This window comes from Chionomys nivalis, chromosome 2 (genome assembly GCF_950005125.1).
Source record: "Chionomys nivalis chromosome 2, mChiNiv1.1, whole genome shotgun sequence".
Classification (NCBI taxonomy): Eukaryota; Metazoa; Chordata; class Mammalia; order Rodentia; family Cricetidae; genus Chionomys; species Chionomys nivalis.
The window spans coordinates 79,233,983-79,306,071 of NC_080087.1; the positions used below are offsets into that span (position 1 = coordinate 79,233,983).

General features: G+C 43.9%; 2 protein-coding genes across 2 annotated transcripts; one reads left to right on the top strand and one right to left on the bottom strand.

The window, feature by feature from the left end:
* The first annotated feature begins 25,526 nt into the window (after nt 1-25,526).
* LOC130868920 (carcinoembryonic antigen-related cell adhesion molecule 1-like) lies at nt 25,527-33,621 on the top strand. The gene is made up of 7 exons (XM_057760950.1): nt 25,527-25,590; nt 26,397-26,756; nt 27,788-28,063; nt 28,536-28,787; nt 30,283-30,558; nt 32,257-32,532; nt 33,275-33,621. The coding sequence occupies exons 1-7, from the start codon at nt 25,527-25,529 to the stop codon at nt 33,619-33,621; spliced, it is 1,851 nt and encodes a 616-aa protein (XP_057616933.1).
* A 34,514-nt stretch (nt 33,622-68,135) lies between these two features.
* Nucleotides 68,136-70,240, bottom strand: Lypd4 (LY6/PLAUR domain containing 4). The gene is made up of 4 exons (XM_057763306.1): nt 70,165-70,240; nt 69,639-69,773; nt 68,726-69,052; nt 68,136-68,338 (listed from the first exon to the last, which is right to left on the bottom strand). The coding sequence occupies exons 1-4, from the start codon at nt 70,238-70,240 to the stop codon at nt 68,136-68,138; spliced, it is 741 nt and encodes a 246-aa protein (XP_057619289.1).
* Nucleotides 70,241-72,089: the final 1,849 nt, after the last annotated feature.

A 72,089-nucleotide genomic window follows, 5' to 3' on the forward strand; every position in this document is an offset into this window, starting at 1 on the left:
CCAATCTCAAGCTTTGTTTTACTTGAAATAGGGTTCCATTTCCTAGGAATTGAACATCTGCATCACAAAGAAGCTAATTTGAATGTCAAGATTCTGGAGTAATAATAGTTACATCTGTACCCATGTCCAGTAATCCTTCATTTATAATATTATTTATTCATACTCTCAGCTTTGTTCTTTGCTCTATTATAAAAGCTTACCAAAATATGTTTCCTGTTTTCTACTGGAATTTTTAATTCATCCTCCATGATTATTCTATCATCCAGAGCAGTATGGCTTTTTATAACAGGTACTGGACTTTTTTAATTTTCATGGGAGGCGTGTCCTCTACAGTGACTGGGAGTGACTGGACCACATTTGACCTAGAGGCCTGCGAAAGGCCCCGCAAGGAGTTTCCTGATCATAACAGGTTGCCTTATTTGTCTTTTGTTGATCTACACAAATTGGTCCATTGTTGGCCTTTGCTTCATCTTCTACATAATCCAGAAAATTGAGACCTTTTATTTTTGTCATTCCCGGAGGAAACATCTTTTCTAGGAATACCTTATCTACAATCCCTTCTCAGATGTCCTATTCTACCACAATTAAAACATTTGGTATTTTGATGTCTCTTCATACCTTTGTGAAACATAATTAATAAAAGCACAATTAATAAAAACTCAGTCAGAAATTGTGGTTCAACATGGAGATATGAAAAGCAAAACAGCCAGCCACTGGCTCTTACTCAGTCTGAAATTGTAATCCTGTTTCCTGGAATCTCAGAAGGAGGCTGCATCTGAGAACTGTCTCGCCCTGTCCTATATTACTCTCTAGGGCTGGGATCAAAGGTATGAACTACTGGGATTAAAGGCATGCACCACCCAATTTCTATGTCTACTAGGGTGGTTACTTGGATTAAAGGTGCATATAATTGTGGCTACTGTGATTAAAGATGTATGTCATTGTGGCTACTGGGATTAAACATGTATGTCATTGTGGCTACTGGGATAAAAGGTGTACGTTACCATAATCTGATCTGTAAGGCTGACCAGTGGGACTGTTTTACCCTCAGATCTTCAAGTAGTCTTTAGTGATTAAAATACATTTAAATGCCGCTACACTTCTGGAAATTGCTTTTCCTACCCATACCTCAGTATTATATTCAAATGACTCAACACTGACTGTGTACAGGATCAAATTATCCATTGGTGCTGATCTGACCTTTAAAGCCCCAAGTATCTTTTTGTATTCTAAATTGGCATTTTCAAAAGCCAGAGATTCAATAAGTACTTGTCTAACTTCTGGATCTGTAATCCCTATTTTACAGCTTTAGTTAATCTTAAGTCTAAAGGGTTCTCTTGGACCTTGTATGATCTCAGCAAAGGATTCAAATCTTCTGCGTGGTTCTTGACTCCTGTCTCAGGCATTCAAGGATGCTGTATGGCATCAGGACAAGATGTGTTCATTGTAAATAGCTGGACTCTGTGGATCAGCATAATGGCCCTTGCCAAGAATTTGATCTCGGGTAGCCTCAGATTCTTTGACTCTACCTTGCTGTTCTACGGCTTTAGCCTCCTCTTTCCAATAGCACTTCTGCTGTAAATGCAGCCCATCTTCTAGCACCACTAAGACTAATTGAAGCCAATTATGTTGAGTAGCACTATTGCTTGAAGCCATGTCTTTACCATCTCCATAACAAATGGTAAATGCATGCCACAAGATACTACTGATTGCTTAATTTAATTTAAATATTTCATACCTATAGCTTTCCATCTACATTCTTTATTTCCATTTGGGTATTAAGTATTTGCTGGCTTTTCAGAGGTAATAACAGGATAAGTATCTAAAACTTTTGGTAAGTCATCTCTGATACTGAGAGGTACTGGCAATACTAAATTCTTTCTTTGCCTATACCTCCTCTCCTTGCTTATCAGTTCTGACAAGTTCCTCAATTGATTCAAATCTTTTTATTACTATCTTTTGTAAAGCCTGAATCTTTGACCTGTGAATATTTCTAATGATTTCATCAAATCAATTAATTTCTGGTTCTCATTCTGCACATGTGATTCCAAGGTTTTAAATTTTTCCATTAATGGTATCTTCTCATCCTTAGATAATTTTTAGATGGCATGTATATTGTCTTCCTGGAGGGATGGTCTATCCGCTAGCTTATTGTAACTTTTTAACAGATTTTGATTGCCAGTTTCAACAGTATGAATCCTTTCATATAATCTCTCAGTACCATTTTGTAAGGTTTCATAACCCATTGACGTGGATTGAATTTCGCCTGTCAAATTAAGGTTATCATTTTCAATAGCATGAATCCTTTCAGCTAAAGACTGTATCCTTTCTAAAAGTTTATCATTCTTGACTCTGTTATCAAACCATTTCTTTAAGAATATAATATGAAGAACAAAGCTAATAACCCCCATGATCACAAAAATATATGTAGAAGGTAGTTCATATAAATTTTGCAGAATTCCATTCATAGTAGAAACAAAAAGGCTGTTAAATTCCTGGATGGTGATATTGTCTGCATATACTGTGGTTGGTTTATAATTTTCAATTTTATTTATTTATTAATCACATTAACTTGCCTTCATTATAATTTTCAGAAAACTGTTGAGGTATAATAATCTTGATTGCCCAGCAGGTGTCACGGTTTTAACAGTAAAGTAGATCCTGGATCAGTACCTGAATCACCTGAGACTTAGAATTACTAACAAATTTTATTACCTAAGAGCATCATATCTGCATACAGAGGTTTGAATCGGCAAAATATCAAGGAACCCCAGAGCTTGCAGGCAGTCATGAGCTGTGAGGTTACTGACTAAAGTTCAGACCAGGCATTCACAGATCCGAACTGGGACCACAAGTCTGTGCTTCACATGCAGGATTAGAGCCCTTGCCTGCTCCCAGAGTCAGAGCTCAGCCTGGCAGAAGCCAGAGAAGCCACAGAGGAGTTGCAGCAAAAAGCAGTGGGGCAGCAGGCCAGATCAAATCACACAGTCGGGGGCCATGGGCAAGTGTAGGCAGGGCTGAACAATGTGGGCATGGGCCAGCGGGAAACTGCCAAATCGCCAGAACTTGCACAGCTGCCCAAAGGGGTAGTTTGACTGCAGAGGGAAAGTTCAGCTGCATGGGGTGGGAGAAGGACTTGGAGCCCTAGGCAGGGCCTGGCAATGGCATGGATTCAGACCATATTGGCGCCAATTTGTTGCTGTACAAAGGAGTTTGACAATAGCCTGGAATGGAGTATAGCAAAGGTTTATTTATCTGGGGATAAACTCACAGAAAGAATAGTGATCTGCAGTCCTCTGCATGCCCTGGGAACTGGAACCAAATCCAGAAGCCAACAGGCCCATGCACACTTTTTATCTGCTTTTATAGCACATGAGACAATACCTAAAGTGGACTGGTATCTTAAATACTATAGGCTAAAGGAGTTCCCACAGCACCTAAGTATAACTCCAATAGCACAGACACTGAGAGCAACAATTAAAATATCTTAAATGCCATATTGTATATATCTCTAGAGTGTTTGCAGATGACATGTCTATCTAAACTATATCTCTTTTGACCTCAAAAACATACCTAATAAGACTATAAGTCTAATTGAAATAGTTGACTAATTACTAACCTGCATTTCCTTATTATCCTAAACTGTTGGCAATAAGAACTTTCAAGAACTAGAAATTTGCATAACATTATTAAATGAACTGATAGGTAAACTATATGGAACAAGAGTAGAAATACATGTATAGTATGTTTTAAGAAAATTAATCTAAAACTTGCGTCAATATACAAAATTTGTATGCAATATACAAAAGTTCAATTTAATGGAAAATATATAAAACTAGTGGTTGTTTATGAAAAGTAAATTCAGTGATCCACCTTTTATCATTTCTATATCGTCCTTTGTTTCTGTTCAGAGTAGATTCAATAATTTGCCCTTTTTCCTTATCATATCTGTAGGGTAAAAGTGTCACTCAAGGAAAACCAACCAATCCCTGAGCATCCTGACTCTGAACCCAGAGCCAATGAGAGAAACAACTTATCCCTGAATCCAGAACCAAAGAAACATACCCTGACTCTGAAACAAGAGCCAAAGAAAAACACTTTGTCCCTAGAAACAGAGCCAATGAAAAACTACATTCTGATCTGAAAATTAGAGCCAACAAGGCTAAAATGGACCAGTGAAAGAAGACAGGCCCTGAAATGAGAGTCATCTTTCTCTGACCAAATGAAACAAGAAACCAATTATTCCTTGAGCAAGAAAACTGAGCAAACCATGAGCAGGAAGCCAAACAAATCCTGAGTACCCTGACTCTGAACTCAGAGTCAGTGAAAGAAACACACCCAGTTTCTGAAACCTGAACCAGTGAAACTCTTTATCCCTGAACCATGATCCAAGAAACACATCCTGACTCTGAAAACAGTACCAAAGCAATACACTTTGTCCCCAGAGTCTAAACTAGCAAAAGAAATGAGCCCTGGCCCTAAAATAGAGGTAAAAGGCTAGAAAGGGCCAGTGAAAGAAACATAGTTTGGCCCTGAAATCAGAGCCATCTCTGCCCCTGACCAACTATACTAGCCAATCCCTGATCAGGAAAACTAACCAATGCCTGAGCAGGAAAACTTCTCCCTGGGAAAACTCTGCCCCTAAGAACCCTAATATAAACCTCTCTGCTTGTTCAGTTGCTGGCTGTTCTTTCCTACCCTGGCAGAGACAGCCACTCTCCTGATCTCCTCCTTCCCAAATAAATCTCTTTCTCAAAAGAAACTCTGGTGAAGGTCTTTACTTGCCAGGGCAGAATAAGAGAACCTTGCTGGGATGTCCTGAGGGAACCTGAAGGCATAAGTCACAAAACAATCCCACACTAGTTCTGAATTATGAATAATAAAAGGGTTATTTATTTAAGGGGAAAACTTAGAGATCACTGTCCTAAACAACAGTCCTCTGCGTGACCAGAAACAGAGTCTAGCAAGCTGGAAGCATGAGCTGGAAGCAAGAGAGCGAGTGTACAGCTACCGCTGCTTTTGAAAGCAAAAGAGACCATGCCCAAGTGGGCTGGTACTTTAAAGGCTATTGGCTGAAGGAGCAGAAGGAGCTCCCACAGCAGGAACTGAGCTGAAAAACCATGCTGAGACATTCCCTTAGGGGAACTGAGCAAAGCTAAACAACAGAAGAACAGAAGAACCTTGCTGGGACCTTCCCTTAGAGGGGATGGCATGGCTGAGCAGAAAAAGGAACAACTTTTCTTCATAACCAGAGAAGATTGCAAAGTTTCTGCAGGAGTTTCCCCTTTAGCAGTGTGTAACAGAAGAAGTAACATCTTGGGCCAAAGAAGTGGATAGCTCTGCTAGGACACTCCCTTAGGGAACAGAACAGAGCTCAACTGTAATGTCCCTCTGTAGGAGAGAAGCAGGATTACTGTACCCTGGAGGGAGACCAACTCCCACTGCAGCCCAACTTCAGGTAGCCTGGCTGCTTGAAAAATCAGGACATCTTTCCCTCCAGGGCTGAGATATCCATATGGGTTTCAGAGCTGTCCTATTGCAGCTCTATGCAGAACCTTGCTTCCCGGTAAGTCAGGGTATCTCTGCATCTCCAGAGCTCTAGCACTCATACTCCCTTATAACATCTGTATCCCCTTTTTGCTTTTCAAAACAAGAATCCCGAATCTAAGCTCCTTTGTTTAGCTTTTTTCCTGAACATTACCGATAACAACTTGTAACCAGTCCCCCTAAAGAATGACAAATATCCATAACCCATTAAATGACAAATAACCACACCCCACCTCTTAGTAATGTGGGCATTGTGCACTTTACTTAAATTTTCTGATTTCTAACCTGCCTTTCCCGATTTATTTACATCAGTATAGAATGTAGGGGCCCCAGATATTGGGGTTTCCCATACCATGTGAGGAAGGATCCAGCTAATTTTCTTTATATGTTGAATTTTCTTGCCTTTGAGATGTTTGTATTAATATCTTCCAAAAATTACTGTAAGCTCTTTGCCAGGATTCACCTTTTCCCCACGATTTGTCAATTTCATCATTATTAAAAGGCACTATAATTTCTGTTGGGTCTATTCCAGCTAATTGATGGTGTCTCAGTTTTCCTTTTAGAAATAACTCCGAGACCTTTTCCACATACGTTTTTAATTTTTTACTCAGTTTCTGTGGTAAAAAAGATCCATTCTAAGATAATATTCCCTCTGCATTACAATTCCTGTATGTGAACTCTTAGATGACTGTGACAAGACTGCAGTTAAGCCCTGAATCCACATGATCCACGTGTGCCTTCCACAATTTCTTTCTCCAAAGCCAATTCTCTCTCAGCTTCAGCTGATAATTTCCTGGGAATATTTAAATCCTTGTCACCCTCTAAGGTTTTGAACTCATTGCAAAATTCATCAGGACTTATTGCAATAATTGGAAGTAGTTAGGAAATGCTCCTAGCAATCTCTGAAAGTCAGTAAGAGTCTGAAATTGATCTCTCCTAATTTGCACCTTTCTGGGTCTAATTTTTGTCAACTAATTTTATAGCCTAAATAACTGTATTTTCCCCCAGAGCAATTTGTAATCACTGACAAGGTGAAATTTTCTTTATTTCTTCAAACATTCTTTCTAAAGCATCTACATTTGAATCAGCTAATAAGATTTCATTCATGATCCCCTGAAACCTTAGCAAAATTCTGAAACACAGTCTTCCACTACAGAGATAGGACTAAGAGAAAGGACCAAGAGGCTACAAGTACACAGAGAGGATCAAGAGAGAGGACCAAGAAAGAAACTCTGAAGCACAAACTGTGACTACACAGAATGGACCAAGAAAGTGAAGCAAGAGAGCAGGCCATGAAAGTGGGCCAAAAGAGAACTCAGTGGCTCCCTGAGACACAGACAGTAACAGTACAGAGCAGACTAAGAACAGTTACCAAAGACACAGACAGCCAACTGCAAGAACTGGACCAAGAGGCAAAGACACTGCCCACACCAATTGGAGGACGAGATGGTAGGCGCCAATGCAAGACTTCATTCAACAACCTAAAAAGCAGCATGGTAACACAAGAACCCAGTGTTCATACAACAGGAAGACTTGAACCCAGAAGAAGCAGAAGAAAATGATTTTAAATGTAATTTTATGAAGATGATGGAGGCCTTTAAAGAGGAAATGAAAAATTACCTTAAAGAAATGGAGGAAAATACAAACAAAAATTAAAAGAAATCAATAAATCTCTCAAAAAAAAACAAGAAAACCAAGAAAAAAATGAAACAGGTAAAACAAATAGTTCAATCAGTTCAAAACTTGAAGACTGAAATAGAGGCAACAAAGAAAACACAAACTGAGGGAAATCTGGATATGGAAAATCTGGGTAAATGAACAGGAACTACAAAAGCAAGCATAACCAACAGAATACAAGAATGGAAGAGGGGGGGCTGGAGAGATGGCTCAGTGGTTAAGAGCACTGCTTGCTCTTCCAAAGGTCCTGAGTTCAATTCCCAGCAACCACATGGTGGCTCACAACCATCTGTAATAAGATCTGGTGCCCTCTTCTGGCTTGCAGGCATACATGCAGACAGAATACTGAGAATACTGTATACATAATTAATAAATAAATCTTTTTAAAAAAAGAAAAAAGAATGGAAGAGAGAATCTCGGGTGATGAAAATACTATAGAGGAAATAGATTCTTTAGTCAAAGATAACATTAAATCCAACAAATTCTTAACACAAAAATTTAGGAAATCTGTGACACCATGAAAAGACCAAACCTAAGAATAATAGGGAAAGAATGAGAAGACATCCAGCTCAAAGGCACATAAAATATATTCAAGAAAATCATAGAAGAAAACTTTCCAAAACTAAAGAAGAATATCCCTATGAAGGCACAAGAAGCTTACAGAATACCAAATAGACTAGACCAAAAAACATTCCCTTGCCATGTAATAATTATATCGCAAAACATAAAGAATAAAGAAAGAATATTAAGAGCTGCAAAGGAAAAAGTTCACATAACATATAAAGGCAGACCTATCAGAATTACACCTGACTTCTCAGTGAAAATCATGAAAGCCCGAAGGTCCTTGACAGATGTGCTGCAGACACTGAAAGGCCATGGATCCAAGCCTAGAATACCACGCCCAGAAAAGCTTTCACCATCGATGGAGAAAACAAGATATTCCATGACAAAACCAGATTTAAACAATACCTATCCACAAATCCAGTACTATAGAAAGTAATAGAAGGAAAAATCCATCTGAAGGAAGCTAATTGTACCCACAAAAACACAGGCAACACATAACCTCACACCAGAAAACCCCAAAGAAGCAAAACACAAACACTACCACTGAAAAATAATAGGAATTAAGAATCACTGGTAATTAATATCTCTTAATATCAGTGGACTCATTTCACCTATAAAAGGACACAGGCTAAGAAAATGAATATGAGAGCAGGATCCATCCTTCTACTGTATATAAGAAAAACACCTTGGGGGAGTGGGAGGGAAATGGGAGGAGAGGAGGAAGTGGAAAATTTTAATAAAAATAAAAAGAAAGAAAGAAAGAGAGAGAGAGAGAGAGAGAGAGAGAGAGAAAGAAAAGGAAAAAGAAAAGAAAAGAAAAACACCTCAACCTCAAAGACAGACATTACCTCAGAGTAAAGGGTTGAAGAAAGATTTTCCAATCAAATGGACCTAAGAAACAAGCAGGTATAGCTATCCTAAAATCTAACAATATAGCCTTCAATTAAAATCAATCAGAAGAGATAGAGAAGGACACTTTATACTCATAACAGGAACAATTCATCAAGATGAAGTCTCAATCCTGAAAATCTATGTCCCAAATACAAGAGCACCCACATATGTAAAAGAAGCATTACTGAAGCTTAAATCACACATCAAACCCCACACACTAATAGTAGGAGACTTCAACATCCCACTCTCCACAATGGACAGATCAACCAGAGAGAAACTTAACAGAGAAATAAGAGAACTAACAGATGTTATGACTCAAATGGACTTAACAGACATCTACAGAACATTCCACCCAAACACAAAAGAATAAACCTCCTTCTCAGCACCTCATGGAACCTTCTCTAAAACTGACCACATACTCAGTAACAAAGCAAATCTCAAAAGATACAAAAAATTGGACCAGCGCCCTGTATCTTATCGTATCACCATGGTTTAAAGTTAGAATTTAACAGCAACACTAATTGCAGAAAGCCTACAAACTCATGGAAATTGAACAGTGATCAATTGAACCACCCCTGGGTCGTGGAAGAAATAAAAAAAAATTAAAGATGTCCTAGAATTCAACAAAAATGAAGGCCCAGTGTACCCAAACCTATGGACACTATGAAAGCACTGCTAAGAGGAAAGTTCATAGCACTAAGTGCCTACATAAAGAAAGTTGAGAAATCTCACATAGTGACTTAACAGCACACCTGAAAGCTCTAGAAGAAAAAGAAGCAGACTCACCCAGGAGAAATGGATGACAGGAAATAATCAAATTGAGGGGTAAAATCAAGAAAATAGAAACAAATAAAAATAATACAAAGAATCAATGAGAAATTGAGTTGGTTCTTCCAGAAAAATCAACAAAGCAGACAAACCTTTATCAAAAATAACCAAAAGGCAGAGAGAGAATATCCAAATTAACAAAATCAGAAATGAAAGGGGGGGCATAATGCCATAGACACAGAAGAAAACCAGAGACTCATCAGGTCATACTTCCAAACACCTGTACTCCACAAAATTGGAAAACTTAAAGAAAATGGACAATTTTCTGAATGATAAATATCACTTACCAAAATTAAATGGAGACCAGATAAGCAAATTAAGTAGACCTAAAATCACTAAGGAAATAGAAACAGTCATCAAAAGTCTTCCAACCAAAAAAAGCCCAGGACCAGATGGTTTCAGTGAAGAATTCTACAAGATTTTCAAAGAACTAATACCAATACTCTTCAAATTGTTCCACACAAAAGAAACAGGAGGAACATTGCCAAACTCTTTTTATGAGGCTACAGTTACTCTGATACCCAAACCACACAAAGACACTGCTAAGAAAGAGGATTACAGACCAATCTCACTCATGAACACTGATGCAAAAATACTCAAAATACTGACAAATCGAATCCAAGAACACATCAGAACCATCATCTACCATGATCAAGTCAGCTTCATCCCAGAAATGCAGGGATTGTTCAACATAAGGAAATCTGTCAATGTCATCCGCCATATAAACAAACTGAAAGAAAAAAAACACATAATCATCTCATTCGATACTGAAAAAGTCTTTGACAAAATTCAACACCCCTTCATGATAAAGATTTTGGAGAGATCAGGAATACAAGGAACATATCTAAATATAATAAAAGCAATATACAACAAGCCTACAGCCAACATCAAATTAAATGGAGAGAAACTCAAAGCAATTCCACCAAAATCAGAAATAAGACAAGGCTGTCCACTCTCTCCGTAACTATTCAAAATTGTTCTTGAAGTTCAGGCTAGAACAATAAGACAACAAAAGGAGATCAAGGGGATTCAAATTGAAAAGGAAGAACTCAAACTTTCACTATTTGTAGATGATATGATAGTATCTATAAGTGACCCCAAAAACTCTTCCAGGGAACTCTTATAGCTGATAAATACCTTCAGTAATGTGGAAGGATACACAATCAACTAAAAAAAATCAGTATCCCTTCTATACACAAATGATAAAGAAGCTAAGGAAGAAATCAGAGAAACATCACCCTTCACAATACCCACAAATAACATAAAGTATCTTGGGGTAACATTAACCAAAGAAGTGAAAGCACTGTTTGACAAGAACTTTAAGTATTTGAAGAAAGAAATTAAAGAAGATACTAGAAAAATGGAAAGATCTCCCATGCTCTTGGATAGGTAGGATCAACATAATAAAAATGGCAATCCTACTTAAAGCAATCTATAGATTCAAAGCAATCCCGATCAAAATCCCAACACAATTCCTCACAGACCTTGAAAGAATAATAATCAACTTCATATGGAAAAAACAAAAAACCCATGATAGCCAAAACAATCCTGTACAATAAAGGAACTTCTGGAGGCATCACCATCCCTGACATCAAGCTCTCTTATAGAGCTACAGTAATGAAAACAGCTTGGTATTGGCATAAAAACAGACAGGTTGACCAATGGAATTGAATCAAAGACTTGGATATTAATCCACACACCTAGAAACACCTGATTTTGACAAAGAAGCTAAAATTATACAATACAAAAAAAGAAAATATTATACAAAAAAGAAAGCATCTTCAACAAATTGTCCTGGCGTAACTGGATGTTAACATGTAGAAGAATGCAAATAGATCTATAGCTATTCCAATGCAGAAAACTCAAGTCCAAATGGATTAAAGGACTTAATATAAATCCAACCACGCTGAACCTGATAGGAGAGAAAGTGGGAAGTAGCCCTCAATGCATGGGCACAGGATACCATTTCCTAAACATAACATCAGTAGCACAGGAACTGAGAGAAACAATAAATAAATGGGACATCCTGAGTCTGAGAAGCTTCTGTAAAGCAAAGGACACAGTCAATAAGACAAAAGGGCAGCCTATTGAATGGGAAAAGATCTTCACCAACCCCACATCAGACAGAGGACTGATCTCCAAAATATATAAAGAACTCAAGAAACTATACATCAAAATTCCAAATAATCCAATTTTAAAATGGGGTACAGAACTAAACAGAGAATTATCAACAGAAGAATTTCAAATGGCCAAAAGACACTTAATGAAATGTTCAATATTCTTAGCCATCAGTGAAATGCAAATTCAAACAACTCTGAGATGCTATCTTACACTAGTCAGAATGGCTAAATTCAAAAGCACCAATGATAGCTTGTGCTGGGGAGGATGTGGATTAAGGCAAACACTCCTCCATTGCTGGTGGAAATGCAAACTTGTACAACCACTCTTGAAATCAATATGGCAGTTTCTCAGAAAATTGGGAACCAACCTACCTCAGGACCTAGCAATACCACTCTTGAACATATACCCAAAGGATACTCAATCATATTACAAGGACATTTTCTCAGATATGTTCGTATCAGCATTATTTGTAGTAGCCAGAACCTAGAAACAACCTAGATACCCGTTAACTAAAGAATGGGTAAAGAAAATGTGGTACATTTACACAATGGAGTATTACTCAGTGGTAAAAACAATGACATCTTGAAATGTGCATGCAAATGGATGGAACCTGAAGAAAAAAACATCCTGAGTGAGGTAACCCAGAACCAGAAAGATGAACATGGTATGTACTCACTCGTAAGTGGATACTAGCTGTAAAGCATAGAAAAACAAGCCTATATATGATCCTAGAGAAGCTAAGTAACAAGGAGAACCCTAAGAAAAACATACATAGATCTACCTGGAGAGGGTAAATAGGCAATATCTCCTGATAAAATTGGGAGCATGGGGGTGAGGAGAAGGGAGGGCAGAAGGGGAGTAAAGGAGATAAGGGTAAGGGGAGGAGAATTTGAGGGAATAGGATAGTCGAGATAGTAGAAGGACAGAGACAGAGAGCAAGGAAAGATAATTTGATTGAGGGAGCCATTGTGGGGCTAACAAGAAACCTGGCACTAGAGAAACCCCCAGGAATCCACAAGGATGACCCCAGCTAAGACCCTAAGCAATAGAGGAGAGGGTACCTGAACTGGCCTAGCACTTTAGTCAGATTGATGACTATCTTAAATGTCACCATAGAAACTTCATCTACCAACTGATGAAAACTGAAGCAGAGACCTGCAGCAGAGCACTGGGCTGAGCTTCCAAAGTCCAGTCGAAGAGTGGGAGGAGTGAGAATCTGAGCAAATAGGTCAAGACTATGATGGGGACACCCACTGAAGCAGTCTACCTGAGCTCACCAACTCCAGCCAGACAGGGAAGGAACCAGCATAGGACCAAACTAGACCCTCTGAATGTGGGTGACAGTTGTATGGCTGGAGCAGACTGTGGGGCCACTGGCACCAGGATTTATCCCTACTGCTTGTACTGACTTTTTGGAACCCATTCTCTTTAGATGAATACCTTGCTCAGCCTAGATATAGTAGGGAGGCCTTGGACCTTCCCCAAAGCAATGTGCCTTACCTTCTTTGAGGAATAGATGGGGATGGGGTAGGGAACGGTGGAGGGGATGGGAGAAGGAGAGGGAGTGGGAACTAGGATTAGTATATAAAATGAAAATAAATATTTTTAAAAAATTAAATTAAATTAAAAAATATGTCATTCATGTAATGGCAAAGAATGAGGAAATTTCTTACATATTATTTTCAACATCTGGCATACAGATTTTGAATAGCATGGGGCTATGTAACATTTCCTGTGAGAGAACCTTTTAATGATATCTCCTAGCAGGTTTATAATTATTATAAGTAGGCACAGTGAAGGCAAATTTTTCTCTCACTTTTTCTTGCAACAATATAGTGAAGAAACAATCTTATAAATCAATAATTATAAGAGGCCATACTTTAGGCAAAGTAATTCCAGATGATAGAGATCCCATTGGCTCAATTACCTTATTCACAGCTATTATATCTGCTATCTGTCTTCTTCATTTTCCAGATTTCTTTTTTTTCTTTTTCTTTTTTTCTTTTTGTTTTGTTTTGTTTTTGCTTTGTTTTGTTTTTTCAAGACAGAGTTTCTCTGTGCATAGCTTTGGTTCCTGTCCTGGAACTAGCTCTTAAAGACCAGGCTGGCCTCAAACTCACAGAGATCCACCTGCCTCTGCCTCCCACGTGCTGGGATTAAAGGCATGCACCACCATCGCCAAGCCCCAGATTTCTTTTTAATAACAAATACAGGAGAACTCCAAGGACTGGTTGATTCCTCAATATGCTAAACATCTAGTTGTTCTTGCACCAGTTGTTCCAAAGCCTGAAGTTTCTCTGATGTTAAAGACCATTATGCAACCTTTAAAGGTTTGCCAGTAAACCTTTTTAACCATTTAAAAGTAGAGCTGGCCAGGCAGTGGTGGCGCACGCCTTGACCCATCTCATGCTCTGTTTTACCTGAGATAAAATTCTGGTCCCTAAACCTGAACATGTACCTCCTGAAGAGGCCAAGATTCTGGTGCAATTATTCCTACATCTGTGTTTGTGTCTACCAGACCTTTAATGATAACATCATTTATTCATATTTTAAATTTTGTCTTTGTTCATTTATAGAAGTTTGCCAAAAACCTCGCTTTATAGTTTTTCCTGAATTTTTTATTCTCTCTTCTACAGCTGTTCTATCTTCCAGAGCAGTATGGTTTCTTACAATAGGCATTGATATTTAATATCTCTGGGAAGTAATTTCCTTCATGATAACAGGAAACAATTGAACCAAATTTGGCTTAGCTCAAGGAGTTTCCTGATTGCAAAGGTTTACCTTGAATGTCCTTTGTTTGATCTATGTTTACTAGTCCAATGCCTGCCTTTGCCACACCTCCTGCATTAGAAAAAGCATTGTTTCTCAGAATGTCCTGCTTATAACCCTTTTAAGGTGACCTTGTTTGCCACAACTAAAACACATGACATTATGATTTTTTTTTTCTCGAACCTTTGGAAATTCCCTCTCTTATCAAAGCATCATCGTGGTCACGAGACTCAATATCAATTGTATCTCAGATCCACTCCTCCAAAGGTGCTGATCTGGTCTTTAAAGGTCTCATTATTCTTATGAACTGATAATTACCATTTTCAAAAGCCAGAGATTCAATTATTATTTACCTGGATAATGAACTTATTATTATTCTATTTACTGCTAATGTCAATCTTTGTAAGAAACCAGTGAAGGTTTCTTTGGGGCCCTATATAACTTTATTAAATGATTCAATTTTCTTTCCAATGATGTAGGTGGGTCTTCTATCTATCTGTTGATTTCATTGGTTAATTAATAAAGAAAGCTTGGTCTGATAGGTCAGAACATAGGTGGGTGGGGAAGACAGAACAGAATGCTGGGAGGAAGAAGGAAGTGAGGTCAGACGCGATGGAGCTAGCCACCAGGTCAGACATGCTGAATCTTTCCCAGTAAGCCACCACCTTGTGGTGCTACACAGATTATTAGAAATGGGTTAGTCAAGATGTGAGAATTAGCCAAGAAGAGACTGAAACTAATGGGCCAGGCAGTGTTTAAAAGAATACAACTTGTGTGTTGTTATTTTGGGTGTAAAGTTAACCATGTGGGAGTCGGCCACGATGAAAAGCAGGCCTGCTCGCCCCATCACCACATTTCCAACTTCTTCAATTCTGTCCCAAGTATTCAAAGTTATTACACAGCATAAAGCCAGGGTATGGCCATCATATAGGAATTACTTTTTTGTAGTAGCATAATCTCCTTCTCCAAGAAGTTGATCTTGGGAGACATTTTGAAAGCAGTGCTAAGAGGAAAGTTCATAACACTAAAAACCTATCTAAAGATCCTGGAAAAATCTTAGACTACTGACTTAATAGCATACCTGAAAGCTGTCGAATAAAATGAATCAAACTCACCAAGGAGGAGTAGATGCCAGGAAATAATCAAACTGAGGACTGACAATACTAAAATAGTAACAAAGAAAACAATACAAAGAATCAATGAGACAAAGAGCTGGTTCTTAGAGAAAATCCACAAGATAGACAAAACTTTATCCAAACTAACCAAAAGGCAGAGAGAGAAATTAAGTGGGAGACATAACAACAGACACTGAGGAAATCCAGAGAATCTTCAGGTCATACTTCAAAAACCTGTACTCCACAAAATTGGAAAATGTAAGAAATGGAAAATATTCTGGATAGGTATCACACTAAAATTAAATCAAAATCAGAGAAACAATTTAAATAGAATTAATCCCTAAGGAAATAGAAGTAGTTATCAAAATTTCCCAACTAAAAAAAGTCCAGGGCCCATTGTTTTCAGCAGAGAATCCTACCAGAATTTCAAAGAAGAACTAATTTTATTACTCCTCAAATTCTTCCACACAAAAGAAACAGGAAGGACGGTATCAAAGTCTTTTTAAGAGGCTACAGTTACCCTGATACCTAAGCCACACAAAGATGCAAGAGAATTACAGACCAGTCTCCCTCATGAACATTGATGTGAAAATATTCAATAAAACACCAAATAAAATCCAAGAACACATCAGAAAAATCATTCACCATGATTAGTTAGGCTTTATCCCAGAGATGCAAGGATGGTTCAACATATGAAAATCTGTCAATGTAAATCCACCATATAACAAAATTGAAAGGAAAAACCACCTGATCATCTCATTAGATGCTGAAAAAGCCTTTAACAAAATCCAACACCCCTTCATGATAAATGTCTTGGGGAGATCAGGGATACTAGGAACATACCTAAAAATAATAAAGGCAATATGCACCACGTAAACTGTTTGACACTGTGCATTTCATCACGTTTCCCAATGCTAACTGTCTATCTTGGTGGACAAGCTATGAGAGGCTTGGTGGACTCAGGTACAGACATCACCATATTAAAAGAAACAGAGGTGCTCCACTTCCCTGATTGGAAACAGACCTGTCACTCCCATCAGTGAAGAAGGAGGTAACAAGATTCAAAGCTTACTACCTGTCCAATCCATTGAAAAAACCTTGATAGCAAAACAGGGAGCCATTCGCCCTATCATTTCTATGGTACTGAGAAACCTCTGGGGTAGAGACATCCTGGAAGATATGGGTGCTAACCTAACTACTGACAACAAAGTTTTCTTTGATAACTTTCAGGTCCATGAGAAGAAAGGTTTAGCAAACCATGATCATACATATGAGTGGCACTCCCAATTCTAAGGACCACTGTCCCTCAAAAATTCACCATGATAGAATCTCCTATCACCATCCCATTGATACGGCTGTTGAATCAAGATGTCTGGATAGAACAGTGGCCTATAATTGAACTCAATCTCTCAATTCTAAAGGAAAGAGTTGCAGAACAGCTAAAGATGGGGCTCATAGAACAAATATACATAATATCCCCATATTTGCTATGAATACTATCAAAAATTAATAGTGATTCAATTCAAACAGGAGAGGCCTCTTAATAAGAAGTGATACTTTATCAACCAATGTGACATGTCAAACAGAAAATTCGACAAACAAGGGTCAGGACAGGGCTCTGTTTCTTTTTGTATTTACAGGAAAATAGAAATACCCACCTTCAAGAAATTAAAAGATCTTGACCATATAGATGTCCAAAATAGAAGGGAAAGCTATCCAAAAAAAATAAACAAGCAAAGAAAAATCTGGCCTATGGTACCAATATTCTCTGCAAGGAAAATCTCACTCCTAAACATCAATTTCTCTTTATGTCTCTGAAAAGTTGTAGTCCCAACTCAATTAAAAATCAAGGCTGCCTTTGGAGTTGGAGTGTGGCTCTCTCCTTCTCTAAAAACAAGCATGTTGTGAAAAGAAAATTCAGAGTTTCTGTCTCATATCAGAAGAGTCACCTGTTGTGGGACAGAAGAAAACCAAAAATCCAGTGGCTATTGTTGTGAAAACTCTGTTATCTCCCCAAAATCATATTTCTCCCCTTACTTATTTTTAGCTCTAGTACCTTTCTTTGGATAAATATCTATACTAAAAATCTAAACTTTCCATGTTAATATTAATAATGTTTAAGTGTTCCACAGTGAAAAAATTTACCTAACAGCAGTCTCTGAAGTCTCCAGAAAGAAGATGGGCCCCCACAACATCAATTCTACCTGGTTGATAATGATGACATTGAGGTGGTAAACATCACTCAAAGATCCTAGGCTGGGAACATAAGCTAGGAAATAAAAGCAGGGGTTTGGACAGTTACTCATACATATGTGTACAAGGCAGCAGTATTCTTAATCACCAAGAGTTAGAATCAACTTAAGTATATATTGACAGAGTGATAGGTAAGATGAATAGATGACAGATAAATAGAAGATAGATAGATAGATAGATAGATAGATAGATAGATAGATAGATAGATAGATGTAACATATTTGGTAGAATATTATTACATTATAAACATATTTATCTTATTTTTAATTACTTATAAGTGTATGTGTGTCTATGTACTTGCATATATAGCCCTACCTATGCTTTTCAACAATTCAATAACTTTCTGGGGTCCTGTAAGATTTCCCAAACCACTGGCATCCCCTGCAATCTGCACAGACAAGCCATTTTGGAGAGGACCAACATCACTCTTAAGGAGCTGTTGGCCAGGGCTCTCTTACCAGAGGCTAGGAGAGATGCTCGTATGGCCTTAACAGAGTTCCTTTTCCATATGAAATTTCTCAATTTTGATGGCAGTGGGCTCATCCCAGCCTACAAGCACTGGGCATCTCTGCCAAGGAACATACCCTTGCCCATGGTGAGATGGAGGGATCCTATCTTCCTCCAAAGATAGTTGCCAGCCCCTGTGCTAACCTGTGGGAGAGAGTATGCTTGTGTTTTTTCTCAGACTACCACAATGCTAATCTAGGTCCTAGTAAGAAATAAACACCTGGCCATGGATCAGCTTGCTTCCACAAAGGATGGAATAATCCAGGATAGGGAATGTATATAGTCCCTTTTCTTGCTGTCATTGACAGCCCCCCAAACAAATTGATTTATTAAGGGCAGAGTTTATTGCCCTTGACTCTTCATTTTTTATGAAAAAGTTTGGCATAATATAAAAAGACTCTTTGATTCCTCCTGAATTCTCACATATGCATTAATTGGTGGGATTATATTGTTAATCCTTATTCTCTTTAAATGTCTTCTGAGCATATCTGACAGCAGCAGGTGTCAACTAAGGTGTTAATGGCTCTTAGGCATCCTTCTTGCAGTCCTCTGTAGGAGATTATGCACGCCTGGCTATCTGAAATTTAAAAAGCTACTGCCTAGTCCCCCCACACTGGCAGCTCTCCAGTACTCAACGCTCTTCAAGGGCTGGTAGTCAATGATAGTTAAGAGCTTGTTTGGCAGGCCAACCTAAGACAGGCACAGTCCAGTTGCTGAGCCTACCTGAGGCAGGATCAACAAGGCCTGTGTAAAGAACTCTGGCTCCTGCTGAACACTCATGTAACAAATAAAAAAAGGTGGATATTTAAGAAGTTAAGGCCTACCTGGCTGAGATGTAAACCAATCTGGACTCTGCCTTGCACTGTCAGATATTTTGATCATACCTAGCAAATGAGGTATGACCATCCGATGTCAATGAATTAGAACACCTGGCAGCTAGGAGGGTCATCCTGGTTCCTAAATAAACAAGTCTGCTGTATCTCTTTCACCAGACTCCTGGCATCTGGATCATTAAGGTCACACCTTCTCCCCCTTCACCAAAGAAGACTTTAGGACTCAGCTACAGAGTACTACTCAGAGTTTTAAAAAGCAATGACATCTTGAAATTTGCAGACAACTAAATGGAAGTTAAAAAAAAAAATCCTGAGTGAGGTAACACAAACCCAGAAAGACAAACATGGTATGGAATCACTCATAAGTAGATATTAGACATAAAGCAAAGGAGCCTACAGTTCACAACCCCAAAGAAGTCAGAAAACAAGGAGAGACATACATGGATCCCACTGGGAAGGGGAAATAGACAAAATTTCAGGAGTAAGTTGTTAATTGTGGAGGGGACTTTTGAGGGTGGAATGGGAGGAGGGAGGGTAGAAGGGAATTGGAGAAGAGAACATGAGGGATCAGGAAGGTTGAGTTGGGGGAAGGTTAGAGAGGAAGAGCAAGAAAAGAATAACTTGATAGAAGGAGCCATTATAGGGATAGCAAGAAATCTGGCACTAGGGAATAAAAGAAAAATAAAATAAAAAGATGCTTTAATGACATAGTCTCTTTTTTTATGACAATGAGACATGTCTGCTCCTGGTATCACCAGTCTATGTCAGAGAAGATGATGGGCATAAAAGAAACTCCATATGGCAAAAGTAAGTCTATGGGCAAGAAAGTGCCCTTGCCTAGATTGCTGACAGTATGCTGTCCTAATTGGATAAGCAGGACACAAAAGAGAGTGATTGCCTAACCTTGTCAAGACAAGGCAGGAAAGTCCTTCAAAATATCTTGCTTCATAGAAAATTCTGTTGAATATTCTAGGCTTTGGGGGCAAAGACGGATGCCCCAATGTTGCAGAAGAACCTTGGCTGCCTCTGTCAGTTCTCATATTTTTTGAAAGTCGCTTGCTTGTACTTCCTGCTAATTCAGTTAATATTATTTCCTTTTCAGGCCTCTGAGGGAGTTGAAGACTAGGTACTTATAATTATGGTTTTCTTTGTTTACCAAACTATGAAAAGAAATTTACTAAAGAAATGTAAAGTATGTAAGGTTGAGAGATATAGATAATTTTGAGTTGGTAATGCAAGTTAGAATAGAAAATTAATTAGGTACAACACTGGACTCACCAATGGACTATTTTCTTTGAATTTGTCAAATGCAAATGGATTAGACATTGTTGATGTACTTATTGACTGTATAGATTGTATTTAGTTATTGTACTTATTGTATATAATTTTTCTTGTATTAGTTATAACCTTTTATTATTTTAGACAAAAAAGGGAAAATGTGATGGTATATTGTTTATGATCTACTTAATAAAGTTTGCCTGAAGATCAGAGTGCAGTACTAAGCCACTAGTTATACACAGAGGCCAGCCACCAGTGCACACACCTTTAATACTAGCACTCGGGAGACAGAGGTAGATGGATCTCTGTTAGTTCAAGGCTACCCTAGGCTACATGAAATGATGCCATCAAAAGGAGAAACGGAGTCAAGAGGTGGTGGCTCACACCTCTAATCTCAGTATTTGGGGGTCACACACCTTTATTCCCAGCACTAAGAAAGTAGAGATTAGAAGGGATATGGCTTGGCAGAGAAAGGAACATAAGGCAGGAGAAAACAGGAGCACATGAGTCTGAAGTGGTATGAGGAAGCAGTCTGAGGACAGGATTGCCCCTTTGGTCTGAGCACTGGTAGAGGTAAGAACTCTCTAGCAGCTGGTTGTTCTGCCTCTATGATCCATCAGCTTGCACTCCCTGAGAGCTGACTCTGAGTTTTTATTATTAAGACCAATTAGAATTCATGCTACAGAATCATCAGACAGTTTAATTACTGTCCCATACTCACCAAGCTGGCCATTCTGCCCCACTTGGTTAGGCTTTGAATGAGATAGGGCAGAAAAAACCCATTATCATCTCAGTTCAGAGGCAGACAGACAGGAGCAGCTCTCTGAGCCAGGGAAGGGTCAGCACTTTTGTTCTACTGGGGTCTCCGACTGCTTGCATAAAGCCCACCCACAATAGTAAGAGCAAGCATCAAGCACCTTTATTCTGTGTTCCCATTTAAATGCTAAATTCAGCCAGGCAGAGGTGGCACATGCTTTTAATCCCAGCACTTGGGAGGCAGAGGCAGGTAGATCTCTGAGTTTGAGGCCAGCCTGGTCTACAAGAGCTAGTTCCAGGACAGGCTCCAAAGCTACAGAGAAACCCTGTCTTGAAAAACCAAAAAGGAAAAAAAAAGTTAAGTTAATCCAAAACTACTCTCACAGAAACACCCAGAATAATATGTCACCAAATATATAGACACTCCACTCCATATCCAGTCACACTGGTATTTAAAATAACCATTACACTAAATTAGTAATTTAGCAAAACAATTCATTCAACACTTGCATAACCCTGATCTAGAAGGTGCAGGATGCTCATAACTAAACCATACGCAATTCCCCCCTTCTAAGTGCAGGTAAGAACAATACCCATATATACCACACAGCAGCTAGCACTGAGTGACATCAGAGGGTCCAGAACTTGATCTGTTTACAACAGGAAGAGATATTTTTCTTCCAAAGTACTTCATGAAAAGGGCAGAGCTGAGGCTAGGAAGGTAGCTCGGTGAAAATGACCAGTGGTGAGTATAGCCTTTCGTGCAGAAGACCATGTCTAAATTCCTAGTACCCACATGAAGACTCACAACCGTCCATAAGTGATCTGACACACTCATTTGGTCTCTATGGTTAGCAGGCACTGAACAAGGTGCACATACCTAGCTACATTATGACAAAACACTCATATGTATAAAATAAAATAAATAAATACAAAAGAACAGTGTTCCAGGAAGCCACAGGAGGATGGCAATGACAATATCATAGGGGATGCATGTGTTATGCCCAAATCCGCGAACTCCCTGCAAAAGTCAATAAGGAGACAGAGGTTAGTATGTAAAAGCAAAGAGCCTTTATTTTAATCAAGTTTGCAAACTCGGTCGCTATGCATGTCCATTTTATTACAATAAATGGAGAACCCCAAGCTCAATTAGAATGGGGTTTTATATAGTAAAGGTGAGGGTGAGAGGTCTCTGAGGTTCAGGACTCCTGATTGGCTGACATTTGTCTAGGGGTGTCCTGGTGAGCATGTTTTGGCAGGTGTTCCTATCTACAGAGGTTGAAATGCCAGGCATTTCCTTTGAATGGTCTGTTCTTGGGTGGAGGTCAGGTAATCTCACTTGTGGTTCCTCCTGCAACCAGGCATTGCCTGGTTGCTTGAGTCGATCTCCAATTCTCTGGAAAAGCAGCCAGTGCTCTTAACCACTGAGCCATCTCTCCAGCCCCAAACCCAAACCTGTCAACCCAGAGTTCCAATCCCACAATATCTGCCCTGCTCCCTCTGACCCATCCCTCTCCCTGTCCATCTGGGCTCTGTTGCAATATGCACAGCTATTTGCAGCTCCCAGAGAAGGGCTACCTCCCATCATGGACCACACTTGTGCTCCTAGAAGGTCCTCCCTCAGCTTCTCTTCCTCCTTGAGAATTCAGCTCTTTAAAAATAGCAGAGCAGGGTGCTGGAGAGATGGCTCAGAGGTTAAGTGTGGTGGTGCGCGTCTTTAATCCCAGCACTCAGGAGGCAGAGGCAGGAGGATATCTGTGAATTCAAAGGCCAGCTTGGTCTCTGCCACATCCACGGCTGTTCCGCCTGTGTGACAAAATGCCTCTCAGGTGGTGGCCGTCTCAAAATGAGGGGCTCGTGCTTCCTGGAGCTTGCCCCGGCGGTTCCCTGGCAGTCTGCTCGAGTTGAGGTGCCTGATCAGCCTCAAAGACCTCGTTCACTTTGTTCCTGGCGATGGTTTCTTGCATTGACTCTGCTTCTGTTCTATTTTTCTCTTGACAAAAACTTAATCTGTTCAAGGAACCAGGAAGCATTTCCAACGGCTCCTTGAATACGGAGGAACTGATGCGTCAGTTCCCTCCCTTGATTCAGGCCATTAATGTTATGATTAAGACTCTGGCTCGCTCTCTGGGGGAATTTACAGATACCCTAGAACAGAAAGAGCCCATGATAGCAGATTTGGTAGAAGATGGGTAAATTATGAAGGAAAATGTATGGAATGGCATGAGTTACCATTTATGGAGAGGCTAGCCAGAATGAGAAACCCCTGGTGCATTTTAGACAGGAAAGAAAGGCAGGCTATCCTTGATAACATGAAGTCAGTCATTCAATGTTGGAGCAAACCCTGGGGGTGGAATCCTGAAGAATGGTGTTTGGGTTACCTTGGTTACCTTGAGGGCAGATATGATTTAGGGCCATGAGGAAGCACAGTTAGTTAGTGGTATGAGACGAATTTCAAAGAAAAGCTCTGCCCACCTGGCCCTGACCACAAGACTTGCTGAGAATAATCAATTGTTTGTAATCATTTTTCTATGGAAACTTTTATGTCTGCCAACTTCCTTCTGTAATCTCTTAAAAGTGATGCTTGAATTTTAGTAAAGTTGCAGCAGATTCAAATCTCATTAGAGTTGTGTCTGTCTGTCATTCGCCGAATCCTGGGTTCTCCTAAGCCTTCACCCCTGTTCTCCCTCGGTCTTCGATCTCCAAGAGAGTCAGTCCGCGGCAGGTCTCTATAGAGAATTGCAAGCCAACCAGGGCTACACATTAAAATCTCTAGCTAGCCTCAGTACAAGCACTTCAGGTGGAGTTAAGAAGCTCTTCCCTGTATTCCGAACACTGTCTATCCTATCCTTCCATCATAACCACTTGTTTATTTGGATGCCTTCCTCACAAAGCTGTGAGCTCCTGAGAAACTACCGCATGACATTCCCTTAGTGTATTTGGTGCCTAATACAGAGCTTAGTGTCTGGGAGCGTTCAATAAAATGTAACTAAAGAGATGAATGAAATCTATGTGTGAAATATACAAAAGGCTTTAATTTATGTGTTAAGATTATTTTTATTTTATGAATGTGTATATTTGGCCAGCATGTGTATATGTGCACTGTGTGCATGCCTGGTGTCCATGGAGACCAGAAGAGGGTGTCAGATCCTCAGGACAGTTGTGAGTCACCATATGGGCCTTAGAGCCAAGTCCAAATCCTCTGGAAAAGCAGAAAGTGCTCTTAACCACAGGGGAGTGGATGCAACACCATCAGCCTTCGGGGAACTGCACATCAAAGTGGCAGTGAGTCTCACCTCAGCTGTTATAGTCTCCAGCAAAAGTCTACCTAGGTCCTCAAAGGCAGCTGCACACTGGGACCTTCCCTGGGAAACTTGGTGCTCAGCTCCACTACAGCCTTTGGAGCTTGGCTACCATCCTTGTGACAGCACAGACATGAGCTGCAGGTCTCCTCAGGGACACCAGGGGGCGACAAGAAACCACATAATCAAGAGGGAAGCTCCCTGAGGCCTGAACAAGTCTTGTAGCCTTGTCTCCATCAGGATTCCAAGGGACCTGGAGCTCCCTCACATAATTATTTCCTGTGTCTCTGAGAACCCAACTCTACAAGGAGACCCTATGTAGTCCCCTCGCCCTCACAACACCCATGAGGAAAGACAGGGAGGTCACAGGGCAGTCACCAAGGAGAACAAAAGCATCCCAGAAGGGTCAGGGAGGGCATGGGCAGACCTGAATCACATTCAGACAACACAGGAAGCTGGGGGGAGGGGTGTCTCTCTGGGGTTCTCCATAGGGAGCTGGAACACACAGTCCTCTTTCTAGGGCACACAGGTCACCTCCTCCTGCACACCAGGATGTGAACCCCTGAGATAACTTGTATCCCTGGATAAGACACCTGACTGGTGACAGCAGTGACCATGGATCTGGTCCCTCCCCAGTCATCACTCAGACCTTTTCCAGCCCCTAGAGATAACTACCACTCTCTCCTCGGAGTAGCTCCCACTTTCCCAGAGCATTGAGATCACAGGGCAGACTGGGCTCTGCTGGGTTTTTGTGTCACAAGGAAATACACTCTTGGCTATAGGAAGTGCAGGGAGAAGGCCCTGGGATGAGCTGCTGTTCTCTCTGGGCACAGGACACTTCTGAACCTTGTGGCTCAAAGTATGTTCTAGAACACTGAACCAGAAAGAAAGGAATAGAAGGATGGGAGGCAGCACTGACACACAGACTCCACCCCAGGCCATGTGACTCCAGGAGGCGTCCTACTCTGGGAGGAGGCTCAAGTCTGGGAAGAAAAGCAGAGCAGACACAAGAGCAGCCAGGCTTGACAGCAGCCTGAGAGGCAAACCTCCTGTCCAGAGGAAGAGCCTAGGCCACAGCAGAGACCATGGAGCTCTCCTCAGCCCCTCTCCACAAAGGGCAGCTACCCTGGAGGGGACTGCTGCTGGCAGGTGAGGAGACATTCCTCAGGGGTGTGGACAGCAGGGGAGCTCAGAGACTGATGGGGTCTTCTGGGAGAGGGACTGTGCCTGAGAGGGGATATATGACTCCTGCTTGAAGCCTGAGAGCAACAGGAAGCTCGCAGTGAATGTGAATTGGTAAGTGGGGAGGAAAAACTCAGGGGTTCCCCACTGTGAGTTTACCAGCTCTGGCCTCTGTACCCTGAAGACTGACTCCCACAACTGTGTCAGGGTGACTCTCCAAGTAAAACTCAAACTGGGGCCAGAAAACAGGGTCATTTCATACACACAACCCTGAGGAATCTGCACATAAACCCCAGGCGCTGGGAAGCTGATTTGCTCACAGGTGTCTGAGCCTGTTCCAGGCAGTGGGGTTTAAATCAAAATCACACCAGTTCTCCTCACAGACTCCTGGGCAGGAAGACAGAGCAGCAAGGACATCTAGAAGGTGTGGTTGGGGTTGACAAGGACTTCAGAAGAAACAGAGGTGGGAAGGTCAGAACATGAAGGCATGGCATCTTTAGAAGAGGAGATCAGAGAAGACATGCCTACACTCACCAAAGATTCTGAGTGTGAGCAGGGATCTGAGGGAGTGAGGGGTTGGCTGTGCAGACACCTGAGAAGACAGTTTCATTCAGTGGAAAGATTCAGGGGTACTGAGGAATGGAGGTGATGCTGCTGACCTCCCCCCAATAGGACACACACACACCAAGGCTGAGAGTTGAACACACTCAGGTCTCAATTTCTACCAAATGAAAAGATCTAATATTGATAGATTTTTCCCTCTTCCCTCTTAGCCTCACTTTTGATCTGCTGGAGCTCTCCCGCCACGGCCCAAGTCACTGTGGAAGCAGTTCCGCCCCACGTTGCTGAAGGTGCGAATGTGCTTCTACTCGTCCACAATCTGCCAGAGTCACTCCGAGTCTTTTACTGGTACAAGGGACAAACTGTGGATGAGAGGAAAGAAATTGCACGATTTCTAATGTCCAATAATATAAAGAAACCAGGGCCTGCATGTAGCGGCAGAGAGAGAATATACCGCAATGGGTCCCTGCTCTTCCAGAATGTCAGTCAGAAAGATGCAGGCACCTACATGCTATATATGAAAAAGGAAAACTTTGATATAAGGAAAGCATTCGTGCAGTTCCATGTCTACCGTAAGTAATTCTCTGTAACCTCAGGGTCGTGGGTGGAGCTAATCCTACTTCACACATAGAATTGTCAGTGCTGGATGACTGTGTTATGGTCCCCACATTGTGGCTCAAGCCTTTAGTAAAGGACAGAGAGTGGAGGAAACAGCGATAAATCAGGATCCCTCACTTGAATCCACCCTCAGAGAAGACAGGGTGAGGTAACTCAGCCCAGGCATCTCAGACTCTGCCAAGGGTCTTAGATGCTCATCATGAACATGGCCCTGAGAAAGATCCTTCAGGACTCAGGTAGTGCCTGGGTGACAAAATCATGAGATTTTCACGGAGACATGAACACCAGAAGGATTGCTCCAGATCTCTGTCCCAGACTGGACCAGGAACCCTGAGAAGCTTGTAGACTGGGCTGTAATTTGACCTCCTGTTGGAGCTGACAGGGGCAATGATTGATTGTAGGCTGGTAGCCTGCTGACCATCAGCCTGTGAGAGCCATGTCTGAGGCAGGTCACCTGGGCATCTCCTCCTGAGACTCAGTGTGCTCAGCATAGGTGGACGGGTATGAAAGGCAACCAGCCAGCTGTCCTGATGGTCTTCTGAGACCTCGCAGGAAGGTGGACAGCCCTAAAGAGATGGAAAAAAGTGTACAAATGGCAGCTCCCTGACTCTGGGGGTCCAGCCCTGGGATTATTTCCTGCAGGCAAATAATAAAAGACACTGCTTGGTGGAAGGTCAGGTCATTGCTCACATTTCAGGTGAATTTGTAGGCATGGCAACGATCATTTACCTCGTGTTGTATTCTAGGGAAACTGAGACAGGAAACACCGTCACTGAGTCAGGGTCACACAGGCCATACACAGCACAGGAGACCCCATTGTCTCTGAGAGCTCAGCTACACCATCTGCTTGTAATTTGCTTCCTGCCTGATTCTTTGAGGATCTGGATTTGTGGGAAGATAGGAGACAATCTCTGTTGAAAGAGACCCTTGCAAGAATCAGAGGCACCACACAGGGCAACCTTCTCTCTGTTGTCTGCACACACAGCACTGCTACCCAAGCCCAGCATCACAAGCAAGAATTTCTATGCCAGGGAGGGGTCTCCAGAAGCATTAATGTGTGAGCCCGAGACTGAGAATACAAGCTACCTGTGGAGGAGAAATGGCCAAAGCCTCTCAGAAGGTGACAGGCTGAAGCTGTCTGAGGACAACAGGACTCTCACTTTACTCAGTGTTGTGAGGAATGACACAGGAGCCTATGAGTGTGAAACCCGGAACCCAGTGAGCACCTCCCGAAGTGACCCATTCACTCTGAACATTACTTGTGAGTATTGTCTGCTTCATCCTGGCTACATCTGTCTATACAAAGGGCTAGAGCTAGGACACTCCGTCCCCTTGGGTTGATGACACAGACCCACCACACAGATCCCTAGGCTGACCAGGGCCTCCTGGCCCAGTCCAGGTACATGCAGCCAGGCTCAGCATTGAGCTGGAATGGGCTGGAGGGACTTCTCCTACCTAGAGAGACTCAGGGTGATGGAGACAGGGGACAGCCCAACCTCAGGCTCAGTGCACACGTGATTTTGCAGTGGGGATGTTTGTGTGCTGTGCTCGAGATGGATCAGGGCTTGTGCCTGCTGCATGAATAATCTTCTACTAATCTGCACCACAGCTCTGGGTGGGACCTGCTCAACTGAGGTTATAGTACAGCTCAGAGAGATACTATGACCTTCTGCAGACCAGGATTGCCCTTCCCTCTGTTGACATCGCATGTGCCTTTGTTCTGTTTGCTCCAGATGGTCCAGATGTCCCGATCATGTCCCCCTCAAATACTTTCTTCCGTTCAAGGACAAACCTCAGCCTCTCCTGTCAAGCAGCCTCTAGCCCTGCAATGTTCTATTGGTATTTCAATGGAAAGATTCTATCAAAAGTCAAAGAGCTCTTTATCCTCAACATCACTACTAATAACAGTGGTTCCTATTCCTGCCTCGTCTATAACTATGTCTTTGGAATCATGAAGACCACAATCAAGAACATTACAGTCCTTGGTAAGTGGATCTCTGAAATATCAGCGACAGGTTTGGAGTACAGTCTTTTGACTTTCTGGGAAGATGCAGAAGAATTTAATTTCCAGCCCTTGTCTATGAGAACAAGCAAAACTCCCCTGAGCATCCTGCTCCATCCTTATGTCTGATCTTCTCCTGCTGCTCTGACTTTCCTGGCTGATAGGGATGGAGCTTGGAGTGTGAGAAGGAACTTCTCCCAGCCTTGGAAACCTCAGGTTGTGGGAGGGACTTCCCAGGGGAGGGAGAGCCTTAAGGTCAAGATTTCTTTCTGCCACTAACACAGCCCTTCCTGTCTCCTCCATTTTCTTCTTATGACCTCCACGACTTAGAGGAACACCCAGAGCTTTATTGTGCTCACATTCTTTTTCTCTAAATGTGAGGAGAAAACTCCATCCCCACAGATGGGGACCAGCTATTCAGAGATCTGCTCCTGTCTCAGGGGTGACTGGCTGAGCTCTGACTCCATGGGAGGGGAAGAGAGGGTGGAGAAGGCACCAGGGACCCTGGTTCTGACTCAGGGTGAACCATGTCAGTGAAGACTTGGTGATGTTCTCTCCCTTACTCAAGGTTTAAAAACAAATGTTGGGCCGGGCGGTGGTGGCGCACGCCTTTAATCCCAGCACTCGGGAGGCAGAGGCAGGCGGATCTCTGGGAGTTCGAGGCCAGCCTGGTCTACAAGAGCTAGTTCCAGGACAGGCACCAAAGCTACAGAGAAACCCTGTCTCGAAAAACCAAAAAAAAAAAGAAATAAAAACAAATGTTGGCTGAGTGTGGTGGTGTGTGCTTTTAAGGCCAGCAGTAAGGAGAGAGAGGCAGGAAGACAGTATGAGTTTGAGGCCTGTCTGGTCTACATAGCAAGTTCCAGTCTAGCAAGGGCTCTCTAGTCAGACCTTGTCTCAAAAGAAGTTCAGTATGGAAGTTCGAGTGGCAGGTTGTGGTCAACACTGTGATCCCTCTCTTCTTCTCTTTCGTACTTATCCCATCTCCATGGAGCAGGATATAAATTTTTTTCTTAGAACAGAAATTCTTTAGTTTGGAATTTCTCCCAGTCCTGAGGTGTAGGCTTTGACACCTCTAAGATTCGCTTGGACATCTTAACCCCATGATACATTATTAAAAAAGAAAACGAAAAAGAAACAAAAGGATACTTTATAATGAGGGACCTGACTGTTCACCGTCAAGAAAATGTGAGCGAGAATTTGCACAAGAATCAATGGAATAAACGTTGCTACAATTAGATTTGTAGACACATGGGCTGAAGGGGCTCCTAGTGCGGAATTTATACACATAACCCGAGTCAGGGATCACTGTATATGATCGCGGTAGGAGGAAGATTCAGCACTTTCCTGAGAGACCACATCTTGAACCCAAACATGCGATCTTCCAGAGGGCCATGTCATTCTGTGGGCTCTGTGAGCTGGTTGAGATCTCTGAGGGTAAAAGACTCTCAGCTGTCCCCTCCACTGTTTATCCACAGAGCCAGTGACTACACCCTCCATCCAAGTCAGCAACACCACAGTCAAAGAATTGGGCTCTGTGTTCCTGACCTGCTCCTCAAACAACAGTGGGATCTCCATCTATTGGCTCTTCAATGGCCAGAGGCTGGGGCTCACGGACAGAATGAAGCTGTCCCTGAACAACAGCACCCTCAGCATAGACCCTGTCAGGAAGGAGGATTCCGGGAAGTATCAGTGTGAGGTCTCCAATCCAGTCAGTTCCGAGAGGAGTGACCCCATTCAGCTGGACATAATAGGTGAGTGACCTCCCCTCCCTTCTTACCCCATAGTGTTGGCAGTGGGGCAATTTTTTAGCAACAGTGTGCAAAATGTGTAAAAGTCACCAGGAGAAAAGCATGGCTCAAGATACAAACATAGTCATCTTAGTGGTGGCTGCATGATAATCTCATGATAAAATAACATGTAAGCTGAGCACTGTGCTGGATGCCTTTACCCCAGCCAGCACACCAGAGCTAGAGATAGGTGGATATCTGAGTCCCAACCTCCCTGGTATTTGTAGTGAGTTCCAGGTTAGCAGGGACTACATAGCCTCAAAAGAGAATTTGTGTGGAGGATTAGAGCAGCAGGCCGTGGTCAACACTGTGACCATTCCCGTCTTCTCTGTGGTACTTATCCCATCTCCGTACAGCAGGAAATAATTTTTTCTTTAAACAGAAATTCTTTAGTTTGGGATTTCTCCCAGTCCTGAGGTGTAGGCTTTGACACCTCTAAGATTTGCTTAAACATCTTAACCCCATGACACATTATTCAATGAAAAAGAAACAGAAGGCTATTTTATAATGAGAGACCTGACTGTTCACATTCACAGAACATGTGAACAAGAATGTGTAGTGATATGTCATTTATATTTCAATAAATAAATCTTGCCTGAAGATCAGAGAGTAAAACAATCCACACTGGCCATTGATACAGACCAGGCAGTGGTGGCACACAACTTAACCCCAATAGCTACACTAGTTGGCCATAAAAGCCAGGCAGTAGTGGTGCACACCTTTAATCACAGCACTAGAGAGAAATACAAGATGGGAGGAGACAGCTCTCAGACAGTCTCATGCTGAGATTCCTGGAGGCAGGATCACCACTTTGGACTGAGGTAGAAGTCAGTGCCAGTGCCTGGCTGCTTTGCTCTTCTCTCCTTCAGGTTGAACCCCAATATCTGTTGTCTCTGGCTTTATTAATACTGTTACATTTGGTGCCCAACATAGGGCTCAAACCCATGAAGCTTGGATTAAGAGTCCCATGCTCTACTAACTGAGATAGATTATTCTTTTTTATTTTAGGTTTAAAAAAAAGGAAGGGGGAATGTAGTGATGTTTCATATGTATTTTAATAAATAAAACTTGCCTGAAGATCAGATAGTAAAACAGCCCCACTGATCAGCCTTACAGACCAGGCAGTGGTGGCACACAACTTTAATCCCAGTAGGCACACTAGTTCACCATAGAAGCCTGGCAGTAGTGGTACAAGCCTCTACTCCCAGAACTAGAGAGGAATATACAATGGGAGGAGACAGCTCTCAGTCAGTCTCGTGTGATTCCAGGATCGCCATTTCATACTGAGGTAGAGGTAACAGTCAGTAGGTGACTGGTTTGCTTCTCTGGCTGTCAGGTTGAACCCCAATATCTGTCTCTAGGTTTTTATTAATCCTAGTATAAGAATTTGTACAAGAATCAATGGAATAAACATTCCTACAATGAGATTTGTAGACACATAGGCTGAAGAGGGTCCTAGTGTGGAATCTACACGTATACCCTGAGTCAGGGTCACTATGGGTGATCTGGGTAGGAGGAAGACACAGCTGTCTCCTGAAAGAGCACATCTTGAACCCAAACATGTGATCTTCCAGAGGGTGATGTCATTCTGTGGGTCCTGTGAGCTGTCTGAGATCTCTGAGGATGGACTCTCAGCTGGGTCTCTCCACTGTTTATCCACAGAGCCAGTGACTACACCCTCCATCCAAGTCAACAACACCACAGTCAAAGAACTGGGCTCTGTGTTCCTGACCTGCTCCTCAAACGACACTGGGATCTCCATCCATTGGCTCTTCAATGGCCAGAGTCTGGAAATCACAGATAGAATGAAGCTGTCCCTGAACAACAGCACCCTCAGCATAGACCCTGCCAAGAGGGAGGATGCCGGGAAGTATCAGTGTGAGGTCTCCAATCCAGTCAGTTCTAAGAGGAGTGACCCCATCCAGCTGGACATAATAGGTGAGTGACCTCCCCTCCCTTCTTACCCCATAGTGTTGGGGTTGGGGCAATTTCTTTATCAGCAGTGTACAAAATGTGTAAAAGTCATCAGGAGAAAAACATGGCTCAAGATACAAATACAGTCAGCTTGGTGGTGGATGCATGATAATCTCGTGATAAAACACAAAGCAAACTGAGCACGGTGCTGCACGCCTTTAAACCCAGCACACCAGTGGCAGAGAAAGTGTATCTTCATGAGTTCCCAACCTCCCTGGTCTTTGATTATCTGCACCAGCCACTGTATGCTGAAGACTGACGTTCCCACTCTGTCAGGGTGACTCTGCAAGTAAAACCCAGACTGGGGCCATTAAGCAACATCATTACATACGACCCTGAGGAATCCACAAATAAACTCCAGGCCCTGGGACACTGATTTGCTCACAGGTATTTGAGCCTGTTCCAGGCAGTGGAGTTTAAACCAAAATCAAACCAGTCCTTCTCACAGAGTCCTGGTGCTCCTGGGCGGGAAGACAGAGCAGAAAAGACCTGAGGGATCTGAAGGAGTGAGGGGTTGGCTGTGCAGACACCCGAGAACTCAGTTTCATTCAGTGGGAAGATTCAGGGGTACTGAGAAGTGGGGGTGATGCTTCTGACCTCCCCCCAATTGGACGCACCAAGGCTGAGAGTTGAACACACTCAGGTTTCAAATTTCTACCAAATACAAAGGTCCTAGTATTGATAAATTTTTCCCTCTTCCCCTTAGCCTCTCCCATCACTGCCCAAGTCACTGTAGAAACAGTTCTCTCCCATGTTGCTGAAGTGAAGGACATTCTTCTGCGTGTCCATAATCTGCCAGATACTGCCCAAGTCTTTTTCTGGTACAAGGGGAAAACTTTGGTTAAGAGAAATGAAATTGCACGATTTCTAGAATCCAAAAGAACAAATAAAACAAGGCCTGCTTACAGCATCAGAGAGAAAATACACCACAGTGGATCCTTGCTCTTCCAGATCGTCACTCAGAAAGATGCAGAAGCCTACATGTTACGTATGAAGATGGAAAACCTTGGCATCAGGAAGGCATCCGTGCACGTCCATGTGAACCCTAAGTAGTTCTCTGTAACCTCTGGTGGAGGAAGCCATGCTGTCACCCTGGGAATGGCACATACATGTTTGCAATTGGAGCTCTTTAGAGGCAAGGCCCTTTGGAGAATCCCACCCATTTGTCAAGGACCTACGGAAACAATACTGCAGACCTGGGCGCTGATCTCAGGGGAGCATGGGCTTCAGGCCTCTCTAACTTCCCCTGTGTTTATTCCTAGGGTGACTCTTAGTTCTGCTTTGTTAGTCATGATTGTGCCTGAGTTTACTGAAAATTAAAGACTCTGCAGAAAAATTAAATTTCTCTGATGTGTTACAGAAACCAGTTTCTCCTCTTGCCCCTGGCTGCCTGTGCAGTCATCCTGAGTGAGCAGGAGGAGCTCACTAAGGGTAATGATTATTGCTTTTGCAGTCCTGAAAGAGATCAATATCCTACAAAGAACTTAGAACATGGTTTCTTAAAGGATGACATTAAAAAGTTACAGAAACATATAAGGAAAAGATATAGGACACAAAAGGTCAGGTATTTCTCCTGCCAGGACATGAACACTCAGATATTCTTCCAGGATCAACTTGTCAATGAAGGAATCTCAAACTCCCAGTTCCCTTAAGAGAAAAGTACAGGTAGAAATTGTCAGGAAGAATAGGAATTTAGTCCAGTAGTTAGAGCATTAGGCATTAATCATTACTATTTTCAGAACTTACAAAGATTTGAATTATAACTGTAGTCCACATAAAGGTGATACACAGATACTTAGAAACTGGCATACACCTGAAAATGATATCCTAGGGTTGCCAATACACTCATCTGATGACAAAGATATGAAAGTATCACAGTGTGAAGAGCTAATCGCAGGGCTTTAGTCTCTTAGTTTGTAATCAGATGTTTACTGCCAGCTAGGGCACAGTATGAATAAGATGAGCCTGGCTGGATATAAACATTTGGCTTGCACTATAATGATATGGGGTAAAGGTCAATGATGTCAAGGGAGTGGGAAGAAGAAAAACTGAAATGAATAAATGTTAATGATTCTTGAGAAATGATTAAAGAGAAATGATTTGAAACTGCTCATGCTTGAATGCATTAGAACTTCTGTGAATAAAGACAGCTTGAACTAGTTGGGCCATCAGTTTGAAACACAACAGGTGGTCAGAATCTTCATTCTTTGCCAACTTCACACATCCATCCTGTGGCACAGAACCCCCAGGGCCTGAACTCCAGCACTCTGTGTCATGGGTGGACCAAATCCTACTTCACACATAGGATTGTCAGCCCTGGATGACTCTGTGTTATGGTCCCCACACTGTGGTTCAAGCATTTAGTGAAGGACATAGAATGTAAGGAACAATAAATCAGGCTGCCTCATTTGAATCTACCCTCAAGAAGAGGGGGTGAGTTAACTTGCAAGAATCAGAGGCACCACACAGGGCAACCTTCTCTCTGTTGTCTGCACACACAGCACTGCTACCCAAGCCCAGCATCACAAGCAACAATTCCAATCCCCTGGAGGGTGAGGACTCAGTAGCATTAATGTGTGAGCCTAAGACTCATGGTGCTATGAATACATTACTAGTACAACCACTCTATAAGAAAGTTTGATCATTTCTCCTAAAGTCAAACACACACTTCTATAACACAGCCATCTCATAGGATCACTAGATATTTATCAAAAAAAACATAAACACATGCACAGAGTTGTACATGAATGTTAATAGCATCATAATACATAACAACTAATAATCTGAAAAATTCATCAACAGAGAAACTGAACAGGTCATCATGTGTCCACAGGTAAAAATACTCAACTACTAGTGAAGAGATAAATGTGTAAGAAAAATGCATGGAGCTGGGCGGTGGTGGCGCACGCCTTTAATCCCAGCACTCGGGAGGCAGAGGCAGGCGGATCTCTGTGAGTTCGAGGCCAGCCTGGTCTACAAGAGCTAGTTCCAGGACAGGCACCAAAGCTACAGAGAAACCCTGTCTCGAAAAACCAAAAAAAAAAAAAAAGAAAGAAAAATGCATGGATCCTGCTGGATACTATGACACACAGCTGAGCATCTGAGCCCAAAAAGTCTAAGTCATCCTAAACAGAACAATTCTCTCTCAAGAAACAAAAGATGAGGAATTAGTGAGTTGTCTCCAGAGTACTTGCCGCTCTACCAAAGGACCAAGTTTGGTTCCCAGCACACATGTTGGGCAGGTCAAATTCACCTGTGACTCCTGTACCAAAGGATGAAACACCATCTTCTGGCCACTGTGTACATATGTACACATTACTGCACACACACACGTACATTAAATATAATTAAAATTAATCTTTTGAGAAAAGATAAATTTTAACAATATCACTCCATACACAGCAAGCCATACACACAAAGAGCACATTATGCCATTTAAATTTTCAAAAGCAGAAAGTTCTAATTACTAGTGCTAAGAATTCACACTTGGGAGCTAGAGAGATAGCTCGGTAAATAGCTGTGGATGCTCATCCAAAGAACCCATGTTTCATTCCCAGCATCCACATGGTGGCCCACAGTCATCTATAATTCCAGTTCTAGGGGAGTCTCTTCCAGTTTTCTCAGGTACCAAGGCACACAGTGGTACACAGGAGAATATGTAGACAAAATATTCACATACATAAAAAATTTTATTACGTTTTTAAAAAGAATTGACACTTGAAGGTGGGATATACTACAAAGGTATTCAAAGAGATTTTGGAGTCAAATCACACATCATAATTCAAGTGGTAATTACATATTTACCAAAATTCGGGGTGTAAGTTGACATGGTTGTTAGTGAGGAGGTTGGTGCAGAAGAATTGCTTGAGCCCAGGAATTTGAGACCAGCCTAGGCTACATAGCAGGACCCTTAACACAAAAAAAAAAATACAGCGCAGAGACTAGAGCTCGCTCTCTTTTTCCATCTTCCTCTCGGAGAGGGAGCTTCATTTCTGCCTCTCTCCCCTCTTCTCTGTCTCTCCCCACCCCCGTCTCTCTCCTCTTCTCCTCTCTCTCTCTCTCTCTCTCTCTCTCCCTCCCTCCCTCCCTCCCTCTCTCTCTCTCTCTCTCTCTCTCTCTCCCTTCTCCCTCCCCCCTTCATAACCCTCTGAATAAATATTCAACCTCACTCTGCAAGTAGTGTCTATCCACGTCTCTGTCTTCTGCCCGTCCACCATGTGTCTCCCTGCCTGGGACCAGCCACTGCTCTGGGACCGGCAGCTGTCTCTGCCTGGGACTGGCTGCTCCCAGGGCCTGCTGCCTGCCACCACATGGCTCACTACCACCATTTGAGACCTACAGCATTTCTGTTGCCTACTGCCGCTGGGGATCTTGCAGCATTTTTAAAAAAATTATAAAACCTACCCTCCAGTTCTCTATCAAACTCATGGGCTCTTTGAAATGAAATTTATTATTAATTGACACAAAAACACAAAATTGTACAGAATAATGGAAAACCTTGTAGCATGAATTCTAATTGGTCCTAATGATAAAAACTCAGAGTCAGCCATCGGGGGTGAAAGCTGAAGGGTCAGAGAAGCAGAGCAGCCAGGCACTGAGACTAAAGGGGCGATCCTGTCCTCAGACTCACTGCCATAAGCTCCTGTCCCGTACCACGTTATATTCCTCTTTCCACCCAGCCATACACCTTCCTGTCTCTGTCTCCCAAGTGATGGGATTAGAGGTGTGTGCCACCACTACCTGGCCTCTATGACTAACTAACTAGTGGCTTCTGCACTAGTTAACTGCATCTGATCTTCAGGCAAGCTTTATTTGTTAGATCATAAACAAAATATCATCACATTCCCTTTTTTGTCTAAAGTAAAAGAGGAAGTTATAACTAATAGAAGAAAAACTATATACAATTAGTACAGTAACTATATACAATACATACTGGCAATACATACATCAACAATATCTAGTCCATTTGCATTTAACAAATTCCAGGAAACTACTACATTATCTATCCTATCTTGGTGAGTCCAAAGTGTTGTACCTAATTTACTTTTGATTCAAACTTGAACTACCAACTCAAAATTATCTTTTTATGTCTCTCAAACTTATATACTTTAAATTGTTTCTTTTCATTCTTATGGCTTTATATTTGAACATTAAAATAATTTACATCTTATAAAAAGACATTATCTCTTGAAAGGGAGAAAAGACACTATTAGTACAATTAAAAAAAACACTATTTGTAGTAGAGCACTCACTCATAAGTGGATACTAGCTGTAAGCAAAGGATATTGAGCCTATAGTTCATGATCCTAGAGAAGCTAAGTAACAAAGTGAAGCCAAAAAAAAAAATACATAGATCCACCTAGAAATGGGAAATAGAAAATATCACCTGAAAAAAAATGGGAGCATGGGGGAGGGGAGAAAAGGGATGGTGAAAGAAGAAGAGGGGAGAAAGGGAGGGGGAGAAGAACTTGAGGGAACAGGGTAGTCGAGATGGAAGTGGACAGAGATGAGAGCAAGGAAAGAGATATTTTGATTGAGGGAGACATCATGAGACTAGCAAGAAACCTGGCACTAGAGAAATTCCCAGGAATCTACAAGGATGACCCCAGCTAAGACCCTGAGCAATAGAGGAGAAGGTGAGCAAACTGGCCTTGACCTGTAGTCAGATTGATGAATATCTTAAATGTCACCATAGAACCTTCATCCACCAACCGATGGAAACAGAGGCAGAGACCCACAGTGGAGCACTGGGCAGAACTCCCAAAGTCCAGCTAAAGAGTAGGAGGAGTGAGAATATGAGAAAAGAGGTCAAGACCATGATGGGGACACCCACTGAACAGTTTACCTGAGCTAATGGGAGCTCACCAACTCCAGCCAGACAGGGAAGGAACCAGCATAGAACCAAACTAGAGCCTCTGAATGTGGGTGACAGTTGCATGGCTGGAGCAGACTGCAGGGCCACTGGCAGTGGCACCAGGATTTATCCCTACTGTTTGTATTGGCTTTTGGGGAACCTATTCTCTTTGGATGGATACCTTGCTCAGCCTAGATATAGTAGAGAGGGCTTTGGACCGTCCCCAAAGCAATGTGCCTCACCCTCTCTGAGGAGTGGATGTGGGTGGAGTAGAGCGTAGGTAGAGGAAATAGGAGAAGAGGAGAGAGTGAGAACTGAGATTGGCATGTAAAATAAATAAAGATAGTTTGTTTACTTTTTTAAAAAAAGAAATTTTAAAAAAGAAAACCACTGTTTGCCACTCTCACAATAGTAGACAGCTGTGAACTACATGCTACTAGCTTGCCCTTTGCGTCATTTCTATACAGTAAGGCAAATACACATGAAACACTCTGCAAAGTCCTGAAATTTCCCTTTGAAACATATAACTAAGCTTTGGCAAACCTCTCCCAGTTACACACACCTCAACCTAATTATCCTTTAATCTTAGTTGCTGAATGGCCAGACACTCTGCTCCATCCATCTGCTCTAACAATGACCTCATTGAATTTCACAGACTTCAGATACTTTTAATGAATTTAATTTTAAATTGTTTTTATTGAGCTATACTTGCTAGTTAGTTATATTGTGTTTTTGTACAGCCTGAACAGTTGGTGACTGTTTTTTATAGCACCTTATAATATCCTTCCCAGAAACATGAGTTGGTTTATGTTCATTTTCTGAGACTGCAGGAATGTTAATCTGAGTATTGAATTGATGCAACAGATCATGATCCCATAAATTCACTGTGATATTAGACACATATGGCCTCAGCCTTCCTCTCTATCCTTCTGGCCCTATGCATTCAACCCATCTTGTGCTGTTCTACTTGAGATAGGGTTCCAGTTCCTAGGAATTGAACAGTAGCCTCCTGAAGAGGCCAATTCGGATGCCAAGATTCTGGAGTAATAATAGTCACATCTGCACTTATGTCTAGTAATCCTTCAATTATTATTTATTCATACTCTCAGCTTTGGTCTTTGATAATTTATAGAAGTCTGCCAATATGTTTCCTGTTTTCTATTAGAATTTTTACTTCATCCTCCATGACTATTCTATCATCCAGAGCAGTATGGATTTTTACAACAGGCACTGGATTTTTTCATTTTCCTGGGAGGTGTGTCCTCCACAGTGACTGGGAATGACTGGACCGCATTTGCCCTGGGGGCCTGCAAGGGGCCCCCAAGAAGTTTCCCAATGGTAACGGGTTGCCTTGTTTGTTTCTTGCTGATCTATATTCCCTGGTCTAATGTTGGTCTTTGCCTCATTGTCTACATAATCCAGAAGATTGAGACCTTCTATTTTTGTCATTCCCAGAGAAAACATTTTTCAAGGAATATCTTGTCTACAATCCCTTCTCGGATGTCCTATTCTACCACAATTAAAACATTTGGTATTTTGATGTCTCTTCATACCTTTGGAAATTGCTTCTCCTACCCAAGCCTCCGTATTATAATCTAATAACTCAAAACTGACTCTGCAGGATCTAATCATCCATTGGTGCTGCTCTGACCTTTAGAGGCCCAAGAATCTTTTTTGCATTCTAAGTTGGCATTTTCAAAAGCCAGAGATTCAATAAGTACTCATTTAGCTTCTGAATCCCTATTTGGACAGCTTTAGTTAATCTTTGTAAAATGTCACTCTTGGACCTTGTATGATCATAGTATATGATTCAATTTTTCTTCCTAGTTCTTGAATCTTGTCCCAAGAATTCAAGGCTGCTTTATGGTACAGGGACAAGGTGTGTTCATTATAAAGGTTTGACTCTGTGGATCAGCATAATGGCCCTCATCAGAGTCAGAGCAGACCTGGCAGAGGCCAGGGAAACCACAGAGCAGTTGTGGCAGAAAGCAGGAGGGTGGCAGTAGCAGGCCAGATAAAATCGTGTGGACACAGGCTGCAGGAGGCCATAGACAGGGCCAAGCTGCATGGGCATGGGCCAGCAGGAAATTGCCAAATTGCTGCAGCAGGCCAGTTGAGCCTAACCATGCACAGCTACCCAAAGCGGTAGTTTGGCTGTGGGGTATAGTTCAGCTGCATGGGGTGGGAGAAGGTTCTGGGGCCCTGGGCAGGGCCTGGCAGTGACATGGATTCAGACCATGTTGGCACCAATTTGTTGGCTTCCAAAATAGTTCAACAATAGCCTGGACTGGAGTATAACAAAGGTTTATTTATCTAGGAATAAACTAACAGAAAGAGTAGCAATCTGCAGTCCTCTGCTTGCACTGGGAATTGGAACCAAATCCAGCAGCAACAGGCCCATACCCGCTTTTCATCTGCATTTATATTACATGAGACAATGCCCAAAGTGGACCAGTATCTTAAATACTATAGGCTGAAGGAGTTCCCACAGCACCTAAACGTAACTCCAGTAGCACACACACTGAGAGAAACAATAAAAACATCTTAAATGCCATATTCTGTATATCTCTAGAGTGTTTGCAGATGACATGTCTATCTAAACTATATCTCTTTTGACCTGGCAGGATGTCATCTGGCAGGATGCACTCAGGCAGTACTCTGGCCAGCCCAGGGACCTATGGCTGCTATGTCACTACATAGACTATATGCAGTGCAAAAAGGTCCCTTTAAGAGACAGGCTCTGCCCATTCCTACTCTTTCTGGTCTTCTTCTGAAAAGACAAACAGATCTCTGCCTCTGCCCCCCCTCACTCTCTCTTCCCTCCCCTTTACCTTTCTCTCAACAAACTTCACACTCAGGCTCTGTCTGTACAGTATATTTGTCTCCTGCCCACCATGGGGCCTCTCGCTCTCATCCACCAAGGTCCTTCTCCCACCATTTTACAACATTTCATGCCACAAGACTGGGCAGGCTCTCCTGTCCATTCCTTCTTTGAGCTGGCAGCTTGAAGACCACCCTGTAACTTTCAAACTGGTCACTGTTCCAAGTAAGGATTGCTGAATTCTACATTGAACACCAGTAAAATCGGCAGTAGTCGATTTTACTTAACCACCTGCCTCTCTGACTATGTGCTTCATGACTAAGAATTTGTCTCATGACTATGATTTCTTGCCTTTTGGTTCCAATCGAAAGTCCCAGCACTGGAAAACCACATGTCTTTTGAGCTCAGAGCCCTTCCAGCCACTGTACCCACATGGCGGTGTTTGGGTGCAACTTGTGCCTACCCAATCATTATGGCCCCTAACCTATCAACAGTAATGGACCAAGGCCAACTTGAGCCACGGTCCACACTGAACTTTTGACACACTGGTGCACCTCCTCTGGACCTTCTGCCTCACTCATGAAAACTGTGCCTGCCCTAATACCCCTTTCAGACATCAATCCAAACAGCCAACTACCAGCCCTCTAGATCCCACCATTTCACGGGACCTCTCAACATCAACAGACTCCCCCTTTCTCTTTACTCACACTATCAATTTTTTCCACCCCTGCCCTAAACTCCCTATGTTTTTTCCCCCGTTGTCTTTGCTTGTTTGTGTGCTTCTTGTTTCTGGTGTGTGATCTAGCCATGCTAAAACTCTTTCCTGCCCACCAGCACAGCCTCCTGCTGCGTCCCACCATGGCTAAGCTGTCTCAGGGCAGGATCCTCTCTCCACCTGGGAACATTGTTTCTCTAAGCATCTCATGCTCCTGTTCACAATATCTCGCTCTTCTGTTTGTCCTGTCTCTGCTGCCATCCAGCTTGGGGTGGTGGGTCCGCCTTTTCTGCCTGGCTGTGTTGCTGTTCTCTCTCTGTCCCCAACCTTTCAGCCACAGCCTGGGCGAATGGGTTCTGGGTTCTTCTTTCCCTCCTGGCTGTGGGCAGGCATTGTATGCGTAGGATGTTTCCTGTCTGCTTCATGTATGAAAGCATGCGTGAACATTGTATCCACACGGGTGTGATTTTGGTTGTTTTAAATGTATGTTGTTTTTTTGGGGTTTTTGTTTTGTTTTGTTTTGGGGGGGTTGTCTTTTGTTTTGGTTTTTTTGTTTGTTTGTTTTTGTTTTCCAAGACAGGGTTTCTCTGTGTTGATGTAGAGCCAGGCCTGGAACTAGCTCTTGTAGACCAGGCTGGCCTCAAACTTATGCATCCTGTATGTCTGTCTTGTTAATTGGGTCTATTTGAAATTTGCAAGCTTGCTCTCAAAAACACATGGTTTCTCAGTACCTTACAACATGTGGGCAGGCGCCATCTTGGCTAAGGGCAGGTTAGATGTCTTAACTGCTATCTTTACTAGGATGGCCACGTGACTGTGCCACTCATTCCTGGGGCAGGGCGGGGCTGCAGACTCAAGCGGTTCTGCCCATAAAAAGCAGTGCCTGCTTCAGCCTGCCCCAACAGCCAGAGCATGTGTGCCACCTGTCACCACCTACCTTTTCTCCACTGGCTATGCTTTTCAAAATCCCCGCTAGGCAGAGCCAGTTCATTGTCTTCCCTTTGTCCCCAACTCTTTACACTGACCTTGCTGCATGTGGTGTGTTTGCATGACGTCATGCCTTGGCAGGGCCCCCGAGGCATTCATTTCATACAGTGACCCTACTCGCCTGTAACAGATCTGCTCTCATCCACCTGTAACAGATCTGCTTTGTCCTTCCTTCTCCATTGGCAGCTGGGTCTACAAGGTGTGAGTCAGAGATTATGAAGCCAGCTTCCGCTTGCTTAGTATCCACGTGATGCTTGATTTAACTTCAGGTAATTGTAAGCTAGTTTTAACACTGTGTGCGTGTGTGTGTGTGTGCGCGCATGCGCACACATGTGTGTGTGCAACTTAAATTCAATTGCAAGTATGTGTACATGAAGTTATTAAAGAAAATATTTTAAACATTCCTGTTTCTGAACTGAACATTCTGTTCACAGCCAAAGCATCAAGAACGGCCCTGCTCCCATTGTCAGGGGTAGACCAAGTTACACAACTGTTACATATTTGCAGAAGGCCTAGGTCAGTTCTGTGCAGGTTGTTGGTTCAGACTCTGTGTGTACCCATGAGCTAGGCTAGTCGTTTTTTGTGGGGTTTTCCTGCGATGTCCCTGACCCTTCTGGCTCCAACAATCCCTTCTCCCTCTCCTCAGCAGACTCCCGGAGCTTGGCCCCAAGTTTGGCCATTGGTCTCTGCATCTGACTCCATCTGTCACTGGATGAAGGCTAGCCTGGCTGATGTGCTCACTAGAAAACATCAGTGAAGCGGTGCTGCCACCTTGTGACCATGACTGGTGAAACTCCCTTTTGGAGAGCAGATAGGAAGGTAAAATCCAGCCCGCATCACAGAGCACTGTCACATTTGAAAATGAAAGGGTTTTTTCTTTGTTATATTTTTATTTGTTTCGGGTGGGGGCACGTGTGCACCGGCAGAGGCCAGAGGACAACTTGCAGGTCAGCTCTCTTCTGAAACCATGCGAGTCCCAGGATCAATCTTTAGTCCCTAGGCTCAGTGATGGGAGCCCTCACTGAGGAGCCATTTTGCTGGCCCTGAAAGTGAAGGTTTTGTAATTCCCAACACTTTGGTGTCGGTGGAACACTCAGGTTCCAAGCCGTGCTCTAACAATATCGCCATTGAAATCATCATGACAGGCGTTTTCAGACATCTAGTCCTGCCTAAAGTGCCAGGAAATAAATGTTGGGATCCTGGGTGCTTGCTCTCTGTGGCATGGTCTCATCTTGTGCTCTCTCTTCAGTCCTGGCCCTGCTCTCGACAGGCACTGATGCCAGCCGGTACCAGAGAACACCCTCCAAGTAAGTGCCCGTCCATACCCCACCTGCCACTTTCCAAGTGACACAATCTGAAGCTCTCCTGTCACTTCCCCGTGCCCAGGCGAAGGCAGAAACTGAATTCTCAGAATGTCTAGCCAGAGTCACAGTGCAGCAGGAGTGCCGGCTTCCCCATCCTGGAACGTGTTCCTAGTTAGAGCCAAATCCCACATCCACTGCCTCTTCCCACCTGTGCTGTGGGCAGCCCCAGGCCTCTTTGCATGCATCTTTTTTATTTTGTGAGACAAATCTCACATCATAGCTAAAGCTGAGAGGAGACCATGGGATTGGCATGGATGAGTTCCCTTCTAGGGACTCTGCTGCTCTGAACCAAGCTGTTGGTCTGCCTCTCTGAAAGCATGTATGGATCATTTGTTTCTGCTGGCTTCTGCCACATTTGGTTCCAGATTCCAGAGTCTGCTCCTTCAGCTGCTGTTCCCCTCCCCCTGTTCTAGCCCCCTCTCTGCTGCATACCTGTCTCTCTCGCTCCTACAGCCTTCTATGTCCTACGCCCACCTGCCTGGGCACCCATCCTGCATTTCTCCTCTCGGGCCTGCTACACCCAGCCAGGTTATGCCCACGTGGGCACTTATTTCTACTAACAACACCTAGCTTCTTCCTTTTCCCAAAAGCCTTAGCTGTTCTCTCCTCTCTCTGTCTGTCTGTCTGTCTGTCTGTCTGTCTCCTCTCTTAAGTCTCTATTTCTCTCCTCTCCTCTCTCTCTCACCAGGATGTAAACCCTCGCTGCCTGCTTTGTCTCCTATTATTACTACAAAAGCTCCTCTCGCCCCACTGGGCCCAATCACAAAGACAAGGGACGCCTTTCCTCTGTGGTCAGGAACACTTTTCTCTCTGCAAGTTTCCCATTCTGCTTGGGGATGCCCCAGTGGAAATCCTTGTCACAACCACACTTTATCCAGCTCAGCTCTGCTCTTTCTCTGGGCTCCTCCTAGGAACTGAGCCCCACCTGTGACTTCCTAAGACCCTCTCCTTGTCCCCTCCCCTAGGAGCTGCCTGCAGTCCACAGCCACTATGCTCTCTCCGTCTCAGCTCCCTCTTGGAGCTCATCGAACTCCAGGACTTACTTTCTGCAACCCTGTCTCTCCCCTCCCTGGACTCCAAACAGCCTGGCCTCAGTCCAGCTCAATGGCCAAAGATTGGCATGCTTGTTTTTCAAATTCTCTCCTATGATAACAACTTCTGCCACTGCACAAACCAGTGACCCCCAAACCTCTTCTATCTGAACTTGCTCTGCTCTGCTCTCTACCTCCTAATGTCTCTTATCTCTAAGGTTTCTCCACTTCCCATGCTGAAAAACCTTCCGTCTCACTGATTTCTCTGAGCTCTACTCTCAAAATCCTCTCAAGACTGTGCTGCAAACTCCATCTCAGGATTTGTAAGGGTGTGCTTTTTAAAAAATCTAAAAAATCTGCAATAAAAACTTGGCTTAAAGTTTATAACAAAAGGCTTATACTTAAAAAACATGTATACATGGGTAATCTTAATTTCCTACAACTTACTGTATAGGGATTCAACTCTTGTTTACAATATGCTATATATGTAATTGGGATCTGGCTCTTGTTTAAAAAATAGATCCACTGAAACAATAGATATTTTAAATAACAAGCACATGATTTTCAGACGTCTTGACTAAGGTTAGAGGTCCACTATTAACAAGGTGAGGAAAGTCCCAGGCTCTCCATGGGCTGCATTTGCAGTTTAAAGTTTACTGCATGTTTAGTTTAAAGTTTTATTGAGATACTGAAGGATCTTCAACTCAAATCTTTAAGGTTCAAACTTAACAGGGATAACAGCTGTAAAATCCTAATCTTGAAAAAGCTACTAACTCATAAACTGCTATGTAATTTATTTAGTGACAAGTTTTATTGAGTCTCCCGTTCGTGTTTTCGAGATTAAACCTAAAGCAAGTAACTAAAAACCTCCCTTCCTGTCATCTTACATCTCTGTCTCCCCTCCACAGGCCCCCAACCCCAAGCCCAGGGAAGCCACTTCTATCTATCTGTGTGCTAAATGAGGGTGATAGAAGTCTCTTGTCCCAGGTTGTCCACTCTCTCCATATCTATTCAATATAGGACTTGAGATCCTAGCTAGAACAATAAAACAACAAAAGGAAATCAAGGGGATATAAATCAGAAAAGAAAAGTCAAACTCTCACTGTTTGCTGATGATATGATAGTTTACATAAGTGACTCCAAAAATTCTACCAAGGAACTTCTACAACTCATAAACTCTTTCAGTAATGTAGCAGGATACAAGATTAACTCAAAAAAATCAGTAGCTCTCCTTTACACAGATGATAAATGGGCTGAGAAAGAAATCAGAGAAACATCATCCTTCACAATAGTCACAATAGCATTAAATGTCTTGTAGTAACTCTAACCAAATAAGTGGAAGACCTGTATGACAAGAAATTTAAATCTTTGAAGAAAAAAAATTGAAGAAGACACCAGAAAATGGAAAGATCTCCCATGCTCTTGGGTAGGTAGAATTAGCATAGTAAAAATGGCAATATTACAAAAAGCAATCTACAGACTCAATGCAATGCCCATCAAAATTCTAGCAAAATTCTTCACAGACCTCAAAAGAATACTCAACTTCATATGGAAAAGCAAAAAAAAAAAAAAAAAAAAAAAAAAAAAAAAAAAAAAAAAAAAAACAGAAGAGCCAAAACAATCTTGTACAATAAAGGAACTTCTGGAGACATCAAAATCCCTGACTTCAAACTCTACTACAGAGCTATAGTACTGAAAACAGCCTGGTATTGGCATAAAAACAGACAAGAAGACCAATGGAACCAAATCAAAGACCAAGATATCAATCTACACACCTACGAACACATGAGTTTTTACAAAGAAGCAAAAAATACAAAATGGAAAAAAGAAAGCATATTCAACAAATGATGCTGGCATAACTGGATATCAACATGTAGAAGAATGCAAATAGATCCATATTTATCTCAGTGCCCAAAGCTCAAGTCCAAATGGATCAAAGACCTCAACATAAAACCAACACTGAACCTTATAGAAGAGAAAGTGGGAAGTACACTTGAACGCATTGGCACAGGAGACCACTTCCTAAATATAACCCCAACAGCACAGACATTGAGAGCAATAATTAATAAATGGGACCTCCTGAAGCTAAGAAGCTTCTGTAAAACAAAGGACATGATCAATAAGAAAAAACAGCAGCCTACAGAATGGGAAAAGATCTCCAATAACCCCACATCTGATAGCGGACTAATCTCCAAAATATACAAAGAACTCAAGAAATTGCTCATCAAAAGAACAAATAATCCAATAAAAAAATGGGGTACTGACCTAAACAGAGAACTCTCAACAGAGGAATCTAAAATGACTGAAAGACACCTAAAGAAATGCTCAACATGCTTAGTCATTAGTAAATACAAATCAAAACAACTCTGAGATTCCATCTTTTTAAAAATATTTATTTATTATTTATACAATATTCTGTCTGTGTGTATGCCTGCAGGCCAGAGGAGGGCACCAGAGCCCATTACAGACGGCTGTGAGCAACCATGTGGTTGCTGGGAATTGAACTCAGGACCTTTGGAAGAGCAGGCAATGCTCTTAACCTCTGAGACATCTCTCCAGATTCCATCTTACACCTGCAAGAATTGTCAAGATCAAAAAAACTGATGACAGCTTATGCCAGAGAGGATGTGGGGTAAAGAGATCATTCCTCCATTGCTGGTGGGAGAGAAAGCTGGTACAACACCTTTGGATGTCAGTGTGGCGATTTCTCAGAAAATTAGTAAACAACCTACCTCAAGACCCAGCAATACCACTTTTGGGTGTATACACAAAGGATGCTCAATTGTACCATAAGGACGTGAGCTCAACTATGTTCATAGTAGCATTATTTGTAATAGCCAGTACCTGGAAACAACCTAAATGTCCCTCGACCGAAGAATGGATAAGGAAAATGTGGTACATTTACACTATGGAGTACTACACAGCAGAAAAAAAAATAATGACATCTTGAAATTCGCAGGCAAATGGATAGATCTAGAAAACATATTGAGGGATGTAACCTAAATCCAGAAAGACAAATGTCATATATACTCACTCATAAGTGGCTTTTAGATATAATGCAAAGAAAAACCATCCTACAATTCACAATCCCAGAGAACCTAGACAACAAAGAGGACCCTAAGAGAGACATACATACATCTAATGTACATGGGAAGTAAAAATAGAAAAGATGTCCTGAGTAAATTGGGAGAATGGGGATCATGGGAGACAGTAGAAGGAGATGGGAGAGGAAGAGAGGGGTGAGGAGGAAAATATATAGCTCAATAAAAACAATTTTAAAAAATAAAAATCTCTATTTAGAAAAATAAGAGGTGGATACACAGTCTGGTTCCCATACTTTCACTTAACAAACCATGGGTCCCTCAAAGGTGCCTACTCTGCTCTTTCCTTTCTTCCCCTGCTTGATAAAGGGAACCTGTGCACTCTGTAATCTCAGGCATCACCCACAGGGAGAGATGGCAGAAAAGTCACCTGAGAGGACCGAGGTTGTCAGAGAAAAGATGAGCAAACCTGAGACACAACCCAGACAATACACCCAGAGGATCTATCTCTCCGCAGCTTCTACTGAGGATAGCAGACCCATTCAACCAAACATCCATCAAGGCAACAGTAGTCTCCTAGAAGCAGTCTCTTCCGTGACTGGCACATGATATAAGCCACACATAGGGCAGAGAAGCCACTTCCATTCACTATACTGATTTACAGTGAACTGATTGTTTTCAGAGACTGAGCCATGAAGCTCCTGGCCCTTCTCAATATGCCCCTGCTTCCTAGAGCCTTCAAGAGGGAGATGTTTCAACCAGGGCTGGTATGGGCTAACCCACTTGCACAGGCAACTGTGTTCTCAGGATGTCACTATTATAACAAAGTGAGTTACACTGTGACGCACCAAAGTGCTGTCAACTCAAATCTAGAAGTTCGCTGTCAATTTGCCCCAGTTGGGAGAATTTGAAATGGCTGCAGTTGTGGCTTTTGGGGTCAAATGTAAATGGATAAAGCCATATCAAGTACATTTATTGGCTCCTGTCCATTCTGCCTTGCCACTCTCTAGAGCAGCTGCAAACATCCATTCTTTGGAACTTACTTTTACGACATGGCATTTTTCTACATTTAACATAACAGTTAAGGCAGACTTCCCTGTGTGCAGTTCTGTCCCTCTATAGGAGAACCACATGTGACCTTCAGGGACTTCAAACTTTGGCCTAAGCCTTACAGCTCTAGAGAGCCATTCCTCTTAGAGACAAGAGCATGGCTCTGTCTGTCCCCCCTCACTAACACTGGGATCCAAGATGACCACTGAGCCAGTATGAGGTGAGCTTCAAGGCTTCCATGTGGGATTTCTGATCAACCCTCCAGCATAGACTGTGGTACTGTAGGAATCCAGTAGAATCATTGTATCTAGGGTAAATGTTAGAAGGGCATAGTTGATTTTCACGGTTTCTAGGGTTAAACATCAAAATGAATAGTTGTTTTCTAGAAGTACTTTGACCTTGAAGAAACCATCGTGGGAAAAGGGTTGTTTTCTCACAAGATGACACACCTGGAGGTCTTGCATTATTGGGTACCACAAACAGCACACAATAAGGACTAAAAGGCAAAAGGACTAAAGACAAGGGTGTGGTGTTTTCCTTCAGGAAATACATAGATTAGATCAAGGACTTTGGTGTGAGGAACTTGATTTACCCCTCTTTAAAAATATATAAATAAAAAACTTTTGTGTGACAATCAATCAATGCACCTTTTACAACTGTTAGGGGCTCAGTTCACAGAAACTTCCTCCCTGCTGCCAGAGAGCCTAAAATTCATCTTGGAGTGACCCTGTTACTTCAACCACCCCATGTAATACAGAACACCTGACACTGGGGGATTGCCAGGGTTTAAGCACAATAGGATGTCCATGGTGGCTTCATAGCAGCCTTGAAAAAGCAAAGCCCCAGAGGGCTCCTGTTCAGGCTGAGCAGTGGAGAGCAATACAGCTGGAGGGGACCAGCCCCCCCCCCCATGGCCTAAGGTCAGGCAGTGAGGACCAGGAGAGCCAGGCGGGGCTGCTGCAGTTTCTGGGTCAGTCCACAAGTAAGCACTGCAGCTCAGTGAGAAAGCCAGTGCTTCTCCACCCTACACCCAGTGCAGGGGACCCCAGGGGCTGAGTCTCCAGAGCCTCGGGCATTCCCACCCTTCTAGAGAGAGCACTTTCAGGAATCCAGAACCACACAGATCATTCTTTTCTCTGTTGTCTACACAGCTCAGTTATCCAAACTCTCCATAAGAAGCAATGGGACTACTGTGGAGGGGCAAGACACTGTTGAACTAACTAACATATGACCTCCCTTCCTGAAAACAACCTACGTGTAGTGGCTAAATGGTAAGGAACTTCCAGGTGACAGCAACATCAGCCTGTCCCTGGGTAACAACTCTCACTCACTCAAGGTCTGCAAGCATCTCAAAGGACGCCATGAGTGTGACGTTCAGAACCGCTGAGTGCCTTTCAGAGTAACCCATTCACTCTGGATGTTTTCTGTGAGTAACTTCTATTCCTCTCTCATCCCAGCTGCCCAAAACACATTCAATGCTAGGGTCTGTAACACTGATTCTTGCTTCTGAACCAGCCCACCAATGCCATCTGCTCCCAGCACATCCTGGTGGGCCAAGCCTTAGACAGATGGTGGAGGGGCTAGGAGGCTAGGAGTGACAGAAAGCAGGACAGGCCACATGTTTAAGGTTTTAATTCACAGGGTGTCAGTGAGATCGTGTGTGTGTGTGTGTGTTTGTGTGTGTGTGTGTGTGTGTGTGTAATATTAGAGAGGGACCTGAGCCGCCCTTGTGAGACACTTGTTGGGTCTGGGGGCAAATAACGGGAGATAGACCAGTGAAGTCTATGAAACCAGAAGCAAACTTTTTTATTCCAAAAATCACCGTTGGGCACAAAAAACTTATCAGCTAACTGGGATCATAGCCAGCGTTTGGGCTTCTGAAACTGTGGCAATGGGGGCAGGTTCTGGGCCCCTTTTTATAATAAGAAGTAAGCATTAGGCGTGGACAGAGGAAGTTTTACAATTTCAAGATTAAGCTTAGAGACATATTGCATTTTAAGATTTACAATTTTCACTAACAAGAATTCAATTAAATCATGTTTACAGAAGCCTGCAGATTTCCTTCACAGCTAATGACATTCACAAACAACTTTGCAGCTTTTCTGGCACTGCTTGTTTCCCATGGCAGGGAAGGATACGAAACAGTGTGAAGCCGAAAGGCACAGGAGCATTTGGGTAGAGTTTATGGGCTGGGATGTACGCTAGGAGTCCGTACAAACCTTTATTAAAAGTTAGCTTTGGCCCACGGCAGTTGTCAGTTGTAAGTGGTTGGGGGGGGGGGTAACTGTAAAAAGATTAACCCCCTAGCTGCAAAGAGCCACTGTAAAACGTTAACCTTGGTCATAGCCAGAGCTGCTGGCCATAAGCAAAGAAAACCATTGTTAAAGGTCAGTCCCTAGTTGATAACTGTCAGTTCCTATTTCTTTAGGTTTACAAATTTATATTTTCATATTTCTACATTTCTGTTTCTGGACCCTTCAACAGTTGCTTTACAATGGATCTAACCGACAGCCCTGCTTGGGACAATTGTAAAGCAAGGTTGTCACCTGCCTCAGGGACTCACTAACTACAGACCAAGAGCTTTCCTTATTCTTTCATGGCATCATGTGTCTTCCTCTTTCCTCCAGATGGCCCAGATACCCCCAAAATATTTCCCCCAGACAAATACTTTGTGGAAGGGAAAAGCCTATGGCTATCCTGCCAAGCAACCTCTTACCCCTGGAATGTGAATGGAGAACTCTGGAAATCTAAACAAGAGGTCTTTATCCACAAGCTCAGCATAAGTAATAATGGATTTTATACCTGCCTTGTCAATAACCCAACAACTGGCTGTGATTATTTTAAAATCAAAGAAGTTACAATAGTTGTTAAGTGGCTTCTTGTAACATCAGGATCCATCTCTGGGGTACAGTCTAGTTTTCTGTAAAGAGGAGGGAGGAGCCAGGTGGTGGTGGTGGTGCACGCCTTTAATCCCAGCACTTTGGGAGGCAGAGGCAGAAAGATCTCTGTGAGTTTGAGGTCAGCCTGGTCTACAGAGCGAGTTCCAGGACAGTAGCTAAAGCTACACAGAGAAACCTTATCTCAAACCACCACCTCCCAAAAAAGGAACTCCACAGCCCATGTCCACAGCTGCAAGCAAACCCCAGCCCTCCCCTAAAGCACCTTAATCCAGGAGCCACTCCTCCCCTGAATACTCTGACTTCTCTCTGCGTGGATTGGAGAAGAGGAGATCTAAATCCCACAAACCTCGGCCATGTTAGTGCTGCTCAGGGAAGAGGAGGAGGACAGGGCCATGTCATCCTCATGTCTCCTCTCGTCCTTTACATTCTCCATAAGGGAGCACCCAGACACGGGACATGCTCACCTTTGCCCCCAACAGAAAGATGGTGGACAGCAGCTCACAGCTCTCCCCAGTTTCTGCTCCTGCCCTGGTGACTGGCTCTGTATTGACTCCATCTAGAGTAGGACAGGATGGGTAGAGAATTACCCTGAAAGACCTATCCTGAATCTCAGTAAAGTCTGAAGTCAAACAATAGGAAGTGAGCCTTGGGGTGGCTGTCCGGAAGCTGCGTCCTAGCTCTGAAGACTGGTTGTGCATGGTAGTAAATGTGCTGCACTGTGGGAGCCCTGCTTGGGAGGGAAAGGAAGCATGGAAGAGTACAGGGAGATGGCTCATCCAATAAGGCATTTGCCATTGCAAACAGGTGGAAACACATTAGATTCCCAGAACCCACAGAAAGCCAGGTAAGGCAGCAGGCACCTGGAACCCTGAGCTTGGTGAGGGAAGCACAGAGAGTACCCCTGCCGTGGCCCATTGATCATGAGACACGATCAACAGACCAGAAATTAAAATTGCATCTTTATATCCTGTGTGTGGGAATTTAAATTACTATATGGAGCCTGTGGGAACAGTAGAGGGTCTTCAAAACCAAAAACAAGACTCCATGTAATTGTGTGTGTGCTCCAAAAACCTCTAAGCCGGGACACCACAGAGGTACCTGCACACCCGTGCTCACGTGGCTTTACTGACAACATACACCCATATACACGTCTGTGTGTATGGATGGATGGATGTGTCTATGAATATAAGAAGTGAAGGGAGACAATTTGGCAGGATGGAGTGACCAGAAAGATGGGAGGGACAAATGAGAGTCAGGGCAGGAGTTGTGTGAGCCGAGTTTAATGGCATCTATTTCTCGGAAGGGTCATAACGAAGCGCATTCTTTTGTTTGGAAATTTCCAGTTAATGAGTGTTTAAAAGAAGGAAACTGTTTCCTGATGGGAAAGACATTGGGCATTGGAGTCTAGAAGAGAGTCATGATAGGAAAGCTAGAGACATGCCCTACAGACAAGTCAGGGGACACAGTAGATGGGTGGGTCCCTCACTCTTCCTATAGACTGTCCTGAACCAAAACTGGACATCTCCAGAGCTGGAGACAACTTCCAGGCCATCTTACAATTTACACTTCAGCCCCCAAGAGCTGGCTGAAACCTCTACAGAAAAACTTCTGTTTGCTCACAGAGAACTTGCCAAAGCCTCATATCCAGATCAGAAAATAAGACTGTCCCAGAACGCCACTTTGTGGCTCTGACCTGCTTGTTGGAGAATCCCAGAGTCTCCATATGGTGAACATTCAACAAGGAGAGACTGAAGGCCATGGACAGGACAGTGCTCTCCTGGGACAACAGAAGGCTCACCATAGACCCGATCAAAAGAAAGACGCTGGGGCCTACCAGTGTGAGGTTTCCAACACCTTCATTTCCATGTTGAGTGACCCAGTCAGCCTGGCCGTACTCTGTGAGTGACCCAAGTTCTCTTCCTTGCACTTCTTGTAGGGGACACTTCTTAAATTTTTGTTATTCTTTTTTAATGATTTATTTATTTTTACTTTATCTACATTGGTGTTTCGGCTGAATATATATATATACATATATGTATATGTATATGTGTGTGTGTGTGGTATCAAATCACTTGGAGCGGCCGGGCAGTGGTGGCACACGCCTTTAATCCCAGCACTCAGGAGGCAGAGGCAGGTGGATCTCCATGACTTTGAGGCCAGCCTGGTCTACAAGAGCTAGTTCCAGGCTCCAAAACTACAGAGAAACCCTGTCTCAAAAAAACAAAAAAAAATAAAAATAAAAAAGAAAAAGAAAAAAATCACTTGGAACTTATTACAGACAGTTGTGAGCTGCCATGTGGGGTGCTGGGAATTAAACCTAGAAAAGCAGCTGGTACTCTTAACCACTGAGCCACCTCTCCAGCCCCAAATTTTTATTTTATTATTATTGAGTAGCACACAGTACCATGGTGCATGTATGGAGGTCAGAAGGCAGCTTTACGAAGTAGGTTCTTCTCTTCCACCTCTACCTGGTTTATAGAGATCCAACTCAGACAGTTGTGTTTTCCACTAAGCTACTGTATCCATCCACCATCTCCAAGGCCTCTGACTGGGGGTCCCTACTGATAATGCAACATGGATGACATCACAGGGGAGACTATCGCCTGAGACACCGATACAGTGAGGCAGTGTAGCACCCACCTACTACCCCACACTCGGGAGGCTGAGGCAGGAGGATGAAGAGTAAGGCCAGCCTGGGCTACAGAGCAAGACCCTGTCTCTAAAGTGTTTGAAAACAAAACCAAGACTGTAAACCCAATTAGCAAGTGGTTAAGGGTTAAGCTCTGAGTCAGGCATGAGGTCCTTGGTATCCATGGGTAACTGGCTCCAGGAAGCACTGATACCAGACCTGTGGATGGATGCTCTAGTACCTTGTAAAAATGTCAGTGTTTCCATGTAAGTCTGCATGCTATCTCACACACTGCACGTCATGTTCAGATTCCAGCATTGTTACAGAGCAGCACTAGACAGAGAGCGCTACTCTGCTAGTGAGAAGCGGAGCCCGGAAATGCCTGTGCCGTTTACATTGCATGGACAATCGTTCTGGAATGTTTTGTTTTGTTGGGGTCTTTTGGTTTGGGGGGAACAGTGTCTCATGCAGCCCAGGTATCCTCACACTGTATAAGTGATGACTATCCTCAACTCTTGATCCTCCTGCCTCCACCTCCCAGGTACTGCTCCTACAGATGTGTGCCCCACATCTGGATTCTTCTGAATATGTCTAACTGTTGCCAGTTGTGGTAACGCACACCAGTAGGATTTGCTGAAGGAGGCAGAGGCAGGAGGATCATGAGTTCGAGGCCTGATGGAGGAAGGTCATTGGTTAAAAAATAAAAAAACTGCTTGGTCCTCATAGGTTAGAACATAGGTGGGTGGAGTAAACAGAACAGAATGCTGGGAGGAAGAGGAAGTGAGTTCAGACTCGATAGCTCTCCTCTCTGGGGCAGATGCGATGAAGCTCCGACCCAGGATGGACGTAGGCTAGAATCTTCCCGGTAAGCACACCTTGGGGTGCTAGACACATTATTAGAAATGAGCTAGTCCAGGTGCGAGAGTTAGCCGAGAACAGGCTAGATATAATGAGCCAAGCAGTGTTTAAAAGAATACAGTTTGTGTGCTATTATTTCGGAGCATAAACTAGCCAAGCGACCAGGAGCTGGGGCGGCAGTAACACAGCCCACAGCTCCCACTACAGAGGCCAACCTGGGCTACACATTAAAAAATATATATATCTGTTTTGGTTTGATCCAGGGCTATGGTTGAAATCTGTGAATAAATAAAGATGGCTCTTGTTGTTTCTTTTTGTTTGTTTGGTTGGTTGGTTTTGTTTATTTGCTTTGTTTTGGTTTTTGTTTTGTTTTATTTTTTGAGACAAGGTTTCTCCATGTAGCCCTGGTTGTCCTGGAACTCACCCTGAAGACCAGGCTGGCCTCAAACTCACAGAAATCTGCCTGACTCTGCCTCCCAAATGCTGGGATTAAAGGTGTGAGCCACCACCACCCAACTCTCATTGTTTCTTCTCCTGTGTCTGTCACTTTTCTGAGTGTTGTTTTTATAGTAAATATATGATATATCCTGCCTTAGCTATTTTCAGTGGTGTCAGGTACATTTGTAGTGCTGTGGAGCCATTGTCCATCCCCATAACTTTACCATTTTAACATACAAGCCTTTAGAAAGCCATTAAATGTTAACTCTGGGGACAAACAGTGACAAGCATGTGTGTGACTCACTAACAACCCATGTATAACCAGGGTGTGGCAAGAAATGGCAAGGTAGAGACAGGAGGATTCCAAGAGCTTACTACCCAGCCGATCCAGCCATCGGGCGAGCTACAGGTTTACAGGAGACTCTGTCTCAAAAAAAGGAAAAGAAAGAAAACAAGTGAAGAAGTGGCTGTGGACGAGCTCAACATCAACCTTTGGTTTCCACACAGACGTGCACATGAACACATAAAGTCACGTATAAAGACAAAAGCTCCCCACCCCTCCTCCTTCAGCCCTGTGACTACCAGCCTACGATTATCCAGCTACCCGACTCAGGTGGGCAGAGTGCCACAGGAACAGCCCTTTCACATGGCTTTTCTTCACTTAGAACAACACTTGGGAGGTTATCCATTATGTGCCATGTATCATAAGTTACCATTGAGACGGGAATCTAATTTTTTTTGTTCCAGTTTAACTAAGTTCTCAATCCTCCTGCTCCAGTCTCTTGAATGATACAAATATAGGCATAACCACCACACTCAACTCATTTTTTTGAGACAATAGTTTCCTATTTTATGATTGTACCAGTGTGTGAATTGCCACATCTCCTTATTGTTCATCCATCAGTGGGTATGGGTGTGGCAGTTGCCAGGGTGGTGTCCGTGGGGATCCCTGCATCAATGCATCCAACTCTCCTGGACATACACCCAGATACGCAATCACTGGATCTAATAGTATCCTGCTTTATTTGTTGCTGGGTGGGTTTTTAGAAGGACTCACTCTGCATCCCAGGCAATGGGAGGGGAGTGTGTATTTGTGTGGTGTGTGTGGTATTATAGTATGTGTGGTATGTGTGTGGCATGTGTGTTTGTAATATGTGAGCATGTATGTGTGTGGTGTATATATGTGTGTGATGTGTATGGTGTGTGTTTATGTGGTATGTATTTGTGTGGTGTGTGTGTGATGTGTGTGCTTCTACAGCGTATGTGTATGTGTCCTGTCTGTGTGGTATGTGTGTACGTGTGATGTGTCTGTGTGTTGTTGTGTGTAAGAGGCAATGCATTCCAAGTTTCAGCAGTATCTGCCGATGTTCCAATTCTTTTTATGTTTTTTGTTTTCTTTCGTGATAGCTTTCTGATGTTGTGAAGCAGTGTGTTCCTGTGGTCTGGTAAACATTTTCCTAATGACCTAGTGATGTTGAGCAGTTCTCCATTTGTTTATCTTTTTTTTTTTTAATGCCATGTCCTTTCCTTTTTTTGAATTGAGGTGTTTGAGGTTTTTATTGTTACTGTGGTTGAATTACAATAGTTCTTTATATATGTTGGCCCGTGTTCAGATATATAATATGTAACGTGTTTTAGCACTTGAAAAATGTCTTTCCACTTTGCTGATACTTGGTCTATTACTTGTTAATGATGCTCTAACTGGCATCCCAACTGCACATAGTTTGGAGAAGTGGAATGTGATCTTTGATGTCTGTGCACAATACAGAATGGTGACATTGAGCTATTTAACACTGGCTACCTCATCCATCTCCCATGTGTTACGGTGAGACATTTGAGATTCGCCTCGACTACTCTGAAATACACCCTACCACTGACTATCATTCTCTGTGGTTACTTTTTGTTTGTTTGTTTGTTTGTTTGTTGAGACAGGGTTTTTCTGTAGTTTTGGAGCCTGTCCTGGAACTAGCTCTTGTAGACCAGGCAGGCCTCAAACTCACGGAGATCTGCCTGTCTCTGCCTCCCAAGTGCTAGGATTAAAGGCGTGTGCCACCACTGCCCGGCTCTCTATGGGTTGCTTCTAACCTAGTCCTCTTTTCAATGTGAAGTTTATATTGCTCCTCAGTGTTTCCTTCCCACAGTCAGTCCCTGATAAGCACTGTTCAATCTTCTATCTGCATAGATGTTCAGTCCTTTAGCTGGGCAGCTGTTTCCTCTGAGATAAACGTTTGGTTGAGGTCAGAAGGAAAGCAAACCCACAATTCTCAGGAAGCTCCTGAATGTAACAATGCCTACTCACCTCTCCCAAGGTGGTATAGAGAGTATCCGTGTCTGGGAGAGTAGGCTTTACCACCGACCAAGCTGTCTGCAGCGGCACATTGCACTCCGGGCATGCAGCTTCATGAGCTGTTACCCGTGCGGAGATGGGCTCGTCTGTGAGGTGGCTGTCTTCCAGCCATCCATGTTCCTAAAAGTAGCCCTAAAAAACACTCACTTGAGGAAACAGTCTGGTCAGGTTGATCTGCCATCTGTTAACATCTCTGGAGAATTCACACAACACAGCTGGCATCTGAACCAAAGATGAGTTGAGGAGAGACGATTGCAAGACCTCTGCGAGGCGCCTCTGCAAGGGGCAACCGAGGCTGACCACTGTGAGGGTGGAAAGTCCATGAAGCATTTACATGATGGCTAGCGTTCCTCGTAGGACATGGGATGGCACACCTGTTTAATATACCTGTGGTTGCACTTTCCACGTCACAGACACAAAACTAAAACCAAGCACACTGAGAACGGCGTGTCTGTTTGGCAGAATCCCTGAGAAGCCATCTTCTTCTTCTTGGCAGGGTGGTGTCTTGGTTACTTTTCTATCGCTGTGAAGACACAGTGACCAAGGCAGTGATAGAAGAAAGTTTATTTCGAGCTTACAGCTTCACAGAAAACCCATGGGATCAACTGAGAGTAAGGAGGAAGAGAACGTGGAGGGAGAGATAGACTCCGCTCAGGTCTGACCTCTAACACAGGGCATGACAACTGTCAGCACACAGGAGCCTTAATGGAGATTCAGTACAAGAAACCATGATGATTGCTGAATACTCGGTCCGTGAACTGTTTGAATTGGGAAAGGTTTCTAAACAAACAACAAAAGCTCCAATCAGAGCCTGGATCATGAGGATCTGGTCTGAAGATGGAGGGATCGGTCTGAGTACCAGAAAAGTGGAGAAACTAAGCTATGTAACCACCCATCCATCCTGAGACAAAAGCTCTATAGCCTGAGGGACTAAGACTATAGCTGATATGAGCTATTAAGGACACTATTACCATCACACAAAATCCCCAGCAATATTGGGATACGTGCACATCCCCTGGAACTTGAGTTACAGACAGTTGTGAGTTGCCATATGGGTGCTGGGAATTGAACTCAGGACCTCTGGAAGAGCAGTCAGTGCTCTTAACCACTGAGCCACCTCTCCAGCCCCAAGCCAACTATTTCTAAGAAAGGTGGGGATGCGGAGGTAGTGTTCAGTAGCCAGTTTACTGAGCCACAGACAGCTGTGTTCAGGAAGAAGCGTGGGACAGGCAGAGGACCTTCGTGGCTCTGCAGAGGTCCACAGTAGGACCTGTTCTTCATGAGGTAGAAATCCGCATCTCAACGATTTACACAAGCATGCAAATAAAGCCTGCCAAGTACAAAATCAGATGGCTGGCAAGCCCTCGATGCCCAGAAGTTTTTCCTTCTCAGGAAGACAAATTTAGTTTTCAGCTGCTATTGGCACCTCTGCTTTGCTGTCGCGGTCAAGAAATCACAGCCAAATCCAATGTCATAAAGCATCTACCTTTGTCTAAAAGTTTTAGAGGTTTTAGTTCTGTGATTTAGATATGTTTAGCACTGTTTTTGTAGATGATACTAGGGAAAGCTATTTGGCAGAGCGGATATCTGGTTTTCTAGACATCATCTTTGGAAAGGGATCTTTTCCTACATTCGACTCCCAGGACCCTTGTCAGAAGTAACTGAGGAGCGGTCGGGAAGCTTCAGCAGGCAAAGGTGCCCGCACTCAAGCATAACCACCTAAGTTCAGTCCCCAGGACCAGACTCCCACAGTCGTCCTCTGATGTCCTCACACAGTCCGGGGCACATGTCCAAATACGTGCAGCACACAGACACAAAACAAATAAATAAACATAAAACATCACTTAGTCAGGAATGCAGTCGGACAAAGGAATATTCTGGTTGGGGTTCTCAATCTGGTTTTTTGAGACAGGGTTTCTCTCTCGAACCCAGGCTGCTCTAGAGTTCACTTTGTCATCCAGACTCATACCTCTCCCGGCCCGGCCAATCTTCTTACAGAAAGCACACTCGAGAACGGACAGACAGGGATCACATCCCATGCTGAGTGAGCTTCCCCAGGTACCTACTGTAAAATGGCTCTACGCTGATTTTTTTCTTCTTTCTTGATATCCTTCCATGACAGATCGACCATTGAAAAGAAATGTTCAGATGTCAACCCCTATTGCTGCTGCCTTGGCGTTGAGGTTCTGGTTGGACTGGCTCTAGGAAGCCTGGCAGACGTCACGTTTTTCAAGAAACTTCACAAGTATGGTGACATTTCCTCTTCTACTTCCTCCCTGCTCGGAAAGGGAAAAGGTTTTCCTCGTCTCATCTGGCTCTAGCCTGGATTTCTTCTTGCCTTTCCTAAGTGCTGGCTTCTCACTAATTCTTGGCGTCCTTAAATTCTTGCCTTCCCATTCCCTAAACCACACTCTGCTGGTCATGGTCATTCTCATCCCCATGTGGCTTAGAACAAAAGACCCATTGTTTTCTCTGTCTCCCCGGCAGAAAACCAAGAGCCATAAAGAAAAACACAAGAAGCGAAAGGAACAAAAGGGACTGAAAAAAGAAAAAGAGCAGCAGGAGAATGTAAGTGTCAGACAACAAAGGATCTAGAGAGACAAGCATCAGGGTCCCCTGGGACAACCAGGACAAAAAAGAACCTGCCCGTGGGAGACAAAGGGGGTGTGGGTCTGAAGAGCAGCGATCTTCAGGACTTGAAGCATCCCACTCCACCAAAGTAGCATCGCTGCACCAGTTAGAAAGACAGCAGACACGACAGTGACAGGATCAGACCTGAGGAGGGGCCTGGTTAGACTGGGAAGGGCAGCAGCAACAGGAGAGGCAGGGGTAGCCGTGCTGTGAATGCACAGCATGGACACCCAGCAGCTCCCAGGATCATCGGCTCCCAGGGTCCTTCTCAACTCAGCAGCTGAACAACAGTGATCCTGTCTTCCATTTATTTAGAGCAAGAAGTAAGAGCATGCTCGGTGAGGACAACTGGACACCGTCAACCCACAGCAGGTAAAGGCACTGACCCTAGGGAATCCAGAAGGTTCTGTCACCTGCCCGACCTTCCCTGGCATCCTGGACACCAGCCAGTCTCCTGTCTGACTTACACAGCAGATCTTCTCTTCCCAGCCTGTAGGTGCCATTTCCTTTGGGCCACCAACCAGCTCCCAAATGAAGACGTGGAGGCTTATTAATAATTACGAATGCTCCGCTATAACTTAGGCTTGCCCCACTAGCTCCTCCCTTAAACTGTTTCTTTTCATCTACGTTTTGCCTCGGGGCTTTTTACCTTGCTTTCCTTCTGTATGTCCTACTTTCCTGTTTCCTCCGTGGCTGGCGAGCTGGCCCCTGGTCTTCTTTCTTTCTTGAGCCTAAATTCCTCCTCCAACTTGGTCTCCCTGCCCAAAAGCCCCACCTATACCTCCACTGGGCATTCAGCTTTTCTTGGACCAATCAGGAGCCTTGGCAGGCGAGGTAAAACAGCAGCACATCTTTACATAGTTAAACCAACACTGTACAAGACCAGCCCTCAGGGGACCAAGTTAGTGCTGAAGGGAGACTCAGTCCATCTAGGCTAAACTGGCCTCAGGGAACCTCGCGTCCAGGAGCAAGTTCCTCACCCTGATGCCCTCCCTGCTGCGTGTGAAGGGTGTGGACATCCATTCTCCCTTAGGAGACTCTCTGCTCTGTGCATCTGGGGGTCACGGGGCACCGTGCCCCTCCTTGTCACAGGAGCATGTCACTGACAAACACCACTGAGGAAGGGATAATCAAGACTTTGTGAACTGGGAGAAGTCCTGGACTGGAAAATCCAGGGCTCTGTCCTTGTCACCTCTCCTCTGGTCCTAAAAACCTGAGTCTGCAAAGCAGACTCTAGGATGCAAATCTTCTAACTGGTCATGGGCATCACCCCCTCCACCCTACCCCACATCTGCCGCCACCTCCTGCCACCTCCTTCAGCTCCAAATCACAAGTCTTAGATCAGCTTTGCACTTCCGCGCTCTGGTGACTCTTCTCTTGTTTCCGCAAGTCAAAGCCCCATGACAAGTCTCCTAATGAGGTAAGCCCTGCCACTTTCACTGCCTGCTTCCTCTATCCTGCTATCTCTGGAGAGACTGGGCACTCTTGCAGTCACAAGTGTGAGATCACGTTTGTGCCCTTAGCTCCTCATGCCGCAGACAGGAGCTGCACCGTTTGCATCCTCAGCCTGCGCACCTGCATTCTGCCCATTAAAAAGGAGGTTAAAGGAGTGGGTGAGCGAGATCCAAAGGAGGAAGGGACCACACCCCTCTCCCTTGTTTCTCCTCATCTGAACCTGCTCTGGCCTTCAAAGGAAGGGCTCCACTAAGCAGTCAGAGGTGCGGGCTCTAGGATCTCACTCTGTCCCCTCCTCTGCCCAGCACCGCAGTCCAGACACCTGGCAGAGGGGTTCAGACAAGACTCAGCCTATCATGTAGGAGACTGGCAGGTTGCTTAGAGAATGACAGGAGGCATGCTCAAGTGAGGGTGGACATCAGTCAAAGGGCCCAGTGCAGATGGAAGGCCGTCAAGGAGCGAGAGGGGACAATGGCCAGGGAACCACGGGACGCATGATAAAGCAGGTTGGGTGCGTCTTCTAAAGTATCTGGCACAGACGGCCTTCCTGAGGCATGTTTTCCTGTGCAGAACATCGACAGACATGTGGCTTAACTCTTAAAGGGGGGGAGGGGTTATGTTGTGTCTATGTTCTTTGCCAGAAAGCTCCTGCACATAGTAATTTTATATTCTTCTTAGCAACTGAGGGAAGTGGTTAGTGTTTTCAAAGCCGTCTTCCCCTGTGGTCTTCTCTCTGAGATGTACACTGTGGTACTTCTTCCTTAGGGTGGTCTGTGTATGCTAGGGACGATGTGCATGTACCCGAGGCCACTGTGTTGTATTCTGACAGCCAGATGAGCTCATTAGACTGAAGATGGCTCCCTGCAGGGAAAGGACTGTTCTCTCTAAATCCTTTTGTTTTTAAAATATAATAAGAGTTTTGCTCGATTGTTTGTTTCTCAGTGATAAAAGGATGCTAATTTGATTTTATTAAGACAATAGGCAAAAAGAACATTAGGTCTATTTGTTCACTTAAGTAAGGTAAGGCCTTACTTAAACAACCATTGGGGAAGACATATTTAAAAGTCATATAGCCTAAGTTAAAGCACTTGCCTCCTTCATCTGCTATCTTTGCCTCTTTGAAACATGTTTGGGTCCCAGCACTTTCATCCCACAGCTTATTACTGCCTGTAACTCCAACACCCTCTTCTGGTCTTCATGAGCACTTGCAAGCATACCAGTGGCACATATTCACAATGCACACATGCACACACATCTTTGGGAGAGATGGCTCGGTGGTTAAGAGCACAGTCTGCCATACATGGATCTAATCTACATGGGGAGTAGAAAAAGACAAGATCTCCTGAGTAAATTGGGAGCATGGGGACCATGGGAGAGGGGTGAAGGGGAGGGGAAAGGAAGGGAGCAGAGCAAAGATAACTGTATAGCTCAATAAAATCCATTTTAAAAAGACAAAAAAAAAAGAGCACAGTCTGCTCTTCCAGAGGACCTGGGTTCTTCATTCCCAACACCCACATGGTGGCTCACAACCACCCTGTAAATCCAGCTCCAGGGGAATCCAGTGCCTTTTGACCTCTGAAGATACCATGCACATAACTAGTACTCAGACATGCACATTCAGGCAAACCTCCTGTGCTGTCCTCTTTTCCCTCACAGTCCATTGGGCACCAGTCCACGAGGACAAAGGGGAAAGTGTGGTGACAGAGAACTTTGTACGACCCAAGAACGCAAAAGACAGCCTTGCAGGAGACATCGTCATTGAGACAACACAACTTCATTCCAGAGTTAGGGGAGACATAAAAGATGGCACACAGACTGGGGCATCACTTCCTAGTACAGTGTAATTATCATACGGGCATCAAGGGGAAAGCCTCTGCAGGGGACTGTGCCAAGGGTCACACTAGAGGAAAGTCAGTCTCCAGGTCAGGGAGAGGCAGGAAGGCCCCCTGCTGTGGGGAGAGGGAGAGCTCGGAAGAGTTGCCAGGCCATGATAGACTACAACCTCTGACCAGCAGGGCTCCCAACAAACACCCACACACTGGATATAAAAAATAAATCTTTTTCTTTCATTGTGTCAAGTCAAATATCTAAATCCTCAGAATTCTGTTAGTGATCTGTTTTGCTGCCGTTTACAAGGGCTGGCTTAAAGAACAAAATGTTTAAAGAAGATTTATTTTCAAGTGTTTGATTTTGTTAAGTTTTACCTAAATGTTATGCAAAGGTAAAGTACTAGACTGGTGTAACCACCTTCTGGGTATTCAACAACCACCTCTGCAAACCTCACACCTACATGGACATAGCACAAACCTGACACCTACATGGACAGAGTACAAACCTTACACCTACGTGGACAGAGCACAAACCTGACACCTACGTGGACAGAGCGCAAACCTGACACCTACGTGGACAGAACGCAAACCTGACACCTACGTGGACAGAGCGCAAACCTCACACCTACGTGGACAGAGCGCAAACCTCACACCTACGTGGACAGAGCACAAACCTCACACCTACGTGGACAGAGCACAAACCTGACACCTACGTGGACAGAGCGCAAACCTTACACCTACGTGGACAGAGCGCAAACTTTACACCTATGTGGACAGAGGGCAAACCTTATGCCTATGTGGACAGAGCACCTAAAAGAAACACTATTTTAACTCTAGGTCCCAGGAGACTGTGGCACGTTTCTCGAAAAGTCCTACAGCTCTGGGGAGTCTCTTGTGTTTTCTAGATCTAAGGGGCCATGAAGACCACACAGATGAACTCTAATCCCTGAACATTCTGTAGAGAGAACATTGAAGGAAAGCATGGGCAGAGGTCTTGATTCATCCCCAGCAGGTGGCACCACTGCCAAAAGAAAGGCTAAAGGAGCCAAGGGGATCCTGAAAGCCAGGGGATTGGCTTTAACAAAAAAGGAAGGAAGGAAGGAAGGAAGGAAGGAAGGAAGGAAGGAAGGAAGGAAGGAAGGAAGGAAGGAAGGAAGGAAGGAAGGAAGGAATTGGTTAATTTAGGACACCCAGGTGTTAAAGGCCTCTTCATGTGGCTGGAGAGATGGCTCAGCAGTTAGGAGCACTAATTGCTCTTCCAGAGGACCTGGGTTCAAATCCCAGAACTCACATGGTAGCTCACACCTGTCTGTAACCCCAGTTCCAGAAGACCTGACAACCACTGCAATGTACATAAAATAAACAAATAATAAAGGCTACACTAAATAAACATTGAACACAGGCTGCTGACAGACCAAGCAGATTGCCTCCTCAAATAAAATGCATTTGCATATTCCTGATGATTCTGCTGAAGACCTAAAAAACCAAACATACCAAAACCACCATCCCATTGTAGGTCAGCACTCAGATGGTCCTGGGACAATCTACCTAAGTGGGTCTCTTTGATCATCCCCCAAAACCTGGAAGTCAGCAAAGGTGGAGACCCTAAATGCTTTGACGCCTCTATTTCAGCCAGGGAGAGTAGGAAGTGACTTAATGTTTATCTCCTAGATGACCTTAGGGTCCCAACTATTGAAGGAAGAATGTTAAGCAGCCAGGCATATAATAGTGAGTTTGGGGGCCCTCGGTCACAGTATCCTCTCCCTCTGAAATGTCCTATACCCAAGACTGTCCCAAGAGCCCACCAATGAAGATACTGCCCTGTCCAACAGTGCGGAGCAGGGGGAGGGGTGAACATTTACAAAAACAAGAATAATGCACCATCTTTTCAACTACCTAATAAGAATAAGAGTGGGAAAATGGTCAACTGTGGCCAGGCCAGCTTGGTTAAACGATAATTCCTGAAGCTACAGTACCTTAGTAACTTAGTAACATCTATGACAAGAACCCTGGAGGCACAATTCAGCCTTAGGATCTGAAGATGCTGTCACAAGTTCCCCTAGTTGGCTCTAAGGACTGCTACGCAGTCCCGCCTCGGTGTGTCTTGCCTACCAGCCCAGGGCCTGAGCAGTGAAGGAGGAAGCCTCCAGCCTGGTCTCCAGAATGGCCTAGAATTCCAGCCCTGTTTCTCATAGCTAAGAATAACCTAAGCATATGCTATGTTACCTGCTGCTCTCCCCATGTCTATGTGCCTCTGTGGTCCCATGCATCCTGTGTCCCTCTGCTCAATGTTCTCACTCTATCCTTGTTGCCCATGCCTACCCACCAGTATTATTTATGCTATGCTTGCCAGTGATGGTCATAAGCTCACATTCCCAGGGTGATGGCATCCTTGTTAGGAGTCCTCTGCTGGCTTTGCCCTGTACCCATCCTAACATGGTTCACAACTGCCAAAACTATTAATGATAAATGATCTGGTTTGAGGATTGAAAATTGAAGAAAAATTCAAGCATTGTGTCTCACGCTTTTAATCCCAGCACTTGGGAGGCGGAGACAGGCAAGATCTCTGTGAGTTCAAGTCCAGCCTGGTCTACAAAAGGAGTTCCAGGACCCGACATCTGCCTTACTTTTTAATTCTGTGCAATAAGTAACACAAAGTACATAAAGTGCTCTGAGACTCCACTAAAGAACTCCGGTAACATAGAGGGGTCTGGTCTTGCACGGTCAAGCCCTGGATTAAATGCCAGCTCCAGGGTAGAGGAAGGATGGGGGTGGGGTGGAGAGGAAAGGAAGGAAATGAAGAGAAAGGGAAAGGAAGGAGGGAGGGAGAGAAGGGAGGGAAGGGGAGGGAAAGGAAGGAGGGGGGAAGGGAGAGAGCTGGCCAGAGCTGTGATTTTCCATCCAGAGAAGGGAGGCGATGGATGGCCTGGGTGGCAGCAGCCTTCCTGCCTACAGAAGCATCTTTCCAGACCTGGGTTCCGTGGGGAGGAGTTTTGTGGATGGTGATGCACTGATGAAGGAGGGTCATTTGTTTATGTGTTACTTTCATTAGTTAATAAAGAAACTGCCTTGGCCTTTGATAGGACAGAAAATTAGGTAGGCGGAGTAGACAGAACAGAATGGTGGGAGAAAGAAGCAGATTCAGGCAGACGATATAGCTCTCCTCTCCAAGATGGATGCAGGTTAAGAATCTTCCTGGTAAACCACCACCTCGTGGTGCTAAACAGATTAATAGAAATGGGCTAATCAAGATGTGAGAGTTTCCGTGTAATTATTTTGGGTAAAGCTAGCCAGTGGCCTGGAGCCCTCCTGAAGGGCGGAAACGGCCCGCCGCTCCATCTACAATGCACACCTTCCTCCTTCGCAGGCTCCTAACTGCATTCCTCCACAGCAGTTCTCATCTCCTAAGGATTGGCTTCTGAGCAGAAAGCAGCCGTAGTCTAGGAAGCACACTCTCAGACTCTCTTGCTCCTGTGTCCCCTCTCTGCACATGCTGGGCCCTTCTCTGCTCTCTACCCCTCTACACTCTCACAGACCTCAAGACAAAGCACAAGGATAATTCCATGTTTTATTCCATAGGCAAGGGGGTCTGGTATGTGTCCAGTCTCGCTGGGTGGTCAGTCTCTGAAGATGAGCAGAGGGCATAAGAGGATGCTCCACGGAGGACCTTGACTACAGTGCCCTGCACCAACAGTCTCGGACTTGTCTAGGATGTTGACGACCTCAGACACTCTAATGCTTCCAATATGCTGAAAATTTTCTAAAAGCTTGTTTGATTCACGAGTACAGCCCATTATGAGGAAGGTAGTATTGAGATTTCCTACAAAGAAGAAAGAAAAGAATCAAGGATACTTCTGAGACTCAAGAATCCTGCTCCCGCACTCGGGAGGCAGAGGCAGGCGGATCTCTGTGAGTTTGAGACCAGCCTGGTCTACAGAGCTAGTTCCAGGACAGGCTCCAAAACCACAGAGAAACCCTGTCTCGGAAAAAAAAAAAAAAAAAAAAAAGAATCTTGCTCCCTTCCCAGAGGCCCTCACCAATCAGGACACCTGCTCTCCCACCCGAGATGTGGAACCAGGAACTGTACTCTTCTTACTTAGAGTTCATGTGTCTAGTCTCCTGTACCCGCAGTCCCATCTTAGGATCCCGCCACTCTCTCAGGTGTACAGTACACATGACAGTAACCTGGTAAAAGCTGTTCTCTCACCTGCCTGAAACTTTAAGGTGGAACTGTAACACGAAGAGGCAGAGAAGGGGCAGGTCTCTGTGGTGACAAAGTTTGGAAGACACTCCTGGTCATGCCTGCCCACACAGGTTGGACAGTATTTGGCAGAAGGCGCTGTGTACTTAGGCTCACTGGCCTTCAGCCTCACAAAGGGCTCCAAGTTGGTTATATTGTTGCAGAGATAGGTCCTGCAGACCCTGCTGTAGGAGGCGATGGACACTCCGGGTGGAGACACGAGGTAGGAGATTTGTGGGGGATAAGATAAGGCTGAGGTGCAGCCTTTAAAGCTCACAATTCCCCTGCTGTTCCCTGAGGAGCAGGGGGTCAGAGAGGTAGAATCAGTGTCACTGGCCCCTCCCAGGCTGCCTCCCTGCCTAGCCCCTCTATTTCCTGTGCCCATTCACTGCACCTGCATGGGGCAGAGAAGTCTTTATCTGTGTCTCCTAATCCTTCTTACGGGAGCCCCTCTGCTGCCCTGGTTCCTGTGTCTTCATCCTTCCCTCTCCCCCAGGGACCTATCTGTCCACTTCCATCCTACACTAGAGATATCTGAGACCTACCCCATTCTGGCCAGTGGTCCCTATTCTTCACCTTCACTCCTTAACCCTTTGTGTGCCCTCAAGGAAACGGGAAGTGTTTCACAAGCAGACCTTTTCCTTTTGTGCATGTGGTAATAAATAATCAGCACTATGCTTTTACTATCAATTTATATACAGGTTGCGTGCACATGTGCTCATGTGTGTGTATGCACGTGTGTGTGCATGCGTGTGAGCGTGTGTGTGTGTATGTGTGTGTGTACGCACACGCACGTTCATGTGTGATCCCAGTCCTGGCTGCTGGAAGTATAGCTAGGAAGAAGGGTGAGCAGAAGGGTGAGCAGAAGGAGGTGTATCACCTGTCTCAATGTACACTATCGTCTCCTCGCAACCCTCTTTCAGGTTACACACCATGCTCCTCAAGAGAAGCCACTTCCAGTTATGCAGGGTCACAGCTCTGAAGGCCGAAGCTGTTGCCTCATAGCACAAAAGAGCTCCAGTCCCTAAAGAGAGAATATTCTTCCAGTTATCTGCCTCCCCACCACCTTCTTTTTGTTGTAGGAATTTTTGTTTGGGGTTTTTGTTTTGTTTTGTTGTTTGCTTGCTTGGTTTTTGGTTTTTTCAATATAGGGTTTCTCTGTATAGTCCTGGCTGTCCTGGAACTCACCTTATGGACCAGGTTGGCCTTGAGCTCAGAGAGATCCACCTACCTCTGCCTCCCGAGTGCTGGGACTAAAAGTATGACCCATCATGCCTGGCTTTCCACATCACCTTTTTAACATCAGCACACAGAAAGCCTGTCCCCTGAGAAGACTCAGCCCACCTTCCACCAGTATGTAGGTCCAGCCTCCCAAGTGTTGGGGCCTTATAGTATGCAGCCCCCACAGGACATACAAGGCAATAAAGAGATGGCCTCTAAGAGGCAGAGCAGCTGCAGAGATCTCAAATTCTGGAGTCCCATGCTTCTGTGTCAGGGTCCCGGATGTGACAGATCAGTCTGGAGCCAATTTCTGATGGAGTCTCAAGTTTGGTTCTTCTTGTCAGTCCCTGAATTCTCTGTTCATTTGCCTACGGGTCACTGTTTCTAAAGAAAATTGACCATGTCAGTTGCTGTAGTATGGGTTCCCTTGAATCTTTCAATGGCATAGGTTTCCTACCTCTGTGGCCTCCCCTCCAAAATAATTCACACCCAGCATTATCTGAGCCTCAAAGCACGCCTCTCATGTTCTTGCCTGGGTCCTCCCTCTGACCATGGTGCTGCTCCTAAGACCCACCATCATACAGGCTGTTCTCCAACCAAAAGTGAGGACATCAAAAAGCAAACTGCAGTGTAATGATATTTTGTTTGTATTTTAACAAATAAAGCTTGCCTGAAGATCACAGCTAAGACACCAGAGGCCAGGCAGTAGTAGCACACACCTTTAATCCTAGGACAGGGGTTGGTGGGTTGGCAGGTTGGGGGAGATGGATGGATCTCTCCCAGCTCAAGGCCACCCTTGGGCTACATGAAACTGATCCAGTCTAATCCAGTCTAAAATAGAAACAGCTCACACAAAGGTGATCCCAGCACTTGGGGTCCCACACCTTTAATCCCAGCAGTAGGGAGGTAGAGACAGGAGTAATATGGCTGGGTGGAGAGAGGAATAGAAGGCAGGAGGAGACAGGAGCTCAGGGCAGTCTGAGGAGAAGCGCACACCAAGGAGCAGTCAGTCTGAGAGCCAGTCCAGTCTGAGACAGTCAGTCTGAGGGGCAGTACAGTCTGAGACAGTCAGTCTGAGGGGCAGTACAGTCTGAGACAGTCAGTCTGAGACACTCAGTCTGAGACAGTCAGTCTGAGACAGTCAGTCTGAGGGGCAGTGCAGTCTAAGGCAGTCTGACTGAGGACGCAGTCTGGGCAGTCAGTCTGAGGACAGGATCGCCCTTTGGTCTGAGCATTGGTAGAGGTAAGAGCTCTAATGACAGACCACTCTGCTTCTCTGACCCTTCAGCTTTCACCCCCTGATAGCTGACTCTAAGTTTTTATTATTAAGACCAATTAGAGAGCCGGCAGTGGTGGCGCACACCTTTACCCAGCACTCAGGAGGCAGAGGCAAGCAGATCTATGTGAGTTCGAGGCCAACCTGGTCTACAGAGCAAGTTCCAGGACAGGCTCCAAAGCTATACAAGTGAAACCTTGACTCAGGGGGAAAAAAAACCACAACATTAGAATTTGTGCTACATTGAGGATTGGAACTTTGCGAACCAAGCATAGTGGATCACACCTGCACACCCACAGTCCCAGCACACAGGAGGCTGACCTAAGTTTAAGACCAAGCAGGCCAAACAAACAAACAAAAACAAACAAACCCACTACATGAGACCCTGTCTTAAGTACAAAAGGCTTGTGACAGAGTAGATGTTAATTAACATATTCCCAAATCCCTTTGTTTAATAAGGAAATTAAAAAGTATTTAGAAGTGAACAATAACGCCCATGGTGCATATCACTTACACACAGGAACACACATAAAATCTGCGAGAAACTAAATATGGGCACCAATGTCAGCTTCATGTTACATACCAGGGTGGTGTAAGCATATAATCCCAAAGCTTGTAAGGGGAAGGACTGCAGGACCAGAAGTTCCAGATCACCTTGAACTAAATAAGTTCAAGGCTAGCCTAGCCTACATGAAACCCTGTGTCAACATAAAACAACAAAACTACATAGAACACATAAACTATTCGAAGCAAACTGGCGCAAGAAAATTATGTAATACTTCAAGCCAACAAGACTAAGGATCTTCTCACCAACAAGAAAAAAGAGAGCAAGCC

What these genes read in the sequence shown, in the direction of transcription:
- LOC130868920 (XM_057760950.1), top strand. Translation starts at nt 25,527, where the DNA reads ATGGAGCTCTCCTCAGCCCCTCTCCACAAAGGGCAGCTACCCTGGAGG. An exon ending in CGTGCAGTTCCATGTCTACC is followed by an intron (nt 26,757 to 27,787) that starts GTAAGTAATTCT and finishes CTGCACACACAG; the next exon opens with CACTGCTACCCAAGCCCAGC. An exon ending in CATTCAGCTGGACATAATAG is followed by an intron (nt 30,559 to 32,256) that starts GTGAGTGACCTC and finishes GTTTATCCACAG; the next exon opens with AGCCAGTGACTACACCCTCC.
- Lypd4 (XM_057763306.1), bottom strand. Translation starts at nt 70,240, where the DNA reads ATGGGACTCCAGAATTTGAGATCTCTGCAGCTGCTCTGCCTCTTAGAG. An exon ending in TTTATTGCCTTGTATGTCCT is followed by an intron (nt 69,774 to 70,164) that starts GTGGGGGCTGCA and finishes TAGGGACTGGAG; the next exon opens with CTCTTTTGTGCTATGAGGCA. An exon ending in CACCTTAAAGTTTCAGGCAG is followed by an intron (nt 68,339 to 68,725) that starts GTGAGAGAACAG and finishes TCTTCTTTGTAG; the next exon opens with GAAATCTCAATACTACCTTC.